Below are 71122 nucleotides of genomic sequence, written 5' to 3' on the forward strand. Positions count from 1 at the left end.
TTATCCAAATCCGTTAATGATGCAAATCTGGTCGTGACAGTCCCTTCAGTGCAGGACTCTGGCGCTCCCTCCTGTGGACACACAGTGGAACTGCAACTTCAGCAGATTCTTGTAGTTTCCTACATAAATTGTACAGTAAATGATGTTCATGAGAACATGTAGGATTTACTTTTCTCTATGTTTTAATATTCTTTTCCTAAATAAATACTGCGAGTCAGTCAATTGTGTAGTTTTGAGTTTTTTCTTTTTTTCTATAAACTTTGTATATTCAAAATGCTGTAATATTATTGTATTTCATAAAGATTGTATATAACTTCTGAGGGGTAAATAATATTAATAATAATTTAACTCTGCCTGCGCCTGGTCATTTGCTGTGTTCATTGTTTGACTTGTATCTTTTGAATGTTTTGAATCATTTGTAAATGACCAAACCGAAATAAACCGAAATGTAGAGCTCTTTCTCTCACCTCTGAAGCCACAAACATCCAACACTAATGAACTGAAGTCACCGTTACATTAACTGGATTTTATGCAGGTGCTTTAAAGAAATAGTTCACGTTAATTTCCAAACTGAGGTCTGTTTTTACCTGAGCTTAGACGAGTTGATCTGTACCTGTCTGGTTTTTGTGGAGGAGCTCGGTCGCCTCTAACTTCACCTCGTTTGGAGCCATAGGAATACACTGGGAGAGGCCAAATGCTAACAACATCTTTGGTCACAAAGACCAGACAGGTACGGATCAACTCGTCTAAGCTCAGGTAAGACCAGGTCTCAGTCTGGGAAAACTGTGAACTATTCCTTTAAACATGTTCATGTTTGAAAATCAGACCGATTTACTCAAAAACCTTTGACTTAAAAAGTAAATCTTTGCAGCGTCACGCCCTCTGGTGGACACACTGTGGAACTGCCGGTGAAGTGTTTTAGAAATAATCGATTCAAAATTTACTGTGGGTCAAAAATATTCATATAAAAATACAATTCATGTGATTTTAACAGTTTCAGTAAGAAAAGGTTCTGGTTATACATGACTCAGACTCATTCAGTGTAAAACTGCTTTAACCTCTTAACTCCCGCCTGAACCCAGAGGATCTTTCTCCTCACGTCAACAGATTTTTTTTCATCATTTTTTTGTTGGGTATTCAACTCATTTTTGCAACTTTATTTGTCATTTTTTTGTCAATTTTTTATCACATTTTTGTCACATTTTTTGTCAATTTTTTGTAATTTTTTGTCAAATTTTCATCATTGTTTTCGTCTCAGTTTTGTTGCTATTTTCTCACCTTTTTTCCAGAAGCTTTTGGATTGGGGTAAAGCCAAACTGGAGAAAATGTGCTCGGTTCAGGCGGGAGTTAAGGGGTTAAAAGTAAACGAGGACAGAGTCGTCCTGCTTAAACAGGAGCGGTGACAGGACACAGCCCTGTGGAGTCCGGTTGACCATCAAAGAACATCTGAGTGGACCTGACTCACCCCGACTCTGAGGCCGCTCTGACTCATCAGGCCTGGATAAAGGTAAAAGACTCCGGACACTTTTAAATGTGTTTGTAAACCTCTTAACCCCTTAACTCCCACCTGAACATTTTCTCCAGTTTGGCTTTACCCCAATCCAAAAGCTTCTGGGAAAAAGCTGTGAAAATAGCAACAAAACTGAGACAAAAACAATGATGGAAATGTGACAAAAAAGTGATGAAAAATTGATGAAAAAGTGGAAAAAATGTCACAAGAAATTGACAAAAAATGACAAAAATTAGATACAAAATGGATGAAAAAATGACACAAAATTGACGAAAAAAACGACAAAAAAATGACAAAAAATGACAAAAAAATGACAAAAAAAATCACAGAAAAATCACAAAAAATCACAAAAAATCACCAAAAAATCACACAAAATGTGACAAAAAAAAGACAAAAAATGACAAAAAAGTTACAAAAATGAGTTGAATACCCAACAAAAAAATGATGGGAAAAAAATCTGATGACGTGAGGAAAAAGATCCTCTCAGTTCAGGCGGGAGTTAAGAGGTTAAAGGGGCAGGTTCTCTGGTCCGTTTTCAGCCTCATGTTTCAGCAAATAAACCAAAACATTTCATTGACAAAAAGGTAGAAATAGAGTTAAAAAAAAAAACAGATTAACTATTTACATTTCCTCAAGAAAAAACAACAAGTTCATTCTGTCGACGTGTTCTTGGGCAAGACACTTCCAGTGGGCGAGCCCTCTGACTCCGCCTCGGGCCCATAGTGGACGAGGCGCTCACGGGCAGAGCGGCTGGAGCGGCGCCCCAGAGTTCTGACAGTTGGGACATGTTCTGGGCCTGCGCTGGTTCCTGCTGTTCCCGCTCGGGGCCTCGGTCCGGGGCCTCGTCCCGCTCGGGGCCTCGGTCCGGGGCCTCGTCCCGCGGCGTCTCTTCCCTCTGGGACCTGCAGTAAAACACGTTAAAATAAAACTGAGAGAAAACTAAAAACTCAAACTTCAGACTCACCTTTGTTCTTCTTTCGCCTGCAGCGTCGGACCACGAGGACCACGAGGACCAGGAGGAGGAGCAGCACCAGCCCCACCACGGAGGCCACGACCGGGACCACGAGGCGGAGGAGCGAGGGGGCGCCGGTGGAGCCGGGGCGGGAGGTCGCGGTCGCGGTGGGCGGAGTCGGAGTCGTGGAGGGCGGAGTTTTCTCTGGAAACAAACCGGAGCAGATTTAAAACAAACTGAACTGATGAGTCCGGGGGGGTCAAAGGGGGGCCAAAGGGGGGTCAAAGGGGGGTCAAAGGGGGGTCAAAGGGGGGCCCGTTGTCCCGCCAGAGGGTGACTACTCTATCTTAACTGTTCCCATTCATTCTCAAAGGTAAACCCTTACAGCAGGGGCAGGCAGCGTCAGGCCCGGGGGCCAAATCCGGCCCTTCAGCACAGAATCCCCCAATGTGATTTTGAGAAATATTAATATGCAAATAAGAGATCAGATCAGACCTGCGAACCTCTTACCACCCGCCTAAACCAAATGCCTTCTGTCCTCTTTGGCTGTTATATAGGCCTGTGTAGCACCTCATTTGAAAGCTAAGACCCACAAAACTGACCTTTTTCCTCGCATTGTTGCTGTGTTGTGTCACCTTTTGTACGTTTGAGTTTTTGTAAATTTTTTGTCGAGATTTGTCTTTTTTTTTATTTTATTTTTTATTGTGAATTTTATTGTGACAATTACAAAGAACAAGAACAGCAGACATTACAAAGAACAGACAATAGATCTCACGTGACATTAAACCAGAAAACTTTTGAGAAGAATTTCATAGGCTGTATTGGTAGGCGTACTGGGCGGGTGTGTGTGAGTGCGTTTATGTGCGTGTGTGCATGTGAGAGCTTTCGTGTGTAATGGGGGGAAAAAAAAAAAAAAGGTAAAAAAAAGACGATAAAAAATGACATTCAATTATAATCATTGTTGTTATTGTCATCATCAACACCGTCGTCCATACTGACATACTGTATCTAATCACAATTAATCACAATTATGATAATCATATACATGTATATATATATATATATATATACATACACATATATACACATACATACATACACACATACACATACATACAGATATCAACAACAACCCTATTAATAATAGCATTATAATAATGGTAGTAGTAGTAGTAGTAATAGTAATAATAATAATATTATTATTATTATAGTATAATAATAATAATAATATTCATAATCAATGTCATGTTCAATAGTCTTATTATCACAAAGTTACTTATTTTGTATTTTTTCTTTTTTTTTTTTTTCTCTTTTATCATTCCATTTGTTCTCCACCATTCTGCCCCTGATCTATATCTGTATTGTTGTTGTTGTTGTTTTTTGTTGTTGTTGTTTTACCCTAAAATGTGCTAAGGTGCATTAAAAAGTGCTCACCTGGGCAGAAATACTGTCCCTGTAAGCACCTTCCCACCGACCTGACCCACAAAACTGAATTTTTGTTGAATTTTTGTTGTTGAATTTTTGGCACATTTTTGTTGAATTTTTGTCAATTTTTTGTTGATATTTTTGTCAATATTTTTAGAATTTTTGTCAATTTTTGTTGATTTTTGTCAATTTTTTGTTGAATTTTTGTTGATTTTTTGTTGATTTTTGTCAATTTTTTGTTGAATTTTTGTCACATTTTTTGTTGATTTTTTGTTGAATTTTTGTCACATTTTTTGTCAATTTTTTGTTGATTTTTGTCAATGTTTTGTTGATTTTTTGTTGAATTTTTGTTGATTTTTGTCAATTTTTTGTTGAATTTTTGAAAACATTTTGTTGAATTTTTGTTGAATTTTTGTCAATTTTTGGTAGAATTTTTGGTAGAATTTTTGGTAGAATTTTTGTTGAATTTTTGTTGAATTTTTGTCAATTTTTTGTCCATTTTTGTTGAATTTTTGTCAATTTTTTGTTGATATTTTTGTCAATATTTTTAGAATTTTTGTCAATTTTTGTTGATTTTTGTCAATTTTTTGTTGAATTTTTGTTGATTTTTTGTTGATTTTTGTCAATTTTTTGTTGAATTTTTGTCACATTTTTTGTTGATTTTTTGTTGAATTTTTGTCACATTTTTTGTCAATTTTTTGTTGATTTTTGTCAATGTTTTGTTGATTTTTTGTTGAATTTTTGTTGATTTTTGTCAATTTTTTGTTGAATTTTTGAAAACATTTTGTTGAATTTTTGTTGAATTTTTGTCAATTTTTTGTCAATTTTTTGTCAATTTTTTTGTCACATTTTTTTGTCACATTTTTGTCACATTTTTGATGATTTTGTCAATTTTTTGTTGAATTTGTGTCCATTTTTTGTCCATTTTTGTTGAATTTTTGTTGATTTTTGTCAATTTTTAGTTGATATTTTTGTTGATATTTTTGTCAATTTTTTTTGAATTTTTGTCACATTTTTGTTGATTTTTGTCAATTTTTTGTTGAATTTGTGTCAATTTTTTGTCAATTTTTGTTGATTTTTGTCAATTTTTTGTTGAATTTTTGTCACATTTTTTGTCAATTTTTTGTTGATTTTTGTCAATGTTTTGTTGAATTTTTGTTGAATTTTTGTTGATTTTTGTCAATTTTTAGTTGATATTTTTGTTGATATTTTTGTCAATTTTTTTTGAATTTTTGTCACATTTTTGTTGATTTTTGTCAATTTTTTGTTGAATTTGTGTCAATTTTTTGTCCATTTTTGTTGATTTTTGTCAATTTTTTGTTGAATTTTTGTCACATTTTTTGTCAATTTTTTGTTGATTTTTGTCAATGTTTTGTTGAATTTTTGTTGATTTTTGTCAATTTTTTGTTGAATTTTTGAAAACATTTTGTTGAATTTTTGTTGAATTTTTGTCAATTTTTGGTTGAATTTTTGTCAATTTTTGGTTGAATTTTTGTTGAATTTTTGTCAATTTTTTGTCCATTTTTTGTCCATTTTTTGTCACATTTTTTTGTCACATTTTTGTCAAATTTTGTTGAATTTTTGTCAATTTTTTGTTGATTTTTGTCAATTTTTTGTCAATTTTTTGACAATTTTTGTTGATTTTTTGTTGAATTTTTGTTGAATTTTTGTCACATTTTTGTTGAATTTTTGTTGAATTTTTGTTGAATTTTTGTCACATTTTTGTCAATTTTTTGTAGAATTTTTGTTGATTTTTTTGTCATTTTTTTGTTGACTTTTTGTCACATTTTTGTTGATTTTTGTCAATTTTTTGTTGAATTTTTGTCAATTTTTTGTCAATTTTTGTCAAATTTTATTGAATTTTTGTCAATTTTTTGTTGATTTTTGTCTATTTTTTGTTGAATTTTTGTCACTTTTTTGTGGAATTTTTGTCACATTTTGGTTGAATTTTTGTCACATCCCTGTTTTCTTCTAATTTTTTGTGGCTGTTTTGGTGTTTTTTCCTAAGAAGCTTTTTGATTAGGGTAAAGCCAAACTGGAGAAAATGGGATCCGTTCAGGTGGGAGTTAAGAGGTTAAAGTACTTTTTATAGTGTTTTGTTTGTTTGTTTGTTTGTATACTTTATTGTCCCCGTAGGGAACAATAAAGCATTTAACCCATCCTTCGATGCCGCTGGGGCAATCCGTAAGGAGCAGTGGTCGACGGCAGTGCCGCGCCCGGGGGCCCGTCTCCATGATGTGGAGCCAGGCTGGTGGTCAGAATCACCTGGCTGGAGGATTCACCTATTGCACATGTTTTTAGTGGTAGGGGAAACCGGAGTACCCGGAGGAAACCTACGCAGACACGGGGAGAACATGCAAACTCCACACAGAAAGGCCCCGTCCTGGTGGGAGTCGAACCCGGGACCTAGCTGTGAAGCGGAGGCGCTAACCGCTGCACTACCGTGCCGCCCAAGTGTAACAGAACATCCCACTTGGTCATATATACAGTAATGTAAGACAGTGATTCTCAACTGGTGGGTCGCGAGACTATCGGGAACTTTTCCAGTGTTTTCCATCTGAAACTCGTAGATGATTTTATTAAAAGGTGGGACTGACCTGGGAGGACACGGAGTCGAACCGCGACAGAGCGCTCTCCTTTGATCTCACACTCGTACTGGCCTTCGTCAGACGCCGCCACCCGCTGGAGGGTGAGGACACGTGCGGGCGGATCCGGCAGGTGGCGCCCATCTTTATAGAAACGAGCCGTGAGGGCGGAGTCAGTGAGATGTCGACAGGTGAGAGAGACCGACTTTCTGGGAGCCACGGGATGAACAGGAGCCTGCAGCACCACGCCCCTGTCTGAGAGAAACAGTTAAGACACGCCCCCTGTCTGAGAGAAACAGGTAAGACACGCCCCTGTCTGAGAGAAACAGGTAAGACACGCCCCCTGTCTGAGAGAAACAGGTAAGACACGCCCCTGTCTGAGAGAAACAGGTAAGACACGCCCCCTGTCTGAGAGAAACAGGTAAGACACGCCCCCTGTCTGAGAGAAACAGGTAAGACACGCCCCCTGTCTGAGAGAAACAGGTAAGACACGCCCCTGTCTGAGAGAAACAGGTAAGACACGCCCCCTGTCTGAGAGAAACAGGTAAGACACGCCCCCTGTCTGAGAGAAACAGGTAAGACACGCCCCTGTCTGAGAGAAACAGGTAAGACACGCCCCCTGTCTGAGAGCTGTATGATGTAGTTTTGTAGTTTATGAGAGCGAATGGTACATGGTTCATTCAGCAGCTAATCTACTAGCTGCTAATGCTAACATTAATGTGCGTTTAAAAGACCCTGAGAATCTTTAATAAGGCCGTTTAATAAGTCTGAATATTTACACATTAACCTCTTAACTCCCGCCTGAACCGAGAGGATCTTTTTCCTCACGTCATCAGATTTTTTTTCCATAATTTTTTTGTTGGGTCTTCAACTCATTTATGTAACTTTTTTGGTCATTTTTTGTCAATTTTTTGTAATTTTCTTGTCATTTTTTTGTTATTTTATTTTGTCAAATATTTATCACATTTTTATCACATTTTTTTCATTTTTTCGTCAATTTTTTTAATCAAATTTTTGTAATTTTTTGTTACATTTTGGTCATTTTTTTGGCCCATTTTTGTAATTTTTTTGTCAAATATTTATCACATTTTTGTCATTTTTTCGTACATTTTTTGTCAATTTTTTTGCATTTTTTCGTCAATTTTTTATAAAATTTTTGTCATTTTTTGTTGCATTTTGGTCATTTTTTTGTCAAATATTTGTCAATTTCTTGTGACATTTTTGCCACTTTTTCATCAATTTTTCGTCTCTTTTTTGTCACATTTTCATCATTGTTTTCGTCTCAGTTTTGTCGCTATTTTCACAACTTTTTTCCAGAAGCTTTTGGATTGGGGTAAAGCCAAACTGGAGAAAATGTGCTCGGTTCAGGTGGGAGTTAAGGGGTTAAGGACGTCACAAAGTGCATAATACATGGCCATCAGGGGGAGCTGTTTCCCCAATAATGAGCTCTGACACTATATACACAATATTTTATTCTCAGAACCAGAAAAGATCCTGTTCCCACAAAAACACCAGTGCAACGTTTAACTTGTTTCCTCTGAAAGGGGGCGTGGCCGGATGTTGCTCCCATCAATACAGGAAGTGCCATTCTGAGGCAAAAGTGGGCGGGGCGGAATCAGGTGACGCTTTACCTATGACCGTGATGTCGATGGGCTCAGAGGCGGCGCCCTCTGGTGACTCGCACCAGTACTGCCCAGTGTCCTTCACGTGCAGAAGCGGGACTCTGCAATAGGGGCCCGAGAGCATGCCCCAGTCCTCGTTACAGCGCCCCCTGGTGCCCCGGCTCTGCCTCCACACGCTGAACCCCACATCGCTGCATCTGATCAGCAGCTGAGAACCCTGGGAAAACTGCGACTGGTCCGGGCTCACGGTTAGCGACACTGTGAGGGAACACACACACACACACACACAATAATAAAGTACGTTCTGCAGACAAACAGCAACAAACAACTTTATCTGAATCTCCTGGAAATCACATCAGATAAAAGACCCCAAACTGTTTTACACCTGATTACAATAATATGTTACCATTCAGGGGCGTCGGACTGGGGGGGTAAAGGGTACTGAGTCCCCAGGGCCCAGAGCAGGGGAGGGGCCCTCAAAAGTGCTGCAGAAAGCGTTCTGTATTGTACTTTCTAAGTCTCCTCATAATTGATACTAAAAGAACTGAACAACCGGGTAAAATACAATGGTTGCTACACAGAATTTTGCACAAACAGTAATGATGGATAATAACTCAGGGCCCTGACACCCCTTTAAACATGTGCCGAATGGTTCAGCCCACACACCGGTGTTCAGAACCGTGCGCTTCAACTCAGCAGTGACTCTGATGAGGTGGACTCTGTAATGTAATGACACAGAGCTATGACAGATCTTAGTCTGGCCTCGCTCTAATGTGCTTTTCTTTAACACTAGCCTGTTCTAGCGGACCTGAGAGGAAACGTTCTTGTCATAAATGACAGTTAAACATGAGGTGAGGCGAGTCCTGCCTCTGCCTGCAATGAGAAGAGGATGGTGCAGAGTCAGAGACGGAGCCCCTTCTCTCCTCGTTTTAACTTCTAAAGTTTCTCTTTCCTCATATTTATTGTAATTGAGCCTCAGGCCAATACAGTGACAAAAGCCACAGGTCGCGCACGCCATTTTTGCCGAATTAATGATGCTAATTAGCTGCGCGCATTTGGATTGACGCATTATAAATGTGCAGCTTTGGAGACGAGTCAGCCTGGGTCTAGTTAAAGGTGGAGCTCGAGCCATTTAGTTTATTCCAGCGTAACTTTATACAACAACAATTTACTCACAACACACTTAAAGGTAAAGGCTTCAAATATGGTGATACAAAATCAGACTGAAGCCCTTGAGTTTTGTGTTCAGGCCTGTGAGTCACTGAGACATCATAGTATCATCACTTTATGTAAAATAACATTTTAAAAGTCACACATGTTATTCTCAGCACAAATATCCCCTGTCCTGGTGCAGTCGTCCTGTTTAATGTGATGCTAATACTCATTATGCTCTACTTAAAACTAGCCATTTCAACTGGCCCAATGAAAGTAGAATATTCCACCTTAATCTAAATATTTATGTCACTACAGGATTTAAGGTTATTCCATTTCTGTAACAACAACAAACAAACCATGACCTCAGTACCCATTGGATTGGATGTGTTTGTATTTGAAGCACTTTTTTTGGCCGACCCATTTTTTCACTTAGTTATGGTATACATAATAAAGTTATAATAGAAAATAAATTAACTGCACAGTCAAACCACTAAACCACTGTTATGTGGTCAAAGAGCATAGAATATGAAATGTGAGTTTCATATATGGGGGGGTGGGGGGGAGTCGAAGATAGTTTGTACCCAGAATTTGGTGCTACGGCCCTGTCTCCATTTCCAAAATGAAGATATTCTTACATTTAAAACAAGCCTCTTTGTGTTTGGAGAAAATGATTTGATAATTCGTGTCAGAAAAGGTGTTGAGGTTTGGAAAGAGCGGAAGTGAAGCGACGACGTCATCACTGAACAAACGGGTTCGACACATTTCCTCTTCAAAAAAACCAAAACACTCTCAGTCTGTTTCCTTTTTTAGACCGGACGCCTTCACCCGACTCAGATCAACTCAGAACTGCACAAACGCCCGTGAATGACCAGGATGTTTTACATTTAAATGTCCTTTACCCAAATCGAAAAGCTTCTTCAACCCCTAAACTCCCACCTGAACTGAGCACATTTTCTACAGTTTGGCTTTACCCCAATCCAAAAGCTTCTGGAAAAAAGCTGTGAAAATAGCAACAAAACTGAGACGAAAACAATGATGGAAATGTCACAAAAATGTCACAAGAAATTGACAAAAATGTGACGAAAAAATGACAAAAATGTGATAAAATTTTGACAAGAAAATGACAAAAATTTGACGAAAAAATAACAAAAAAAAGACAAAAATGTGATAAAAAATTGACCAAAAAAAATGACAAAAAAGTGTCGAAATAGCAACAAAAATGAGACGAAAACCAGGATGAAAAAAAGCGATAAAAAAAACAACAATGCAAAGAAAACAATCAGTGTTGTAGGTCTTAGCTTTCAAATGAGGCGCTGCTCTGGCCTGTCGCTCCCCAGTCAAGAAACTTTTAGATTTGGGTAAAACTGGAGAAAATGCTCAGTTCATGCGGGGGTTAAAAATCAGCCCAAAATATCTACAACGGGGTAAAACCATCAAACCCATTTAGACCATTAGTTAGAGTTAAACATCTTAAACCCGCCTGAACCAGCTTGACTTTACCCAAATCTGAAAAAGCGTCAAAATGAGACGTGAATGAGGAAACAAGAAAAGCAACAGAAACACTGAGGCTGTGATTCTCCAGAGGCTTTTAGATTTGGGTAAAGCTGCACCAGGGAGAATGCGCTGGGTGAAAGCGGGGGGTAAGAGGTAAACTAAACCGGCACAAACAGGTTAAAGGCGAGAAGTTTCCGGACTTGCCTTGGAGCGAGCGTCCGACCAGCAGGGCCGTCCAGAGCACTGAGGGACAAACACAAAGGTCAGAGGTCAGAGGTCATCCAGCCCAAACCTCCCTCCCCGTGACCCGGACCGTTACTCACGGAGCAGCGCAGCCATGGTCACCCTCAGCCTGAGCAGCGGCGGCGCCTTTGTGGTGGTCCCCGGCGCCGCGCGGGGGACAAAATGGCCGCTCGTAGGTGGGGTCTTCCTGTCACAGCCTCTGAAGAGCCTCTGAAGAGCTCTGTGGTTTGGAGCTTTGTGTCACTGACCACAGACCTGCAGCACAGGAGCTTCACACCCCTGAGCAGCCCCCCCTCCCCCCCGTGATGGTGCAATCGCGGAAAAAACAACGTCAGCTCAGAGAAACTTCTTCAGAAGCACCAGTGTCATCACTCAGAGACGGAAAATACTAGAAGGAGATCATCACCAGGGAAAGGTCTCCACATGCCGACCTTTGAGAAGCAGCTGAGACACAAACTGAACCAAACCAGGATCAAACTGTCACTCTGGAGGTTCTGATACATTTACATCACACAGAACAGTTTACAGAAGACGCACATTTGTTAAGAACTTTAACCTCTTAACTCCCGCCTCAACCGAGAGGAGCTTTTTCCTCACGGCATTAGATTATTTTTTTTTCATCATTTTTTTGTTGGGTATTCTACTCATTTTTTTAACTTTTTTGTAATTTTTTATCAAATTTTTGTCATTTCTTGGTCATTTTTTTTGTCACATTTTTTTCATTTTTTCGTCAATTTTTTATCATTTTTTGTCACATTTTTGTCATTTTTATGTCAATTTTTTAATCAAATTTTGTGTCCTTTTTTGTTACATTTTGGTCTTTTTTTCGTCAATTTTTTGTCAATTTCTTGTGATATTTTTGTCACATTTTTTGTCATTTTTTCGTCAATTTTCTTATCAAATTTTTGTTATTTTTGTCACGTTTTTGTCTTTTTTGTCAATTTTTTATCACATTTTTTTTGTCAATTTCTTGTGACATTTTTCCCACTTTTTCATCAATTTTTCGTCACTTTTTTGTCAATGTTTTCTCACTTTTTTGTCACATTTCCATCATTGTTTTCGTCTCAGTTTTGTTGCTATTTTCACAGCTTTTTCCCAGAAGCTTTTGGATTGGGGTAAAGCCAAAAAATGTGCTCGGTTCAGGTGGGAGTTAAGGGGTTAAAGCTGTTCGAACTGTTTGCAGTAATAACTGAGGTCAAGCGTTTGCGATAACTGCTGATGAGTTTCTCACATCGCGGAGGGAAACCAGACTCACCGCTGCGCGAGCGAGTCATGTGACCACAGCATCAACGCCATTTCCAAAGCTCAAAACAAACAAACAGGAAGTGGATTAAACCAATCAGTGAAGGCCGCCTGTTATTACAGCCTGGAGAGACCAGAGTGTGTTTGTACAGAGCAGACCCCGAACTACAGGCTCTGAACTCCAGTTGAGAAGCTTTTAGATTTGTGTAAAGCCGAACTGGAGAAAATGCACTCGGTTAAGGCGAGTTAGGATTAAAAGTTACTCACAATACTCGAGTAACATGTTCTTATTTTTTAACTTTTACTTGATTGTTTGAGGGAGTGTATCTGAGTGGAATGCAGGGCTTCATTTGTAAAGCAGTCGTTTCAGGAACACTTTAAACACCGTTATCTCAGATCCTCCCAGATAAATCCCGGATCCTTTATCCTGAAAACTGAAAGGTAAACTGGGGATCAAAGGTTGAATGATTCCAAAGTAGTTTTTACATTTGCTTTTAGCTGATCTAAAACAAAGCTTTGGAAATGATTAACTTCAGGAATGACTCTTCAGGACAAAGGTTAATGAAAATATGATGTGTCTGAGTTAAAGCCACACTTTAGAAACACCATAATGACACATGTTCCACTGACAAACACACGTTCACAAACTCATGTGGGACGAGGAACAGAACCAAGGGGACTGGTCAAAACACGGACCCACGATCAGAACTAGTTCAGGCTAATCTTTAACATCCGGCTCATGGTTTATATGTTGGAAGTTCTTCATGTGTGATACAAGTTTTTATTTGTTTTGACTCAACACTCGAGAACGTTCCCAGTGAGAACATATACTTTTACAGACGATAAAGACATTTGTGATAAAAACATACTTACCCAGCACCAGCACCAGCCTCTCCCACCTGGCCAGTGTGGAATGGGAGGGGCCTGATAACATAATGGTCACATGACCACATTTGTGTTGCCTAGATACAGGCAATGGGCGCTGGCTGCTCTGCTTTATGACCACGACACTGGGGGCCGCCATTGCTGTAGTACCTCCATATCACCACTAGGCCCCCATTGAAAAGCATTGGAGTTTAGACACGTTAAAAACGTTAGACAACGTCTGGTTTCAATTTTTTCAACACTAGACTAGGCTGATATTCCTCCTGAGATAACGTTAGTCACAATTTATGAAACCAGGCTGGTTTTCGTAAGAAGAATTTTAGAAATCTCGTACTTAATGAGGCTCGGACTGTTAGCATTGGAGCAGCGCGAGCTACACGTCACACAAGGGCTGAGTCTACGGTGAAGATCCCGCCCTTATGCCCTTTTTAGGAACATGCTTCGTCAGAGCTGGGGAGGCGGAGTCTGTAAACCCTCCATGAATTCCCCCTCGACCGTGGTCATTATGGTAAACGGGGAGGAGTGAGCAGAAGACGATCATTATTTTTTACAGTCTATGGGCGTCCCACGCTGCCCGCTGTCGTTACTCTTACTTAAGTAAATATTCTGGCGACTTTTCCACCTCCTGTTTCATCTGTGAAAACAAACTCTGATTCTAAAGACGTCCCTCTGATCAGAGCCACTGATTAATGTTTTTATTCATGAAGCAAACACGGTTTTTAGCTGAACTGGTGTTTCTTTACAGACGGTTTAACCTTAAAGTCTGACGCAGCAAAAGCCAAATCAGTCTCGAAACATGAAAACATCATTTCTCCACAGGATTATATCAGAGATTATCATTTTCAGAGGGAGTTTTTTTACCTCTGAAAACTGAAAACCTGAATCAAGCAGATTATCTCCAGTTTGGCTTTACCCAAATCTAAAACAAAATATGAAAATATGAACTTTGGTGATGTTTTATTGTAGTAATTCTAGCATGATTTTATGTGAAATATAATTTTCATATTGTGAGTTCTGTAACTCGGGGATACAGATCTGCTATCTGCTTATCTGACCCAGCATCAGCTGCAGGGTGATGTGAGACGGAAGCTGAAGCAGGTCAAAAAGCCTCAAACAAACAGGAAACCCTCAGTGAGCCTGTTCTTTGTCATGTTAAACTGAGTCTGTTTTTCAGTTAAACGAGTCATTAGTGTTAGTAAAGGTTTGTCCAATGAACCTCTGACCAGAGTCTGAACGACTGCGGATGGAAATGTATTTCCCATATTTACAGCACTAAGTGTCTGTTCATGAACATAAACGCTCCCATTCAAACAAGCTATAAATGAAACCAGGTCAACAGTCAGAGGCCAATGAAGGTCAACAAACCCAGCATTAGGACAATCAGCATTTTCCTCTAAAACTCTCACAAAACAAACTTCCAACTGCACTAAAACTACGACTTAAACAGAACTGGAACTCAGACATGTAAGAAAACAAACAACTACACTTTATATCTGAGGACGGGGGTGGGTCTGACTATAGACGAACAAGCTCTCCCGTTAATGAAAAGTACTTTTATATATATATATAATATATAACAGCACTGTTATTATGAACTGTATTGTTTTGTGCGTTCAGTGCAGTGTTTTGTCTCGACTGCAGATGGAAATGAGCTCCGAGAGTTTAAGTCGGTACAAAGAATATTCTCATTATTCTGATGCTCCTGGACACGGACACAAATAAACAAAATAAACTGAGACCGGCTTTGTGTGTGTGTGTGTGTGTGTGTGTGAGTGAGTGAGGGGGCGTGTGTGTAGACGGTGGGTAAACGTTTGTATATATCCCATAGTGGGGTGTGTCAAGTATATTGTTTTAAATGTTGTAATCTGTAAAGCACTTTGTTTTACCTTTCTGTGTGAAAATAAAGTTTGATTGATTATCAGCCGGTAAATCGTTATTATGTTATCGGTTCCTACAGAGGCTCTTGGTGTCTGCATTTTTTGTCGGTCTCACGCTGTTTGTTTCCTTTGATAAACCTGGTCCTTCATGTTTAGTGCAGACTCTGCAGTAAAAACATGGCAAAGATGCACTGAAGTGTCCAGTAAAGTAAAATAAAATAATTTAGCAGAAGTTCCCCACACCTTTATTTGTCCTTAAACCTTAACGTCAGCTCGGTCTCACCATAGTCGAGGTTCAGGACCAGATTATGGACCAGCCCGAGTCACAAACATTATCCCCAAACTGCAGCTGAATGTGATCTGCATTATTGTTTGACTGAAGCTGACAAAATAGTGAATAAATGTCATTACTGTCCCTGAACTTTGCTTTAAGGCCACAGTGAATCTAACTGACTGCATTTATAAGACAATAAAGGTCTGATAACCCGTCATGACTTTAACCTCTTAACTCCCGCCTGAACCGAGAGGATCTTTTTCCAGCATTATTTTGTTGGGTATTCAACTCATTTTTCTCACATTTTTGTAATTTTTTTTGTCAAATGTTTGTAAAAAAATGTTGTCACATTTTTGTCATTCTTTTGTCACATTTTTGGTCAATTTTTTCTCAATTTTTTGTCCAATTTTTGTCATTTTTTTGGTCCAATTTTTGTCATTTTTTGTCAATTTTTTTGTCAATTTTTTGTCATTTTTTAAAAAAAATTGTTAAATTTTTCTCCATTTTTTGTCACATTTTGGTCACATTTTGGTCAATTTTTTGTCATTTTTTTGTCAAATTTGTCATTTTTTTGTTGAATCTTTCTCATGTTTTTGTCACATTTTGTCTTTTTTTTGACACATTTTTTGTCATTTTTCGTCCATTTCTTGTGACATTTTTGCCACTTTTTCATCAATTTTTCGTCACTTTTTTGTCAGTGTTTTCTCACTTTTTTGTCACATTTCCATCATTGTTTTCGTCTCAGTTTTGTTGCTATTTTCACACCTTTTGTCCAGAAGCTTTTGGATTGGGGTAAAGCCAAACTGGAGAAAATGTGCTCGGTTCAGGTGGGAGTTAAGGGGTTAAATGCTTTTTTTTTTTTAAAGAAAGGAGCGGAAAGTTCTTAGAAACCTTTAATAAATAAAGCGTGAGGCGGATCATGACAGTTTGAACCAAAGACCCGCCGCCTCAGGCCCAAAGTTCCAGCTTAAACATGACAAACTTTCCATCCAGTAACACTGTCTGTGAAACGAGCTGAAGCTTCTGTTGCAGCAGAGTCTGGCGCCCCCTGCTGGCGACAGGCGGCGAGCGCACAGTCCCAAAGCGGCTATAAAATCAGGCTAAAACCATAACTGCGGAGACAAGCCGTCGGTCACGGGTTCTACTCCAGGCCCAGGGTGAAGTTGATGCCGTGGACGACGCCGATGATGATGGGTTGCCAGGCGACCAGGTACCGCAGCCAGTCCAGCAGCTGCCCGTACAGGACGTGGGTCTTCTCCCAGCTGGACCGAGCGCTCAGGGAAAAAACGCTTTATTTAAGAGACATTTCCAAACTATTTCAACTCTGAAAGAGACGCTGCAGGTGAACATGGAAGAGAATATGAAACTGATGAAACTTCTGCTGTGGATTACTGACACAATATGAGGAATTTTATGCATAAAAATTGTTGATATTTTCGACATCAACATCTAAATAATGGAAAGAGTCTAGTTTAACCTCTTAACTCCCGCCTGAACCGAGAGCATTTTCTCCAGTTCAGCTTTACCCAAATCCTGTAGGCCTGTAGGCAACACCTCATTTGAAAACTAAGACCTACAAAACTAAATTGATCTTCTTCCTCACATCATCAGATTTTTTTCATCACTTTTTTTGTTGGGCAGTCATCTCATTTTTGTAAAATTTTTGTGACTTTTTTGTCACTTTTTCGTCAATGTTTTTGATTTTTTTTTTGGCCATTTTTTTCTCAATTTTTTTTCACATTTTTTGTCATTTTTTGGTACATTTTTTGTCACTTTTTCGTCAATTGTTTTTCACTTTTTTCACATTTTCATCCTTGTTTTCATCTCAGTTTTGTTGCTATTTTCACACCTTTTTTCCAGAAGCTTTTGGATTGGGGTAAAGCTGGAGAAAATGTGCTCGGTTCAGGTGGGAGTTAAGAGGTTAAATGTGTGGTTTTATCATTATTTGACAAACCCAGGGTTCCTGCACAGTTTGCAATGAGGAATTTAAGACCTTTTTAAGACCTAGAATTAGAAAAGTTAAGGCCACGCGCTCCTAAAGATGACTCGCATTTTATGTCAAGAGACGAATAATATTTTATATAAAAAAACAAAAACATTTGATTTGTATAAATTACATAATTTGAGCAGAATCACCTGCATAATAGCAAATGGTTATGGAATTAAGTATTAAGGATGCCCCGTCCCCCTCCTCCCCCGTCCCCCCGAGCTGTAGGGGGCCCCAGATAAATATAAATACAAACTACAGATGATAAAAGCACAGATGAGTTTTGAGCTGTAAAGTAAGTAAAGGATACGGGTTGCTCATCATCCTCTGGAGGTCGACTTTCTCGTTGCAGTACGGACACGTCTGCTTCTTACCCACAATGCACCAGCCGCGGATGCAGAACTCGTGGAATCTACGGCGACTTGTGAAGGAAAGACACCGAGAAAAGGCAAACGAACGACAACCGAGGTTCAACAAAGAGACGAGGCCGGAATATGGACAAGAACCTGGAGAAATCACCACAGCGGTATGCTAACGCTAGCTGTATGCTAACGCTAACTGTATGCTAACACTAACTGTATGCTAACGCTAACTGCTAGCATACAGGCTCTGTGCAGGAGGATACATGTGTCCGCAGGAGAGCTGGAAGGTGTCCTCGATGAAGCCTTCGTCGTCCACCTCCACCAGGATCTTCTGTCCACAAACCGCACAGATGTCCCCGCTCAGACTGCGGCTGGGCATCCCGCCTTTACTGTAGTACTGCGGATATACAAGTACTTACTGTAGTACTACGGACAAACAGACTGCGGCTGGGCATCCCGCCTTTACTGTAGTACTGCGGATATACAAGTACTTACTGTAGTACTGCGGATATACAAGTACTTACTGTAGTACTGCGGATATACAAGTACTTACTGTAGTACTGTAGAATTTACTGTAGTATTTTTACATGACAGAGTCATGTCTAAGGGCGGGACATAATGCTGCGTTTACACATAGGCACGATGCGTTACGAATGGCATTTTTTCGTCATTCGTGACGTTCGTAACATGACTTAACGCGTCTTAATGGGATTCTTAACAGAGCGCATCAGTTCGTGACATTCGTGATGTTCGTGGAGAAAGTTTTTGTATGTCAAAAAATCTTCCACGAATGTCACGAATCACCCTCTGTTCGTGGAGTTCGCAGCGGAGCGTGTCCTTTCGTGATGAGTAGTGGCGCTTCGTAATTCAGCGTGAGAGCATTCGTACAGCATTCGTAGAGCATTCGTAGAGCAGAATCACTGTTTTCACGCACAAAGTTGATGGAAACACACGCTACGCCGAAAAGTGCATTTTCGGACCTGCAGCAGCAAAAGAAAAGTCACACACACTCGGCCAGTCCGCGCCCCAGGCCCGGTGTAGCGATTTTAAACTACCCCCCCATTCACCTTACCCCCCGGTACTTTGAAATTGATTTCAGACTACCGGGGGGTAGCCTGAAATGGGGGGTAGTTTAAAATCTTTACACCGGGACAGCACCTGCCGCCGCCGCTCCTCAGGTGCTGAAGTTGTTCCACCGGCTTTTCCTCCTCCTGCGGTCGTTCCTCCTGATGTTTGGGAGCCAGTCCCTGCCACCCCTATTGCCCCCCCCGCTGGAGAACCCCACTGTTATATATTTGTCACGATTTTCCCCGCGTTTGTGGGGAAAAAAGGGACAGTAAGAAGTGCGCCTTTACCGCGGTCCCTGAATGCATCTCGCACGCTGCCTCCACTGACCAAAACAACAGCGCGTGGTTGCAGCAGCTACACCATGGAGAAGTTAAGGCTAATTTACAAACTTAGACACGTAAAGCAAGCGGCGATGGGCGCGAGGCAGGTGAAGACACGCGCCTGTGTTTGTGGATTATAAAGTTTTTTCAGCTGGAGCTGATGACTGACCAGACGAGTGAGAATCATTGGATAAAGAGGTTTAAGAGCAGCAAGTTCGACGGATCCTCAGAAGATCGAGTGCACAGTGAGTGTAGTGTTTTTATGTGTATTCTGTGGAGTAAAGTCAGCCCAAATTGTGCGGCTGTTGCACTGACTTATCTGACATGAAGCGCGTGCGTTTGTTGTTTGCCCGTGTTACGCATTGACAGGAGCGGGGTTGAACTGGTGTGAATGTCCCATAGACTGGAAAAAACTATTGTTATTCTTCAGTATATGGACAGGCCCACCGCTGAGCTGGTCTATTTGATTTTTGTTTAACCCGATTTTGCGAGAGCCCAACGAGTCAGGGGCGCACGGCGGAGCGAGACGTCCCTGCTCCGCCTCCGACCCGGTGTGCGCGGCAGGCGATCTTGTCCACATTCGCCCAATTCTTGACAGATTTTTGACAGAACGCGACAATTCCCAATAACTCGCAGCAGCGCGCAGCAGAACGCAACAGCGCGCAGCAGCTCGCAGCAGCGCGCAACAGCTCGCAACAGCACGCAGCAGTGCGGGACGCATATTCGTGACCGTGCGTAATACTTCGTGCCATTAATCGTAACACGCAGTAACAGGTCGCAACAGTTCGTGGCGGCGCGTGAAACCTCTGCCCCGAATCACTCACATTCGTGATCCTCGGCCACGAATGTGGATTCGTGGCATTCGTGACTTGTCGTCGTTATGTGTAAACGCAGCATAAGCGGCGAGGGGAGGAGTAAGGGCGGGACATAAGCGGCGAGGGGGAGGAGTAAGGGAGGGACATAAGCGGCGAGGGGGAGGAGCCTTTACCCCGATGGTGGAGGCCATGTAGTCGGAGCAGATCTCGGCGAAGTCGCGGCCCATGACGCCGTAGTAAAGTCCGTAGAAGAGCAGGATCACGCCCACGTCCATCGAGTCCTCGGCCTTGATCCTGCGCCACAATAATAACACACGTTTACTGTAGTAACACATGTTCACTGTAGTAACACATGTTTACTGTAATAACACACCTTTACTGTAATAACACACCTTTACTGTAATAACATATGGTTACTGTAATAACACACGTTTACTGTAATAACACACGTTTACTGTAATAACACACGTTTACTGTAATAACACATGTTTACTGTAATAACACACGTTTACTGTAATAACACACGTTTACTGTAATAACACACGTTTGCTGTAATAACACACGTTTACTGTAATAACACACCTTTACTGTAATAACACGCGTTAACTGTAATAACACACGTTTACTGTAGTAACACATGTTTACTGTAATAACACACGTTTACTGTAATAACACACGTTTGCTGTAATAACACACGTTTACTGTAATAACACACCTTTACTGTAATAACACGCGTTAACTGTAATAACACACGTTTACTGTAATAACACGCGTTAACTGTAATAACACACCTTTACTGTAATAACACACGTTTGCTGTAATAACATACGTTTACTGTAATAACACACGTTTACTGTAATAACACGCGTTAACTGTAATAACACACCTTTACTGTAATAACACACGTTTACTGTAATAACACACGTTTGCTGTAATAACACACGTTTACTGTAATAACACACCTTTACTGTAATAACACGCGTTAACTGTAATAACACGCGTTAACTGTAATAACACACGTTTACTGTAATAACACACGTTTACTGTAATAACACACGTTTACTGTAATAACACACGTTTGCTGTAATAACACACGTTTACTGTAATAACACACCTTTACTGTAATAACACACCTTTACTGTAATAACACGCGTTAACTGTAATAACACGCGTTAACTGTAATAACACACGTTTGCTGTAATAACACACGTTTACTGTAATAACACGTTTACTGTAATAACACACCTTTACTGTAATAACACGCGTTAACTGTAATAACACGTTTACTGTAATAACACACCTTTACTGTAATAACACATGTCCTGCTGTAATAACACACGTTTACTGTAGTAACACATGTTTACTGTAATAACACACCTTTACTGTATTAACACACGTTTACTGTAATAACACATGTCCTGCTGTAATAACACACGTTTACTGTAATAACACACCTTTACTGTAATAACACATGTTTACTGTAATAACACATGTTTACTGTAATAACACACCTTTACTGTATTAACACATGTCCTGCTGTAATAACACACGTTTACTGTAGTAACACATGTTTACTGTAATAACACACCTTTACTGTATTAACACACCTTTACTGTAATAACACATGTCCTGCTGTAATAACACACGTTTACTGTAATAACACACCTTTACTGTAATAACACATGTTTACTGTAATAACACATGTTTACTGTAATAACACACCTTTACTGTATTAACACATGTCCTGCTGTAATAACACATGTCCTGCTGTAATAACACATGTTTACTGCAATAACACATAGAGACTGACCTGAAGAAGACGTTGAAGCCGAACATGGTGAACATGATGGCCAGGTATCCGACCACCCCCACGGCGTAACTCAGCTTATAGATCAGCAGGAACCACTTATACACCATCCTGGAAGAAGACCAGGGTGAAACATCTGTGAACATCTGACCCGGACATGAGGAGAGGGGTTCGTTTATTGGACTCACCGGGGCGTCCTGCAGGAGAGGGGTTCGTTTGCTGGACTCACCTGGGCGTCCTGCAGGAGAGGGGTTCGTTTGCTGGACTCACCTGGGCGTCCTGCAGGAGAGGGGTTCGTTTGCTGAACTCACCTGGGCGTCCTGCAGGAGAGGGGTTCGTTTGTTGGACTCACCTGGGCGTCCTGCAGGAGAGGGGTTCGTTTGCTGGACTCACCTGGGCCTGATGCAGGAGAGGGGTTCGTTTGCTGGACTCACCTGGGCGTCCTGCAGGAGAGGGGTTCGTTTGCTGGACTCACCTGGGCGTCCTGCAGGAGAGGGGTTCGTTTGTTGGACTCACCTGGGCGTCCTGCAGGAGAGGGGTTCGTTTGTTGGACTCACCTGGGCGTCCTGCAGGAGAGGGGTTTCCGCGTGGCCCTGAAGATGACGTAGCTGGTGACGACGGAGAACATGCTCCACATGGAGAGGAACCTCCACCAGTAAAGTTTGATGGTGAAGTAAACGGGCACCACCCACATCTGCAGCAGCGTCACCAGCTGAGACACAACACAAGATCAATACAAGGTAAATCGAACTTTAACCCCTTAACTCCCACCTGAACCGAGCACATTTTCTCCAGTTTGGCTTTACCCCAATCCAAAAGCTTCTGGAAAAAAGCTGTGAAAATAGCAACAAAACTGACACGAAAACAATGATGGAAATGTGACAGAAAAGGGATGAACAATTGACGAAAAAGTGGCAAAAATGTCACAAAAATGTCACAAGAAAATGACAAAAAAGTAACAAAAAATGACAAAAATGTGATAAAAATTTGACAAAAAAAATGACAAAAAAATGACAAAAATGTGACAAAAAAATGACAAAAACGTGGCAAAAAAATTATAAAAATTTGATAAAAAATTGACGAAAAAAATGACAAAAAAGTTACAAAAATGAGTTGAATACCCAACAAAAAAATGATGGGAAATAAATCTGATGACGTGAGGAAAAAGATCCTCTCGGTTCAGGCGGGAGTTAAGAGGGTAAACTCTTTTTACATAAAACTTGTCTATAAACACATTCAATTCTCTGAGACATTTTCACTGTAAAGTTTTCTGCCCTGGGGCAAGTTCATTAACCGGAACATTCTGCGCCAACAGCCTTTTCGGAAAACCACCGAACAGTTGCACAATTATCCGTGAAAAGGCAACAGTTCAGAAGAGACAGAGGACTGATTTCTAGATTCTTTTTCTTTTGTCGTTTGATGTTGCTGTAGCGTGTGTTTCCAAACGCAGCGTGGATCCTGTGGTTTTCCTTTTTACGACATCGATAATAAAACGTCTCTGACTCGATTTCCTCCGGTTTCAGAAATGTTCACGCTCTAACTGAGGAGCATTAACAGAGAAGAGCCACATTGTTCAGTTATTTTTACTGCATGACTTCAGCAAATTACTGTTAAAAAAAAGGTCAAAAACAAAGTCCAACTAAACATGAGTGCACAGCGCCCCCTGGTGTCACTGTAAACATAACAGCGGTGCAGATCGGCCTCAGAAAAACCCACTTTGTTCGACCTCTATATTTCTATGATTGAAACTTTATTAAAATAATCAAACCCAGACGTCCCCAGTGTGTTGTGCCGGTTTGCCGTGAGTTGCAGTTACGTTGTAGGAGCGGTGGTGGCGCTGTTTCCACTGCACCAGGACGATCTGAGCCACGGCCAGCGTCGCCACCAGGATCAGCACCATCTCGGCGTGCATGGCCTCGTGCCCGCGGTGCTTCAGGTGCAGCCGCTCGTGCTGCGCCCTGGAAAACAGCAAACAACTCTGCTTTCAGAAAAACCCTGAGACAATGTTAGTCGTCACGGAAACAACATCTAAATTGACAAAAAATGACCAAAAAAATGACAAAAAAATGACAAAAAAATGACAAAAATGAGTTGAATACCCAACAAAAAAATTATGGGAAAAAAAAATCTGATGACGGGAGGAAAAAGATCCTCTCGGTTCAGGCGGGACAATGAAGAAAATCGACCCTCGACCCCCGTCTTAAAGGAACAGGCCTGAGATGTTCTTACCTGAGCTTAGACGAGTTGATGCGCCTTTTTATCCACTTAGAAAATCAACATGTTGAATTTTGTTTCTAGCTTCAGCCCCGTTTGGCCCCATAGAGGAAGAGGAGGAGGAGGAGAGGCTAAATGCTAACAACACCTTTGGTCTTGGTGCGTGACTGAGCGCACGTGTAGAGACCAGACAGGTACACATCCACTCGTCTAAGCTCAGGTAAGAACAGTTCCTTTAACCTCCTACCATCCGCCTAAACCGAGGGCCTTTTATTCAGTTCAGCTTTAACCTCTTAACTCCCGCCTGAACGGATCCCATTTTCTCCAGTTTGGCTTTACCCTAATCAAAAAGCTTCTTGGGAAAAAAAGCCCCAAAACAGCCACAAAAAATGAGAAGAAAACAAGGATGTAAACGCAACAAAAGTGACAAAAATTGAACAAAGATGTGACAAAAATTCAACCAAAATGTGACAAAAATGTGACAAAAACACAGCAAAAATGTGACAAAAATGTGACAAAAATGTGACAAAAATGTGACAAAAATGTGACAAAAATTCAACAAAAATGTGACAAAAAAGTAACAAAAATGTGACAAAAATTCAACAAAAATGTGACCAAAATTAAAAAAAAAAAAAAAAATAACATAAAAAAGGTGACACAACACAGCAACAGCGTGAGGAAAAAGATCAGTTTTGTGGGTCTTAGCTTTCAAATGAGGTGTTACACAGACCTATGTAATAGCCAAAGAGGACAGAATGCATTTGGTTCAGGCGGGTGGTAAGAGGTTCACCAAATCTTAAAGCGTCTTGAAATAAAAATGAGACGAAAACGAAGATGGAAATGCAAGAAAAGAGCGACAAAAACGTGAGGAAACAATGACGACAAAAAAGCCACAAAAGGGCAACAGAAAAGGGACAAAACGCAACAAAATAGCGACACAAATGTGAGAAAAAAGTAGTTGAAAAAGTGACAAAGTGGCAAAAAAATTAGACAAAAACGACGATGAAAATGCTCGAAAAGACCGACAAAAACGTGAGAAAAGTATTGATGAAAAAGTGACAAAAAAGCCACAAAAGCGCAACAGAGAAGGGATGAAAACAAGGATAAAATGCAACAATAGTGACAAAAACATGAGGGAAATACTGATGAAAAAATGACCAAAAATGTTATTAAAAAAGCAACAAAAAAGCCACAAAAGCGCAACAGAGAAGGGACAAAAATAAGATGAAAACAAGGATAAAATGCAACAATAGTGACAAAAACATGAGGGAAATACTGATGAAAAAATGACCAAAAATTTTATTAAAAAAGCAACAAAAAAGCCACTAAAGAGCAACACAAACGTGACAAAAAAAGCTATGAAAAAAAAAATGTTAAAAATGACAACGCTTAGATTCATTTTGCTGAGTTTCGTAGGTCTTTCACAGGAGGTGTTACTCTGGCCTATGGTCTGTAAGCTCCAGTGGAGAAGCTTGTAGATTTGGGCAAAGCTGAACCAGATGCACTTGGTCAAGGCGGGAGGCAAGAGGTTAACCGTCACCTGAACCGAGCGCCAACATATCGAGGATGAAGCCCCAAGAACGTGACAGAACAGCGTCAAAATAACAACGGACAAAAGCGATGAAAAAGCCCCCAAAAATTAGACAAAAACACTTTGGTAAAAACGCAGCAACAACGTGACAATAAAGTTCCCATCAGTTTTGCAGGTCTTAGCTTTCAAATTAGGCGTTACCCTGGCCTATAGGCTCCAGTCAAGAAGCTTTTAGATTTGGGTAAAGCCAAACTGGAGAAAATGAGCTTGGCTAAAGTGGGGGAAGAGGTTAACCTCTTACCACCCGCCTGAACCAAATGCATTCTGTCCTCTTTGGCTGTTATATAGGTCTGTGCTGCACCTCATTTGAAAGCTAAGACCCACAAAACTGATCTTTTTCCTTGCGTTGATGCTGTGTTGTCGCCTTTTTTATGTTTTTGGTTTTTTTTTTATCACATTTTTGTTGAGCTTTTGTATTTTTTTAGTTGAATTTTTGTAACATTTTTGTTGATTTTTTGTCATTTTTTTGTTGAATTTGTCACATTTTTGTTGAATTTTTGTCATTTTTATATTTAATTTTTGTCACATTTTTGTTGATTTTTTTTCACAATTTTGTTTAATTTTTGTCACTTTTTGGTTAATTTTTGTCACATTTTTGTCACATTTTTGTTTAATTTTTGTCACTTTTTGTTGAATTTTTGTCACATTTTTGTTGCCTTTACATCCTTGTTTTCTTCTTATTTTTTGTGGCTTTTTTTGGTGTTTTTCCCCCCAAGAAGCTTTTTGATTGGGGCAAAGCCAAACTGGAGAAAATGGGATCCGTTCAGGTGGGAGTTAAGAGGTTAATGTTAGAAAACTACAACAAAGGAAGCAAAGCCACATATTGTTTTGCACATCGTCCCACTCTCATTGTAGGACGTTTGTTTCTTTTTTGTTCCCATCACTACGAGGCAAATACAAATGTGTTTCTTCCTGTATTCAGTGTTATTATCGTGTCTTACCTCCAGTTCTCCCGGTGGCTCATCTTCAGGAGCTCGTCCTGTTTCAAAATCACAGAAATAGAAATTCCCTGAGGACTTTTTTAAGTAGGTTGGCGACACATTTCCAGAAACAGCCTAAATAACGCTTAGTCATTCAATGTCTGTCAGAAAAAGGCTTTACGAGGCAGAAACCAGTGCTTTAGTGATAAACATATGCTTCTGTTCGCGTGCGTTAGCGCCGCGTTTACGCTTCATGCTAGTCCTCCGCTAAATCTGCGCGTTTCGTGGCGTTTTTCCGGTAAAGACTCGCGGTTCCGGGCGGCTCGGACGTACCTGAGGGTGCACTCCCGCCATGGCCGCGGTGCTGCTCAGTTACCCCGGGGAGAAGAGCCCAACGGCGGCCACATCAGCGCGAAGGAGCCGCTGCTGCCACGGAGCCCCTGCTGCCACGGAGCCCGAGAGGAGGGCGGCCGAGGAGGGACAAACCGCGCAGCTGTCACACGCGCGCGACTCGGGGTTATTACAGATTTTATTTTTGATATTTTATAATATATTTACAGGCACTGACAACCGTACTTTAACACAAATACGTCATTTTGAATTTTATACACTAATAATATTTATGTTTTATTTATGGATTTATTATGGAAGAAAGAAATGTAGAAAATCACATTATATAAATACACAGTAAAAAAAAAAAAAAAATGCAGTGGTGTTTAAGTTAATTTTTCTTACATTAACAAGTAGCCAGGGGTGGACTGACCATATGTCCATTCTGGCAGAGCACAGAGAGGCCCCCGGCTCCTTAACCTCTTAGCCCAGGCCTTCACTGAGCTTTACCCAAATCTTAAAGCTTAAAGGCATTAAAGCAGCGACGAAAAACAAACATGTGCAACAAAACAATGAGAAAGTCATGAATAAGCAACAGAAAGTGGCAACACAAGACAAAAACACAGCAAAAATCCACACAAAAAGTGATAGATGTGGGTAAAGCCAAACTGGGGGAAAAACCCTGAACACCTGAACTGAGTGTTTTAAGGTTAAAAATTGAAAAAAACTTTAGTTGCTCAAATGGTTCCGAGTTTTTAGACAACCATTGCTTTAACCCCTTAACTCCCACCTGAACCGAGCACATTTTCTCCAGTTTGGCTTTACCCCAATCCAAAAGCTTCTGGAAAAAAACAGATGAAAACAATGTTAATGTGACAAAAAAAAAGAGAACACATTGACAAAACTGATGAAAAATAGATGAAAAAGTGGCAAAAATGTCAAGTTAAAGAGTTGAATACCCCCCCAAAAAAATGCAAAAAAAATAAAAAAAATCTGACGTGAGGGAAAAGATCCTCTCGGTTCAGGCGGGGGAAGAGGTTAAAGGTAAAGTAAAATTCCTTTAGGGTAAATTCCCAGGGATGGATCTCAGATATATCCATACGCATCTTTCAATGTTGCTCAAATAAACTAGTTCAAGTACAGTTCCAAAATACTAAAACTCTACCAGTCTATGAAATATATAAATGCATGCAGTGAATATACACACACACACAGAATGACAAAACAAATTGTTCCATTTAAAGAAAAAGTTTATTCTCAAACAGAAAAATGCAATTTAAAGACCACTTATTGAATCTTTCCGAACCGTTTGGGTCTTTAAAAACCGGGAAAAGTAAACCGTACTGTAATACATTCAAATCAGCAAATGGAAGTACAGGTTTGAACATTTGTTAGTTCCATCGTCCTGTTCATTTGCTGCAGTCGACTAACGGGAACAGACACGATTGTCCTGATCTTCACGGTCACTCCCAAAAGAAGAGTTCTGTAAACGATAAAAAGCAAGTTCAGATTCGACTCCAGATGAACTCACACGAGTAAAGTCTTTGGTCGCTCAGACATCCAAGGAAGGTTTGAACCGTCTTTGGCCTCTCGGCCTCCGGAGGAAACTACGAATGGCAGGAAAAAGGGTCATCACAGCGACTAACTCAAAAAGCTTAAAAATCTGAAGCCTCACCGCCGACCGGAGAGTTCCGCATCAGAGACCTCAAACCAGAGCCGCCGCCGAACCACGACGCCACCTGGAGAACAAAACAAAGACTTTCAGCCACAATAGTTTTCTCAAGAACCGTCTAAACCTAAGGGGCCACATGAGAAGCACCAACAATAACTCAAACTTATTCTGCTCAACTGTATTTTTTATAGCTGAATATGTCAGAACATAAGAGTTTGGGTTAGTTTAATTCATCTACAGGGATTCGCTCAGACATCCAAGGAAGGTTTGAACCGTCTTTGGCCTCTCAGCCTCCGGAGGAAACTACGAATGGCAGGAAAAAGCGTCATCACAGCGACTAACTCACAAATCTTAAAGAGGGGGTATTCTGCTTTTCAGTCCCATAGCACCAATCTATATCACACTACAATGACCAAACCTTCTGCTGCAGTATATTAGAATAACTGCCTTGTATAAAATGTCTCTCAAAATGGCTGTAGTGAATGTCTTGAAATAGGCCTCTGTCTCTTTAAGAACCTCTGAGCCTTTAGACACGCCCCCTCCACACGCATCAGTGGGGAGGGGGTTCTGCTGAGGAGCAGTGGTTGGTTACTCGGCTGGTGACGAAAGCTCGGAGGCGTCTCCAGGAGGTGGGGGCGTTCCTAGGAGGACTCAGGCAAAACCTATCCCTAAAATGGCCGCCATCAGAGTTTTTACAGATTACTCAAAAATACGTGAATGTGCCAAGGCAACACTTCAGGCATGTTTTTAATGAGCGAATGACGGAACAACATGATGGAAAGCTTGAAAAAGTCCATTTTGCATAAATCTGAAGCCTCACCGTCGACTGGAGAGTCCCGCATCAGAGACGTCGAACCAGAGCCGCCGCCGAACCACGACCCCACCTGGAGAACAAAACATGGAAGACTTACTTTTTCAAGACTAGATTAAAAATGAGAACGGTCAAGTAAATTCACATGATTTAAATGGATATATGACAATTTAAACTTTTAGATTCGCGATGGAATTTATTTTGTGTATATTTTGTGAATGAATAAGCGTGGGAAAGACCAGGGAGCGACCGCCATGTTGGAGTCACTTCCTGGATCAATCTAATAAGCGTAAGAAAGTGTGGGGGTGTTTCAGTTAAAACTAAGACGTTAAGGAGGAACTAGACATGGATTCGCTCAGACATCCAAGGAAGGTTTGAACCGTCTTTGGCCTCTCGGCCTCCGGAGGAAACTACGAATGGCAGGAAAAAGCGTCATCACAGCGAATCCACCGCCCTCACTAAAGTCTTCCTCCCGATTTGATTAAAGACTAATCGCTGCTCACCTTCAGTCAGCATTCAAAGCCCAGATCCTCAAACATCTGAAAGGAGGAAAGTCCAAGTTAGAAACAGCAACATTAAAAACAGCTAAAAAGGAAACTCTGTTTTTAAGATTCGCTCAGACATCCAAGGAAGGTTTGAACCGTCTTTGGCCTCTCGGCCTCCGGAGGAAACTACGAATGGCAGGAAAAAGCGTCATCACAGCGAATCAGGCCTCGCTAAACTACGGTCCATCAGAAAATATCGGTTATAGACGTGCAAATTCACAAGCGTAAAGCTCATGTCAAGAAAAAGTTTATAAGTACGGCTCATACAGGCAGAAAGAAGTCAAATTTACAAATGCAATATTGTTATTTCATAAAATCTGGACACATGTCATGTCTTTGTTTTACCCAAATCTAAAAGCTTCGACTGGAGATTTTACAGCCAATAGGCCAGTGTTAATTTCGTCAACTAAAAGTGATATTTTAGACTATAATTTGACTAAAATTAAATCAAGTTTTTCACAAGACTAAAACTATGACTAAAATGTCCAGATATTTAAGTCGACTAAAATAAGACTAAATAAAAATGAAAAGGAGAGACTAAAATCATCCAAACTTCTATTGACCGGCTGAAAGAGCCTCAGATCATGTAAATCCTCTGCCAAAGGATCAGCTGAGCTTTGTTCATGTGGAGCAGCTCCATGAAGCAGAGGAGCAGATTAAATGTGATTATAATGATTATAAATGCATAGTCGGCTAAATTTGTCTTAAATTTAGTCGACTAAATTGACATGCACTTTTAGTCGGCTAAAAATAGACTAAAATTGAAAAGATTTTTTCAACTAAAATTACATTTTAGTCAAAAGACTTAGACCAAAACTAAATTAAAATATGTCATCAAAATTAACACTGCAATAGGCAAACTTGATTTTGGCACAACTCTTCCTCTAACTTACCGCTTTATCCCGGGTCAAAGCGCTCAGGATCACTCTCCTCATTCAGCCGCCTCTCAGACGTCATTCTGCAACAAAACGAGTGATAAGTTCACGTTTTCAAGTTTAATTCACACATTAGAGCTTAGGTTTGTATTAATTTCATTCAGTTTTAAGACACGTTCTCATTACATCTAGACCCAGGCAGATGTTTGGGACAATAAAAGCCGGTTTAAACTGAAATCTGGTTCTGAAATGGGGTGAACTGAAGCTCACATGATCAAGGCTCATTCTTGCATGAAATGTATAATATAGGCCTAAAAAAGGTGTTGAATATTTCTTGTTCAAATTCTGCCCCGCCAATGGAATTTAATAACTGTGGAACGAATGCGGTGATATGTAAATGTTAAATATGTTCTTAACTCGACATCCCTGTGTTTTCTTTGGTGCCAACTAGTGAATACATGGTCACCCCACTAAAAAATCTCAAAAGGTGTCAAATCAGTTCAGAGCATATTTCAAAACCGGTCCACACGCAGCAACGCACCTTCTAACAGATAGTAAAACGCAACACACGTGTCTACAGACAGAGCGCGTGACAAGATTAGCCACTTTTACGTACAATAAACCCCCGAAAACACTCGTACACCATCCACTTCTCTGCAGAGGGCATCGGATTGCACAGCGAGGAAGCTAAAACTACATTTAAAAAAACTTAGCCAAACTACAAGCGCGCTGGGAGGAGGAGAGCGCATGGACACGCGAGCCTCTGGGCCAACATCGCTCACCATCCGCCAAGTAAACAAACCATCCGACATTTAATCACACTAACAAAGCTTCACCGACGCACTAGGGATTAAATAAACCAGATATTATGGGGTAATAAGGGGAATAGTAGGTGATATTTACCTCCGGATCGCGCAGGACATATCGATGCGCACTGTCTCCAAGCCGGTTGCGGAAGGACGACGTGAGGCGGAACTGGGGCTTTTATACAGAGCAGCGCGACCTGGTGGTTTGGTGAAGAAACGCAGGGGCGAGAGTATTAGGATAAAACAGGACTGAAAACATGGCATAAACTAGCACATTAGCACTAAACTAAACCGGTGTTATGACCAAAACTGCCTCACCGCCGAGAAGCGCCCCTGTTAGCTGTTAGCGTGCTGCTACAAAACAAAACTGGTGACATTTTGATTATTTTTACAATAAACAGAAGTTTCAAGGGCTGCCTCTCCACAAGTACAGCCTATATTTATAGAATATGTATGTGTCATTTTGCTTAACTGACTGATAACCTGTTTTAGCCTAAAATGATTAGCTTGTATGCTAGCTTTCAGAACGTTAGCTATTAGCTAAAATTAACAAGTAGTTTGGACAAAGCTCTTGGTAATTTATGGCAGCTTTTAACCTCTTACCACCCGCCTAAACCAAATGCATTCTGTCCTCTTTGGCTATTATTTAGGTCTGTGTAGCACCTCATTTGAAAGCTAAGACCCACAAAACTGATCTTTTTCCTCCCGTTGTTGCTGTGTTGTGTCACCTTTTTTTTTTTGGTCATTTTTTTGTTGAATTTTTGTCACATTTTTGTTGAACTTTAGCCACATTTTGGTTGATTTTTTGTTGAATTTTTGTCACTTTTTTGTTGAGTTTTTGTCACATTTTTGTTGAATTTTTGTCACTTTTTGATTGAATTTTTGTCACTTTTTGGTTGATTTTTTGTAGAATTTTTGTCACTTTTTTGTTGAGTTTTTGTCACTTTTTGGTTGATTTTTTGTTGAATTTTTGTCACTTTTTTGTTGAGTTTTTGTCACATTTTTGTTGAATTTTTGTCACTTTTTGTTTGATTTTTTGTTGAATTTTTGTCACTTTTTTGTTGAGTTTTTGTCACATTTTTGTTGAATTTTTGTCACTTTTTGATTGAATTTTTGTCACTTTTTGGTTGAGTTTTTGTCACATTTTTGTTGAATTTTTGTCACTTTTTGGTTGAGTTTTTGTCACATTTTTGTTGAATTTTTGTCACATTTTTGTTGAATTTTTGTCACATTTAAAAAAAAAATTGTCACTTTTTGTCACATTTTTGTTGAATTTTTGTCACTTTTTGGTTGAGTTTTTGTCACATTTTTGTTGGTTGCGTTTACATCCTTGTTTTCTTCTCATTTTTGTGGCTGTTTTGGTGCATTTTGATTAGGGTAAAGCCAAACTGGAGAAAATGGGATCCGTTCAAGTGGGAGTTAAAGTTCGAAATCCGTGCAGTAATCTTCACTTTACTGCGCGGATGCCAAATTACTCCTGGTATTATTACGCCTTACAATATAGTTCCCCTTTTATCCGCTTAGAAAATCCACATTGTTTAATTTTGTGTAATTATACTTTGTAGTGTAACACTTCACGTAACCATATTTAAATAGGGAAAACGTGGAAGAGCTTGGTAGCTTCTATCTTGACCTGTTTTGGAGCTATAGAGGAGAGAGGGAGAGGCTAAATGCTAACGCCGTCTGCGCTGTGTTTACGTGACTGAAGGCACGGGGGAAGATCAGACAGGTCCTAAAGAACTCGTCAAAGCTAAGGCAAGAACATATCTCAGTATGTAAAAACGGTGGCCTGTTCCTTTAAGGTTCCAAGCCTGAATAAAGATGTGGAGAATAGTTTGATCCTCTATCAAAGGCCCTCGGTTGAATGTTTGACTGCACTGACTCTGATCCGTGGCCCTCTGGCTGAGGATAAGGCTTTAGTGTCCTGAAATCATAATTATCATTTGAAGATATGTTGCTATGCTGGTGCCGTTCTTTATCCCATGTAACAGCAGGGAATGAAAAGCCTGAAGAAATGAGTTCAAATTATTCACTCACAAATGTTTCCCTTTAAACAGGAATGACCCAATAGGTTTCACTGACCACGTTCCAGATCGTCATGTGATAATGTGAGCCGGAGCCGCGATGACACAACTCACCGGGTAAGAGACACAGAAAATATCCAAATGTTTTCCCTCATCATTATTTGGAAGTGACTGGATCCACAAACCTGCCACATTCATCTTACGGCTGAAAGTGCTTTGTAGTCCTTGTAGTACTGTTATACGATAGCCGACCAGTGTGGCAGCTTTTCCCAAAGACTGGAGCACTGAGGCCCCTTATCAATCTCAAATTTCCAACCGGGCCCTTCGATAGAGCTCTACTGTCCCACCTACTTCCGGTCATGTCTCTGAGTCTGTAAAAAACCCATTGATTTTTAGAAAAATACAAACATTAAGAGTTTAAAAGCATGAGGCCAGTGCTGTTCCGACCATTGTGCAGGTCAAATTTAGCCTTAAGTTTTGATGCTGTTGGTCGAAGGACAGCATTAAAGGAAGTGACTTGGTCGCTCTAGACCAGGCGTTTCAGACATGCGGCCCGGGGGCCAAATACGAGGTAATTTTTTCCAGCCCGCGAGATAATCACTTATTTATATTGTCTGCAGCCCGCCGGTAAATTGCATTAAACACATTCGAACTACATTTCCCATGAGCCACCGGTAGCGCCAACGCTGCTGCAGATGCGAGAAGGTTAACATCAGACGGGGAAGGAGATGCGGCGCTTCTGCAAACAACTTATCAACTGTTTCAACAGAGAAACACACTAAAGCAGCGACTGAGAGAGAGGAGCTTCTGAAACAGGTGGAGACTCAGAACACAAGGGAGAAACTTCAGTTCAGCTAAACATGTGCGGGAAAGGTTACAGCAGCAGCAGGACAGAAAGCACCTTTACTATATTTACCTTTAGGACTTTGCAAAGCGAACACATTGTATTATTGTTTAAAACACCAGTAAAGTGAGGAGCCTTTTCTCTCAGAGCTACATTATCATGTCAATGAATTTAATCTTTATTAAGGACACATGTGCAAACACAAGATCCATAGTTACATTAAAAATAGAGAATATGGAAATGTATTAAAATACTGCAAATAATTACAGCAACATTGACAGTAAAAAATATCTAAAATAAAGACTCCACATTATTTCCATGAGGTGAATCTGAGCTGATCTCAGACACACCAGAGTCTGGACAAGTGTTCGAGTTGACACATTCATTCATGTATTTATTATGTGACGGGTCATTGAAAATGAACACAGACCAAAACCAGTTTGAAGCTGATGCTTTTTGCTGGTGCTCATTATCAGCTCCAGTCCCTGGTCGGGCTTTTCTGCACTAAATTAAAATTACATTTCTTTACCAGGCTCACAGACAGAAACTGGACCTGACTCCTGAAACATCACTGATGCCCTGAACCAAAATGGGATTAATTACAAAAAAACGAATTGTCTGTAATTTCAAATTTAGAAGCTCAGCAAATGTTTGGCTGATTGGAAACTTCTAGAAGCTTAAACATGTGCAGATCGGTAATGTACTGTCTATTTTAAGTTGTATTTTAGCAAACAATAAAAAGTTGCTAAATCATAATTGACTTAATATGAAAGCCTTCGTCTGTTGCGGCCCCCGACCAACACTGGGTTCGCATTTTTGGCCCCCAGTCCAAATGAGTTTGAGACCTCTGGTCTAGACAGTAAATATTTTAGTATCAAAAAAGGTATTGGAAAAAAGTAACAGCACCCAGCCCTAATAATTCTGAATATCGTCTGGACGGGACAGTCATGTGACCTTAGTTCATTTGTGCTGAGGGAGACGACACTGGGGCAGTTTTTGTTTCACGCGAACAGGTCCAGCCAGCTTAAAGAGATACCAGCCATAAAACCAGGTCCCGTTACCATAGTTACCACCATCGTCTCCTGCACCAACTCCCTTTTAAACGAGTCTCCTTAAAACGCTGTGACGTCACGTGAACGCAGCCTATAAATTATAAATCAGGGAAACGAAACCCCCAAAGCTCAACGTCTCTGTTTCTCTCCCGTCTTTATCGACAGGCTGCTCGGCCAATCGGCGTCCTGCTCTCCGCCGGTCCCTCCCCCCCCTCTTCCTCCTCCTCCTCCTCCGCTGCTGCTGATGCTGCATCCTCCCCCCACCTCTCCCTCTCTCTCTCCCTTCCTCCTCCTGCTCTCCATCGCTCCGCGCGACCCGCCCACATGCAGCAGCAGCAGCTCCAGCTCCTGACGCCTCAGCATCGCAGCAGAACCAAAGGTAAGATCCGACAAAAACCCGCTTTCACGTCCCCAAAACCTGCCACCGCTCCACATTCCCCCGCAGGATCTCACCGCAGATCCAGCTGGAAGTGCAGACACGGAGGAGGAACGGGCGGGCTGTGCGTGCGGGGAAAGCAGGAGGGATTTGGAAAAAGATCAAGGGTCGTGGGAAAAACGAGGTGACGTTTCGGAAGGAAAATGAAGCTGGAGACGGAACGGAGAGGAATGGGATTGTGAGATGATGATTGTGATCAGAGCTATAGGGCCTGTTAGCATCCACCGGCTAACAACGTCACAACAGACTGAACCAGGGACGCCGTGGAGTCAGGGGATGAGCCCAAATAAAGGCCCTAAATGTCACTGGGAAGCTCGGATTCAAACTGGCACAAAGTCGACATTTCATGGACGGAGACGACTTTACTCGACTGTTTTGCAGCTTAAGTTCAGAGGAAAATTAAAAATATATTCTATAAACATTCACCTGCTGGATTTGCTGAAAATGTAGGTACAGTTTTCCAGCTCAAAAGTTCACTCCACCTTTCCTCTGTTCACTGCCATGTGCATAGTTCATTCCTTCAAACAGTAGATTTCTCCTTAACATCTTAGTTTGAACTAAAAAAAACAGCCCAAAGTCTCTCTTTATGATGTTTATTCTCTGACTTTATGTCACTTTGAACCTGAGATTTATCCAGGAAGTGACTCCAACACGCTTATTCATTCACAAATACTGACATGTTTGGTATCCACGTGTAGCAGGAAAGGCTGTGACCGAGAGTGATCCAAATATGGTCATTTCCTTTGTGGGAGACAGCAGCGGCTAAAGACGGGAGGAACATACACATGTGCAGACAAAGAGACTAAACTTTAGGGACGTTTTCATTCCTCTTAAACCCCGTCTGAACCGAGCGCATTTTCCCCAGTTCGGTTTTACCCAAATCTACAAAGGTTCTCAAAACATAGAGTCAAAGTAGCTGAAAACGAGATGTAAACAAGGATGAAAACGCAATCAAAAAGCGTCAAAAAGTGATGAAAAAAAGTTACAAAGACACATTTCTTTTATTTTTTCCCCACTCATAACCAGTTTATTCAAAAACTACAAGATTCTCAATCTCTTTGTGAATAATACGTCACAAAATAAAACCATAAATAAGTTATATTCATTTTTGGGGGCTTTTTTTTTCATCCTTACCCAAAATAATCCTGTATTTTTCCCTAATATTGTTTTTCTTTATTCTGTGAAGATTCCCATGTTCATAATTCACATCAATCCTAAATCCTAAATGTTGGATTGAAATGAATGGAAGTAGGTCAAACTAATCTTCAAAGGTTTCTACGGTAACCGACGCCGGCGCCACCGAGGGGGAGGGGCTTCTGTGGAATATTAACATCACATATAACAGAGACCCGGGTTTTGCCCTTTTTGTTGCCTGTTTCTCGTCTAATCCCTGCGTTGTGTCTGGCAGGTGCCTCTGGAACAACGCCGCTAAAACCCAGCGGATTTTGCCTTTTCTTTCTTTGGAGGTCGTGATTTTTTGCGGCGGGAATGCTGAGACGAAGATGAAGAGAGAGGAGCTCCGTCCTGAAATGGGCCGCTGAGCGCTCCCCCCCCCCTGTCACCGCAGCGCCCCCTGGAGTCCGAGCGGGGGCGAGGGAATGGTCCATGGAGGCCGCCCAGCGCTCGCCCGACTCCAGCAGCGAGGAGTGCACCGTCCTGGAGGTGGCGCCGAAGAACACCTGCCCCCTGCACCAGAACAAGGTGAAGCGTCTTTAATACGATAGTCAGTCATCCGGACCGGTGCATTCGGAGACACTACGTTTACATGAAAACCAAACCTTCTGTTGGTCTGTAAATGCAGTAAATCAGAATAACTGCCTTGTATAAAATGTCTCTCTCAAAATGGCTGTAGTGAATGTCTTGAAATAGGCCTCTGTCTCTTTAAGAACCTCTGAGCCTTTAGACACGCCCCCTCCACACGCTGTCTGTGGCATCAGTGGGGAGGGGGTTGTGCTGAGGAGCAGTGGTTGGTTACTCGGCTGGTGACGAAAGCTCGGAGGCGTCTCCAGGAGGTGGGGGCGTTCCTAGGAGGACTCAGGCAAACCTATCCCTAAAATGGCCGCCATCAGAGTTTTTACAGATTACTAAAAAATACGTGAATGTGCCAAGGCAACACTTCAGGCATGTTTTTAATGAGGGATTGACATAATAACATGATGTAAAGCTTGAAAAAGTCCATTTTGCATAATACCCCCCCTTTAATTACTTTACTTTACTTCTTTAAAGGGGCTAGATGTAAGTTGGCCATTTTATACTCACTACTGCCACCTCAGGTCATGCGTGTAACTGCAGCTTCTATATTAAGCTCGTGCATGACGGCTCTTCAGACCCGAACACTTTCTGAGTGACAGAGCATCATTTTAGAGGCAGTTGTGGTGAAATAAATACTTAGTTTGAACATTTTTAAACTCCGTATAGTCCCTAAATGACAGAAAATAACAAACCGTGAACCAGATTTAAACCTCAGACCGTTGCGTTTTAAGCCTGTGCTGTTTCCACTCTGCTCCGAGCTCAGGAAGCTGCTGCCACGAGGAGCAGTTTGACTCCAAGTCCAAATATGGAGGACGATAATTCCCCAACTGGTTCAGGTGGAGTTTACATAAGATCTGATTTCCCCCAGGTATCTGTTTTTTCAGACCATGTGAAAGTCTCCTATAAACTTGTGCCTGTGTTCGGAAAGTTAAGGCTGAGTTTGAACCACCAATAACATTTAAATTTAGTGACTTCCTCTTTCATTGTTTGCAATCAAAACATCAGGCTCTATAATCGACTCTATGATCGAAGATGAAGTAGAAAATGCCTGAAGAATGAAAGATGGAGGGAAATGAACAGGCAATAAGTAAAGAAAGGCTTTAACATGAACTCTGCCTTCTGTAGTAATACATGTTTGCTCATTTTGACTTGAGGAATCGAACCCATGACCTTCCTTCGATCAGCCGTCTCTGTTTCCAGTGAAGAGCGAGGCCTTCAGCTCTGGGATGTGTTTTTTCTCCCTGCTGTGTTTGACTTTGTGGTGGATTTGCGCAGGCTTGGGAGCGCTTCTGTCTGTCCTGCCTGGTTCCGCTGTGTGAAGACTGTCAGGGTCATGAGGACCACCCCACGGAGGACCTGGACCAGACCATAGAGCAGAGCAGGACCAGGCTCCGGGAGCGGCTCACGCAGCTGCAGGACAGGTGAGAACGTGTGGAGGTTTAAGTCTGGTTCCTCTTCACGATGTTGGGAAGAACCGTGACTCTGATGAGCGCGTGTCCTCAGGCGTCCGCAGGTGTCCGAGGCGCTGGTCCTGGTCGGGGAGATCCTGCAGCAGCTGACCAACCAGAGAACGACGATCGAGGAGGACGTGCAGTCGGGCTTCGAGGATCTGCACCGACAGCTGGACGTCCGGAAGAGCGTCCTGCTGATGGAGCTGGACGTGACGCACGGACTCAAGCACAAGGTCAACACCAGAGAGACACAAGACGACTGGACTGTGGAGGAAGCCCCACTTTACACTCACATTTATCATTCACAAACACGGGGAGGAAGCCTTACTTTACCCTCACATGTATCATTCACAAACACGGGGAGGAAGCCTTACTTTAGACTCACGTTTATCATTCACAAACACGGGGAGGAAGCCTTACTTTACACTCACATTTATCATTCACAAACACGGGGAGGAAGTCCATCAAACTGTCGAACCAAATCGCCCACATGTTAAAAACGTACTGGGAAAACTCTGATTCCAGGATTTAGTTTTAAAACACCCTTAACCTGAACCGAGTGCTTTTTCTCCAGTTCAGCTTTAACCAAATCTAGAAGCATCTCAGCTGGAGAGCAACAGGGCCTCATTTGAAAGCTAAGGCTGAGAGAAGTGATCCTAACTTCGCATTTTGTCACTTTTTTGTCATTTTTTTGTCATTTTTTGTCACTTTTTTATAATTTTTTTTATCGCATTTTTTGTCATTTTTTTTGGTAATTTTTAGTCACTTTTAAAAAAAAAAAATTGTCGCATTTTTTGTCATTTTTTGTCACTTTTTATATTTTTTTGTCGCATTTTTTGTCATTTTTTGTCACTTTTGAATATTTTTTTTGTCGCATTTTTTGTCATTTTTTTGGTAATTTTTTGTCACTTTTTTTTTTTTTTTAATTGTCGCATTTTTTGTCACATTTTGTTTTTATTTTTTTGGCACTTTTTATATTTTTTTGTCACTTTTTTGTCACTTTTTTATAATTTTTTGTCGCATTTTTTGTCTTTTTTTTGGTAATTTTTTGTCATTTTTTGTCACTTTTTTGTGGCTCTATTGTCGCTTCTTGGTTGCTTATTAGTCACTTTTTTATGTGTTTTTGTCGCTCTTTTTGTGGCTTTTTCATCACTTTTTCATTGCTTTTCTGTCGATTTTTGTCACATCTTTGTTGCGTTTTTATTCTTGTTATTTTGCTGTTATTTTTCAGAAGCTTTTAGATTTGGGTAAAGCCAAACTGGAGGAAATGTCCTCGGTTGAGGCGGTGGTCAAGAGGTTAAAATCCTCAATGAAAGATCTGCCGCCTCAGATTTTGTCAGGCCCGAGCGTCGTCAGGGCTGAAGGGGCTCCGCGTATTATCACAGATCCTATAATAAACTGATATAATAAATCCATAACCTGCTCTGTCCGCTGTTGTGAAGGTGCTGCAGGCGCAGATGGAGAGCCTGACGAGCTGCGAGGGCGACATGTCGGCGCTCGAGGCCCAGGCGGAGGAGGCCCTGGCCGGGGAGGCGGGCGCGGCGTCTCTGAGCGAGGAGCGAGAGCTGGAGCAGAAGCTGGAGGAGCTAACGAGGCTAACGCTAAACACAGACCCGGAGGAAAACGACCAGCTGGACCTGATCCTGGAGACCGACGGCCTGCGCAAGTCCATCCACAACATGGGCACCATCGTCACCACCAGGTACCACACTATGCCACCAGGTACCACACTAAACCACCAGGTACCACACTAAACCACCAGGTACCACACTAAACCACCAGGTACCACACTGCACCACCAGGTACCACACTAAACCACCAGGTACCACACTAAACCACCAAGTACACAGGGAAGAATAATCTGACATAAGACATTTACTTATAACTGCTTAAAGGTGCATTATGCAACATTTATATTTGTGCGTATTTGACCTCGTGGTACCCCAGCAGCTGTATGAGTGGTCAACATGGCGCCTTTACTTTCCATCACAGTGGTATCTTGGCCGGCAAAGATACAAAATTCAACAAAGATGTGACAAAAATCAACAAAAATGTGACAAAAATTTGACAAAAAATTGACAAAAATTCAACAAAAAATTGACCAAAAAAATACAAAAAATTTACAAAAAATGGACAAAAAAATTACAAAAAATCAACAAAAATGTGACGAAAAGCTCAACCAAAAAGTGACAACAATTCAATAAAAATTCAACAAAAATTCAACAAAAACTCAACCAAAAAATGACCAAAAATTCAACAAAAAGTGACAAAAAGCTCAACCAAAAAGTGACAAAAATTCAACAAAAATTCAACAAAAATTCAACAAAATGTGACAAAAATTCAATAAAAATGTGACAAAAACTCAACCAAAAAAGGGTTGAATGTTTTTGGTTTCCCGGTGAGAGGCTCCGTCAGCAAAGAAAACCTTCAAACCATCTCTTTAGATCAGAAAAGACTCTAAATGAGGAGGAGGAACCGACTCTTTCTGTCCTCAACTTCCTCAAAACCCAGTCCAGTCCATGATTTAACCTTTCTACGATGGGCGATCCCTGGATGAGTGAGAGCCTTCACAGACACACTGTACTGACCCCTCACACAGCGGGTCAGTCGTGCCGTGCGACTCGGCTCCGTCCCCTCGGGTTCAAAGGTCGTTTTGTTCCTTTAATAATGACGCCTGTGTCGCCTCCGTCTCCGCAGCGCCGTGGCCAGTCAGAGCGAGGCCATGGGCGCCGGCCTGGAGCAGTGCATCGTGGGACACCCGGCCTCCGTTACCATAGTGACGCGCGACAAGTCCGGAGGGGCCTGCAAGAACGGCAACGCCATCCTGTCGGCGGAGGTGAGGGCGCTCCAATAAACACACTCCTCCCCCAATGTTTTACTCTTCCTTTCTTCCTTTCTTTCTTTCTTTCTTTCTTTCTTTCTTTCTTTCTTTCTTTCTTTCTTTCTTTCTTTCTTTCTTTCTTTCTCTTTCTTTCTCTTTCTTTCTTTCTTTCTCTTTCTTTCTTTCTTTCTTTCTTTCTCTTTCTTTCTTTCTTTCTCTTTCTTTCTTTCTTTCTTTCTTTCTTTCTTTCTTTCTTTCTTTCTTTCTTTCTTTCTTTCTTTCTTTCTCTTTCTTTCTCTTTCTTTCTTTCTTTCTCTTTCTTTCTTTCTTTCTCTTTCTCTTTCTTTCTTTCTTTCTCTTTCTTTCTTTCTTTCTTTCTTTCTTTCTTTCTCTTTCTTTCTCTTTCTTTCTTTCTCTTTCTTTCTTTCTTTCTTTCTTTCTCTTTCTTTCTTTCTCTTTCTTTCTTTCTTTTTGTTTCTTTATTATCAGTGTCTGTCTGTCTGAATGAGAGAGTGAATGGTTCCTCCTGTAAAGCACTTTGGGCCTGATAAACCTTTTTTAAAATAATTTTTCACTACCTATTTTTTCACATTTTTCTCAATTCTTTCCCTATTTTTTCCCATTTCCTCCAACATATTTAAAGAATGTTTTCCACTTTTTTTTATTTATTCATTTACTCCCCCCTAATTTTCTGCTGATTTTTTCCTCCAATCATTCCTCATTTCTTTTTCTACTTTTTGTCATTTTGTCGTTTTTTCTACTTTCTCCCCATTTTTGCTTTTTTTTAATGCATGCATTTATTTATTTATTTAAAACTATTTTTCAACTTTGTTTCCCATTTTTTCCAAAAATTCCAATTTCCCCCTTTTTTTGAGTGTAATGCCCCCTAGAATGAGCATTCTGGTTCTTCCTTAGAAATGCATAACTCCGCACAGGACTGGGCTGAGACTTCTGTTTTTACACAGTCTGGAATGTCTGCTCTACAGGGGCCGGATTAACCTCTTAACTCCCACCTGAACGGATCCCATTTTCTCCAGTTTGGCTTTACCCAAATCAAAAAGCTTCTTAGGAAAAAACACCAAAATAGCCACAAAAAATGAGAAGAAAACAGGGATGTAAACGCAACAAAAATGTGACAAAAATAAATAAAAAATGTGACAAAGATTCAACAAAAATTCAACAAAAATTCAACAAAAATCAATAAAAATGTGACAAAAATTTGACAAAAATTTAAAAAAAAGAGACAAAAATTCAACAAAAAAATGACCAAAAATGCGACAAAAATTCAACAAAAATTCAACAAAAATTCAACAAAAATGTGACAAAAAATCAACAAAAATTCAACAAAAATGTGACAAAAATTTGACAAAAAATTGACAAAAATTCAACAAAAAAATGACCAAAACTGCAACAAAAAGTGACAAAAATCACAGTCACAAAAATGAAAAAAACATACAAAAGGTGACACAACACAGCAACAACGTGAGGAAAAAGATCAGTTTTGTGGGTCTTAGCTTTCAAATTAGGTGCTACACAGGCCTATATTATAACCAAAGAGGACAGAATGCATTTGGTTTAGGCGAGTGGTAAGAGGTTAAATGTGTTACATGATAAAGTATAATTACACAAAATTACACAATGTGGATTTTCTAAGCGGATAAAAAGGGGAACTATATTGTAAGGCGTAATAATCCCAGGAGTAGTTCGGCGTCCGTGCAGTAAAGTGAAGATGATCCGAGCCTCCTCCGGGACAGACGGTCTGATTGTGAACCGCGCAGTAAAGTGAAGATAAATATTAAATTCGTCGACTAAAATATTTAGTCTTAATTTTAGTCAAAGTGTTATTTTTTCCGACTAAAATTGGACTAAAACTAAATTAAAAGTTTTAATGAGACTAAAACTATGACTAAAATGTCCAGATATTTTAGTCGACTAAAATAAGACAAAATAAAAATGAAAAGGAGAGACTAAAATCATCCAAACTTCTACTGAGCGTCTGAAAGAGCCTCAGATCATGTAAATTCTCTGCCAAATGAACAGCTCTGAGCTTTGTTCATGTGGAGCAGCTCCATGAAGCAGAGGAACAACATTAAATATGATTATAATGAATATTATCAATGCAAAGTCCACTAAATTCGTCTTAAATTTAGTCGACTAAATTTACTTGCAATTTTAGTCGACTAAAACTAGACTAAAATTGAATTACATTTTCGTCAAAAGACTAAGACTAAAACTAAATTAAAATATGTTGTCAAAATTATCACTGTTCTGAACCCTTGCAGGTGTTCACTCCCGACGGCAGCATCGTGGACGGCGAGATCGTGGACCATAAGAACGGCACGTACGAGTTCGTCTACATGGTCCCCAAAGAGGGAGACTTCTCCCTGGCCCTGCGCCTTTACGACCAGCACATCAAGGGCAGCCCCTTCAGGCTCAGCGTGTCCCGGGCGTCGGACATCGAGGTGAGGCCACGCCCACATCGCCACACCAGGACTTCATTCATGCAAACTCAGCCTGGACACTCAGTGCAGACCGTTCACGTTCTCGTCGTTCTCGCAGGTGTCTCCGTCCACCACCACCGCCACCAACTCCGCGGCCAACGCCACGCCCTCCACCGGCTCCTCCGACGGGGCCAAGCGGCGTGGGAAGTCCCCCGGGCAGAAGAAGAAGGGCTCCAAGCGGGCCAGCAGCGCTTTGGGCACGCCGAGACGCAAACACCAGAACCCCATCGAGGACGACCTCATCTTCCGCATCGGTACGGGACGCTCTCCCCGACTCACTTACCTCTGTGTTTAAACCTGCTCTCTCTTCAGGAACCAAAGGCAGGAACAAGGGCGAGTTCACCAACCTCCAGGGCGTGGCCTCGTCCAGCGACAGGATCCTCATCGCAGACAGCAACAACCAGAACGTCCAGGTGCCGCCTCCCTCTGCTCAGTCAAAGTTCAATGTCATATACTGAGGATCTTCTCAGTTTAAGGAGAGTTCCTGAGCAGGTTTCAGCCTGTTTAACCCTGGTCTCTCCGTCAGATCTTCTCAGTTTAGAGAGAGTTCCTGAGCAGGTTTTAGCCTGAGTTTAACCCTGGTCTCTTTGTCAGATCTTCTCAGTTCAGAGAGAGCTCCTGAGCAGGTTTTAGCCTGAGTTTAACCCTGGTCTCTCTGTCAGATCTTCTCAGTTTAAGGAGAGCTCCTGAGCAGGTTTTGGCCTGCGTTTAACCCTGGTCTCTCTGTCAGATCTTCTCTGCTCAGGGCGAGCTCCTGAGCAGGTTTTGGCCTGAGTTTAACCCTGGTCTCTCTGTCAGATCTTCTCAGTTTAAGGAGAGTTCCTGAGCAGGTTTCAGCCTGAGTTTAACCCTGGTCTCTCTGTCAGATCTTCTCAGTTTAGAGAGAGTTCCTGAGCAGGTTTCAGCCTGAGTTTAACCCTGGTCTCTCTGTCAGATCTTCTCAGTTTAAGGAGAGTTCCTGAGCAGGTTTTGGCCTGAGTTTAACCCTGGTCTCTCTGTCAGATCTTCTCAGTTTAAGGAGAGCTCCTGAGCAGGTTTGCCCTGAGTTTAACCCTGGTCTCTCTGTCAGATCTTCTCAGTTTAAGGAGAGCTCCTGAGCAGGTTTTGGCCTGAGTTTAACCCTGGTCTCTCTGTCAGATCTTCTCAGTTTAAGGAGAGCTCCTGAGCAGGTTTCAGCCTGAGTTTAACCCTGGTCTCTCTGTCAGATCTTCTCAGTTTAGAGAGAGTTTCTGAGCAGGTTTCAGCCCGAGTTTAACCCTGGTCTCTCTGTCAGATCTTCTCAGTTTAAGGAGAGTTCCTGAGCAGGTTTCAGCCTGAGTTTAACCCTGGTCTCTCTGTCAGATCTTCTCAGTTTAGAGAGAGTTCCTGAGCAGGTTTCAGCCTGAGTTTAACCCTGGTCTCTCTGTCAGATCTTCTCAGTTTAAGGAGAGCTCCTGAGCAGGTTTGCCCTGAGTTTAACCCTGGTCTCTCCGTCAGATCTTCTCGGCTCAGGGCGAGTTCCTGAGCCGGTTCGGCGTGCGCGGCCGCTCCCCGGGGCAGCTGCAGAGGCCCACGGGCGTCGCCGTGCACCCCAGCGGCGACATCATCATCGCCGATTACGACAACAAGTGGGTCAGCATCTTCAACGGAGACGGCAAGTTCAAGGTGCGTAAAGACACGGGAGTGTGGGCAGAGCGTGGGCGGGGCGGTGTGGGCAGAGCGTGGGCGGGGCAGTGTGGGCGGGACAGTGTGGGCGGTTAGGGTTGATTCTGAGCGAGTTTTTGTCATTTTTTTGTTGTTGTTTTGTTTGTTGTTTTTTGTCACATTTTTGTTGAATTTTTGTCATTTTTTTTGTCACATTTTTGTTGAATTTTTGTCACATTTTTGTTGAGTTTTTGTTTACATTTTGTTGAAATTTTGTCACTTTTTTGTTTAATTTTTGTCACATTTTTGTTGAATTTTTGTCACATTTTTGTTGAGTTTTTGTTACTTTTTGTTGAATTTTTGTCACTTTTTTGTTGAATTTTTGTCACTTTTTTGTTGAATTTTTGTCACTTTTTTGTTGAATTTTTGTCACATTTTTGTTGAATTTTTGTCATTTTTTGTTAAATTTTTGTCTTTTTTAAAAAAAAAAATTATCATATTTTTGTTGAATTTTTATCATTTTTTGTTAAATTTTTGTCACATTTTTGTTGAATTTTTGTTACTTTTTTGTTGAATTTTTGTTACATTTTGCTGAATTTTTGTCACTTTTTTGTTGAATTTTTGTCACTTTTTTGTTGAATTTTTGTTACATTTTGCTGAATTTTTGTCACTTTTTTGTTGAATTTTTGTCACTTTTTTGTTGAATTTTTGTCACATTTTTGTTGAATTTTTGTCACTTTTTTGTTGAATTTTTGTCACATTTTTGTTGAATTTTTGTCATTTTTTTAAAAAAAAATTATCACATTTTTGTTGAATTTTTATCATTTTTTGTTAAATTTTTGTCTTTTTTTTTCTTAAATTTTTGTCACATTTTTGTTGAGTTTTTGTCACATTTTTGTTGAGTTTTTGTTACTTTTTGTTGAATTTTTGTCACTTTTTTGTCACTTTTTTGTTGAATTTTTGTCACATTTTTGTTGAATTTTTGTCATTTTTTGTTGAATTTTTGTCTTTTTTTTTTTTTAAATTTTTATCACATTTTTGTTGAATTTTTGTCACATTTTTGTCACATTTTTGTTGAATTTTTGTCACATTTTGGTTGCGTTTACATCCTTGCTTTCTTCTCATTTTTTGTGGATATTTTGGTGTTTTTTTGGGAGATAAAAAGGCCCTTGTTGATGGTGTTTCCAGACGAAGCTGGGCTCCGGGCGCCTGATGGGACCCAAAGGCGTGTCCGTGGATCAGAACGGTCACGTGATCGTGGTGGATAACAAGGCCTGCACCGTGTTCGTGTTCCAGACCAGCGGGAAACTCGTCAACAAGTTCGGCTCCCGCGGCACCGGAGACCGACAGTTCGCCGGTGAGACGCGGAGACGTTCCTCTGTCGGATTAAAGATCTTCTAGAATCCATAATGTTCATGTTCTGTTCCAAAGGTCCTCACTTCGCTGCCGTCAACAAGAACAACGAGATCATCGTGACCGACTTCCACAATCACTCTGTAAAGGTACGAGTTTATCCAGGAAGTGAAACGACCTGCTCCACCTTCTCCCTCACATGGATCTACAGCAGAGGCTCCACAGTCACTTCTGTAAATGTTCCTCGCTCCGTCTCTCAGGTTTTCTCTCTGGACGGGGAGCTGGTGCTGAAGTTCGGCTCCAACGGCGAAGGGAACGGTCAGTTCAACGCTCCGACCGGAGTCGCCGTCGACGCCAACGGGAACATCATCGTGGCCGACTGGGGCAACAGCCGCATCCAGGTCTGGGTCTTCAGAGAGCATTCAATTCAGACTGGCAGGAAATAATGACACTGATCCACTGGATACGTTTATCAGCCGGTTTAAATCACAGTAGTTTTTACTCGGATTTACTTTTGAATATTGAAATTCCCCTCATTCCTCTGTTTGATGCAGAGTTTGTGATTCTTAAGGAGTGGCATGAGCTCAGATTTATTGTAATTGTGGAATTAAAATGATTAATATGAGGGGAGTGTACTCTAGCGCCCCCTGTCTGTCTGTGTTCCTGCAGGTGTTCGACGGCAGCGGCTCGTTCCTGTCGTACATCAACACGTCGGCCGACCCTCTGTACGGGCCGCAGGGGCTGGCGCTCACCTCCGACGGACACGTGGTGGTGGCCGACTCCGGGAACCACTGCTTCAAGGTCTATCGCTACCTGCAGTGACCCCACAGCGCCCCCTTCAGGACCGGCATCCCCACAGCACCTCCTCCTGGACCCGTATCCCCACAGCTCCTCCTCCTGGACCCGTATCCCCACAGCTCCTCCTCCTGGACCCGTATCCCCACAGCTCCTCCTCCTGGACCCGTATCCCCACAGCGTCTCCTCCTGGACCCGTATCTCCACAGCTCCTCCTCCTGGACCCCACAGCTCCTCCTCCTGGACCCCACAGCGCCCCCTTCAGGACCCGTATCCCCACAGCTCCTCCTCCTGGACCCGTATCCCCACAGCTCCTCCTCCTGGACCCGTATCTCCCTTCTCCTCCTCCTGGACCTGTATCCCCACAGCTCCTCCTCCTGGACCCGTATCCCCACAGCTCCTCCTCCTGGACCCGTATCCCCACAGCGTCTCCTCCTGGACCCGTATCTCCACAGCTCCTCCTCCTGGACCCCACAGCTCCTCCTCCTGGACCCCACAGCGCCCCCTTCAGGACCCGTATCCCCACAGCTCCTCCTCCTGGACCCGTATCCCCACAGCTCCTCCTCCTGGACCCGTATCTCCCTTCTCCTCCTCCTGGACCTGTATCCCCACAGCTCCTCCTCCTGGACCCGTATCCCCACAGCTCCTCCTCCTGGACCCGTATCCCCACAGCTCCTCCTCCTGGACCCGTATCCCCACAGCGCCCCCTTCAGGACCTGTATCCCCACAGCGCCCCCTTCAGGACCCGTATCCCCACAGCGTCTCCTCCTGGACCCCACAGCGCCCCCTTCAGGACCCGTATCCCCACAGCTCCTCCTCCTGGACCCGTATCTCCCTTCTCCTCCTGGACCCGTATCCCCACAGCGCCCCCTTCAGGACCCGTATCCCCACAGCTCCTCCTCCTGGACCCGTATCCCCACAGCTCCTCCTCCTGGACCCGTATCCCCACAGCTCCTCCTCCTGGACCCGTATCCCCACAGCGCCCCCTCCTGGTCAGTGTTCAGCTTGACTAGAAAGATAACTGTTTCAAACTTCGTCGTCTGTTTCCCGTCACGAGTTCGAGGTTCGAGCGGATTCACCGACACCATCGTAGCTTCTTCTTCACTCGCTCACCAGAAAACTGAAACCCTCTCGCTCATTTTGTGATTCCCCCTGGACGCCGACGCAGGAGCGATCGTCGATCACCGCCTCACGGACTTGTGTGAGAACATCGATTGTACAAAAGTCTTTTCGAAAGTGTCCAAACGTTTAGACACGAAGGAAAACATGGCGGCGAGACGTTCTCAATAAACTCTCGTGAGCTCCGCCTTCTTGGGGTTTGTTCGGCGTGAGTCGTTGGAGAAGCGCCGTCGCTCCTCTTGGTAAACGAATGAGAACCGCCCGCCCCGTGGTCCGTGGGCGGGGCCTGTACATACGACCTTTGTTCATACGCAGATTGTCTGAAGTGGAATGTGGATCTGAGAAAGCGCATGTTGCTCGTGTCGTCAGGCCTTCGATTCTGTGTCTTAAGCTCTGCCCTTTTTGTAACGTTCTGTTTGGAAATAGGATTGTGGCAGATGGCAGAGTGGTTAGCCCTGTGATGGCAGAGTGGTTAGCCCTGTGATGGCAGAGTGGTTAGCCCTGTGATGGCAGAGTGGTTAGCCCTGTGATGGCAGAGTGGTTAGCCCTGTGATGGCAGAGTGGTTAGCCCTGTGATGGCAGAGTGGTTAGCCCTGTGATGGCAGAGTGGTTAGCCCTGTGATGGCAGAGTGGTTAGCCCTGTGATGGCAGAGTGGTTAGCCCCATAGACTGTAAAAAAAAATGGACGTCTTCTGCTCACTCCTCCCCGTTTACCATAATGACCACGGCCGAGGGGGAATTCATGGAGGATTTACAGACTCCTCCTCCCCAGCTCTGACGAAGCATGTTCCTAAAAAGGACATAAGGGCGGGATCTTCACCGTAGACTCCGCCCTTGCGTGACGTGTAGCTCACGCTGCTCCAATGCTAACAGTCCGGCCCTCATTAAGTACGAGATTTCAAAAATTCTTCTTACGAAAACCAGCCTGGTTTCATAGATTATGATTAACCCAGCGTTATCTCAGGAGGAAGATCAGCCTAGTCTAGTGTTGAAAGAATAGAAACCAGGCTTTAAAGTGGTTTTTAAGGCGTCTAAACTCCAATGCTTTTCAATGGGGGCCTGGTGGCGATATGGAGGTACTACAGCAATGGCGGCCCCCAGTGTCGTGGTCATAAAGCAGAGCAGCCAGCGGCCATTGGTCAGCCCTAGCCTGTAATGGCAGAGTGGTTAGTGCTGAGCTGTGATGGCAGAGTGGTTAGTGCTGAGCTGTGATGGCACAGTGGTTAGTGCTGAGCTGTGTGCATGTTCTCATCTTCTGGCTTAGTTGGGTCAGTGGGGATTCTGAATCACATATTACACACATCTTAGTACGTTTAAATTAAAGACATTATTTGAGCGCATTTAACTTTATAATCTAAGGTGTTTTAAAATGTTCTTAAAGAGGGGGTATTCTGCTTTTGTCAGTCCCATAGCACCAGTCTATATCACACTACAATGATTACAAACCTTCTGTTGGTCTGTAAATGCAGTAAATTAGAATAACTGCCTTGTTGTTGCTCTCTCAAAATGGCTGTAGTGAATGTCTTGAAATAGGACTCTGTCTCTTTAAGAACCTCTGAGCCTTTAGACACGCCCCCTCCACACGCTGTCTGTGGCATCAGTGGGGAGGGGGTTCTGCTGAGGAGCAGTGGTCGGTTACTCGGCTGGTGACGAAAGCTCGGAGGCGTCTCCAGGAGGTGGGGGCGTTCCTAGGAGGACTCAGGCAAACCTATCCCTAAAATGGCCGCCATCAGAGTTTTTACAGATTACTCAAAAATACGTGAATGTGCCAAGGCAACACTTCAGGCATGTTTTTAATGAGGGAGTGACTTAATAACATGATGGAAAGCTTGAACAAGTCCATTTTGCGGAATACCCCCCCTTTAATTTCTTCAAATGGCGCCGAATGTGGGAGAGTCAAGTGTTTATTGATTGTTTTCTATGTATTTATTTATTTAAACCTATTTATTGATTTGATTTGTTATTTCCTCTTTTCAGCGACGTCTGTTCTGACTCTGAATGAAACCGTGTGTTTTGGATTTTAAAGTGACTTAGTGCGATTTTAGCCTTAATTTGATCAAACGTTGCTTTGTTTCCTGCTGAAAGAAGAATGTGGCCGTTTCGTCTCAAAAGTACTTCAATAAAATACTTCTGATGTACGCGGTGACGTGTGTCGTCGTTAATGAGGCTGCACTAACTTCACCCCGTTTGGAGCCATAGGAATACACTGGGAGAGGCCAAAGGCTAGCAACATGTTTGGTCGTTTTGCGTGACTGAGGGCACGCACAAAGACCAGACAGGTACACATCAACTCGTCTAAGCTCAGGTAAGAATCTCAGTGTGTAAAAACGGTGGCCTGTTCCTTTAACCTCTTAACTCCCACCTGAACAGATCCTATTTTCTCCAGTTTGGTTTTACCCTAATCAAAAAGCTTCTTGGGAAAAAACACCAAAATAGCCACAAAAAATGAGAAGTAAACAAGGATGTAAACGCAAAAAAAAATGTGACAAAAACTCAACAAAAATGTGACAAAAACTCAACAAAAATGTGACAAAAACTCAACAAAAATGTGACAAAAACTCAACAAAAATGTGACAAAAATTCTACAAAAATGTGACAAAAACTCAACAAAAATGTGACAAAAATTCAACAAAAATGTGACAAAAATTCAACCAAAAAATGACAAAAATATGACAAAAATTCAACAAAAATGTGACAAAAACTCAATAAAAATGTGACAAAAATTCAATTAAAATGTGACAAAAATTCAACAAAAATGTGACAAAAATTCAATTAAAATGTGACAAAAACTCAACAAAAATGTGACAAAAATTCAACAAAAATGTGACAAAAAATCAACTAAAATGTGACAAAAACTCAACAAAAATGTGACAAAAATTCAACAAAAATGTGACAAAAAATCAACTAAAATGTGACAAAAATTCAAGTAAAATGTGACAAAAATTCAACTAAAATGTGACAAAAATTCAACTAAAATGTGACAAAAATGTGACAGTACTGGGGTAAAAGTATCGGTCCTCAGTATTTGATATTGTCTTGTTGTCCACTCCTCGCCCTGGGGTCCGGATTACCATCTGCTATAACTTCACCATATGCCAAACTAAAGAGCCAGTGGAATCAGACACTGTTTATTTCACATGGATTCGACATGAAGAAAACGGCCTGGATTATTGCCTTTCGCCTTTTGCTGTAGCTCATTTACCAGCTCAACCTAAAGGTCAAACGTCAGCGACTTCTCACTGTAACCATTTCTGTTCCGTTTACAAATGTGACGGTCAGTTTGTGAAGAGCGGCCTCTTCCAGGACCTGGATCCTGGTCTAAAGCTGTGTGTAAATGTCACACGCGTGTACTTTCCTAAACACGTGTGGAAAGAGACACGGAGCTGTTTCATGACATTTCAGACGCTTCCAAGATTAAAATTAGGAAATGAGCTTGAACAGGACGAGAGGGAATGACTTACAGCCGAATAAAAGTGTTCACGGTCGAGTTTATTTCTGTAGCTCATTCACAAACAGATAAACTGGTAGAAAAACATGGAACCAAAGGTGGATCTGTGTTTCTCTGAGGCTTCACTTTGTTGAGGAATTCAAGAATCTGCTTTTATTTAAGCATCAAAATGGCTTTAAAAAGCTTTACATCTGCCTTACTGCCACCTGTAGTTTTACTTCTGGACCCGGGACAGTCTAAGAGCAGCTGGACCCGGGAGCAGCTGGACCCGGGAGCAGTTGGACCCGGGAACTTCTGGACCCGGGACAGTCTAAGAGCAGCTGGACCCGGGCGCAGCTGGACCCAGGAGCATCTGGATCCGGGAGCTTCTGGACCCGGGAGCACTTGGACCCGGGAACTTCTGGACCCGGGAGCAGCTGGGCCCGGGAACCTCTGGATCCGGGAGCAGCTGGGCCCGGGAACTTCTGGACCCGGGAGCAGCTGGACCCGGGAGCAGCTGGGCCCGGGAACTTCTGGACCCGGGAGCTTCTGGACCCGGGAGCAGCTGGGCCCGGGAACCTCTGGATCCGGGAGCAGCTGGACCCGGGAGCAGCTGGGCCCGGGAACTTCTGGACCCGGGAGCAGCTGGGCCCGGGAACCTCTGGACCCGGGAGCAGCTGGGCCCGGGAACTTCTGGACCCGGGAGCAGCTGGACCCGGGAGCAGCTGGGCCCGGGAACTTCTGGACCCGGGAGCAGCTGGGCCCGGGAACCTCTGGATCCGGGAGCAGCTAGGCCCGGGAACTTCTGGACTCGGGAGCAGCTGGGCCCGGGAACTTCTGGACTCGGGAGCAGCTGGGCCCGGGAACCTCTGGATCCGGGACCGTCCAGGAGCAGCTGGGCCCGGGAACTTCTGGACCCGGGAGCAGCTGGGCCCGGGAACTTCTGGACCCGGGTCTTTGCAAAGTCCGCTTTTCAGACGAACAGGACGGTGCTAGAAACGTGTGAATAAGTTCATATTAAGAAAACACACTCCACCTCCGTCCCGGGCCAGGCCTCTGCGTGACCTTCCTTAAACCCGGAGCTGCGTCCTGGAGCTGAACCTTCCTGACATTTACTTCAGCAAAGCGGATTCAGTCCAGTAAAGTGAAGATATTGACCAAAGAGCTTATTGTCGACCTTTCCCTTCAGGACGAGCCTCTTTGGTAAATGTCACCTGCAGAGGGCGCTCTATAAAAGCACAGGCGAGGTGCTGCTCAGGTGCATCTTCTCCTCGACTCTGCGATGATGATGATGAAGACCCAGGTGCTGCTGCTGCTGCTGCTCGGCCTCTGCGCCGCCGCCCACGCCGGTAAGACCACGACCCTCTTTCACACAGAGCTTTATTTAAACTTTTCAAAAACCATCCATGACATCTGAACACCTGAAGTTCCACATCTGAGCAAAGTCTGAGTGAGAGCTCGCAGAGTGAGCAGATATCCACAGAGGCTTAGTGGAGACAGAGGTCAGAAAACTCTTCGACGGAGCCATATGTACATCTTGAACCTTACTTTTTGAAACTTGCAGCAGATATTATTGCTCCACCACTAGCAAATCTGTTTAATATGTCCACAAACAATATTCCGCAAATTTGGAAATCGGCTTACGTTGTACCATTGTTGAAGGGAGGTGATCCCTCTAATCTAAACAACCATCGTCCTATCTCGAAGCTCTGTCCTGGACAAAGTTTTAGAATCTTTAGTCAGTGCCCGACGAAAAGAGTTCCTTACTGCATCTGATGTATGAAGTCTTTTGCAATCAGGATTTCGAAAGCAGCATAGCACTACAACAGCAGCCATGAAAGCTTAAAGGAACAGGCCACCGTTTTTCCATACTGAGATATGTTCTTACCTGAGCTTTGGCGAGTTCTTTAGGACCTGTCTGATCTTCCCCCGTGCCTTCAGTCACGTAAACACAGCGCAGACGGCGTTAGCATTTAGCCCCTCCCTCTCTCCTCTATAGCTCCAAAACAGGTCAAGATAGAAGCTACCAAGCTCTTCCACGTTTTCCCTATTTAAATATGGTTACGTGAAGTGTTCCACTACAAAGTATAATTACACAACATTAAACAATGTGGATTTTCTAAGCGGATAAAAGGGGGGACTATATTGTAAGGCGTAATAATACCAGGAGTAGTTCGAAATCCGTGCAGTAATCTTCACTTTACTGTGCGGATGCCAAACTATGTTTGAAACTTGACCGGACCTGCCACCGGACCGGAGCAACCAATACACACTAATGGAATCACGAAGAAGAAGCTAACATGCTAACGGGCAAAGCTAAGCCCTTAACTCCCACCTGAACCAAGCACATTTTCTCCAGTTTGGCTTTACCCCAATCCAAAAGCTTCTGGAATAAAGGTGAGAAAATATCAACAAAACTGAGACGAAAACAATGATGGAAATGTGTCAAAAAACTGAGAAAACATTGATAAAAAAATTGATAAAAAAAATTGATAAAAATTTGACAAAAAAATGACAAAAAAATGGATGAAAAAATAACAAAAATGTGACAAAAAATTACAAAAAAATCTGACGGTGTGAGGAAAAAGATCCTCTCGGTTCAGGCGGGAGTTAAGAGGTTAAACAGTATTTACAGCCAAGTTTGAGTGGAACTTATTTCCATTGTATAATTGGATGTGTAATATCCCTCTCTCCCTTCACCTTTCCTGTCAGCATAGTATTTACCTTCCAAGACAATTAATAAGTTAACAAATCGTAACTTGCTTCAACACCTGCAGTTGCGCTTATGGCCTCTAGGGGGAAGAGTTACTTAGTGCTGCTTTAAAGCTTTGGTAAGAACTGAAGAGCTGCTGTTTGTCCTCCAGGCTGTAACAAAAGGCTGCTGAGGGGTACGGCCCTCGATGGAAGGTGGATTGGGCAACCGAGAGCCTCTTCGGTGGGGGCCTGTCAGGCCAAGTGCACCGCACATCCGCGCTGCTTGTTCTTCGCCTACTTCTCCAGGTGAGGTTCCCACGCGTCCGACACTTCCTGGTCCGAGTCAAAGCTGTGAATGTGTCCCTCAGGTGGAAAGCGTGCCAATTGCTGACGAACCCCTCCTACGGGAGCTACGCATACGGCGGGGTGACGTCCGGCTACTCCCTCAAAGGCTGCCAACCCAAGCCCCCAGGTAAAGCTGCAGCCACGCCCACATGTGCTTTCTACCTACACTCAAATATTTATCATCTCGAACCAGAAAACAGAACAACACTGTGAGAGCTGCACGTTTACAAGGTTCATCTCCAATGTGTGTGTGTCAAAAATGGGAAAATACTCGTCATAAAAGACAAAAGTGAGGGGGGAAAATTGGGAAAACAATAAGAAAAATGCAAATGTAAAACAGCATTAAAGGGATATTTCAGGATTTATGTCATAGGGCCTCATTTCCTCCACAGCGTTGTTTTCTGGAGAGATATATTTTTTAATTCATGCAGTTCTTATATCTGAAGAGTTTAGTGGTGCTAGGCTAGTACTAGGTTAGTGCTAGGCTAGTGCTAGGCTAGTGCTAGGCTAGTGCTAGGCTAGTGCTAGGCTAGTGCTAGGCTAGTACTAAGCTAGTGCTAGGCTAGTGCTAGGCTAGTACTAGGCTAGTGCTAGGCTAGTGCTAGGCTAGTACTAAGCTAGTGCTAGGCTAGTGCTAGGCTAGTACTAGGCTAGTGCTAGGCTAGTACTAAGCTAGTGCTAGGCTAGTGCTAGGCTAGTACTAAGCTAGTGCTAGGCTAGTGCTAAGCTAGTACTAGGCTAGTGCTAGGCTAGTACTAAGCTAGTGCTAGGCTAGTGCTAGGCTAGTACTAGGCTAGTGCTAGGCTAGTGCTAGGCTAGTACTAAGCTAGTGCTAGGCTAGTGCTAGGCTAGTACTAGGCTAGTGCTAGGCTAGTGCTAGGCTAGTACTAAGCTAGTGCTAGGCTAGTGCTAGGCTAGTACTAAGCTAGTACTAAGCTAGTGCTAGGCTAGTGCTAGGCTAGTACTAAGCTAGTGCTAGGCTAGTGCTAGGCTAGTACTAGGCTAGTGCTAGGCTAGTGCTAGGCTAGTACTAAGCTAGTGCTAGGCTAGTGCATTAGTTTAGTACATTAGTTTGTTTACCTGCGGCCGCATCACTACATGTGGAATTCACAAAGGAGCTTCTACAAATCAGATATGGCAACGTTTGGGAGAAGAGGTTTTTAAGGCAGGCTACTAGTTACCATAGACACGCACTAGCCTAGCACTAGCCTAGCACCACTAAACTCTTCAAATGTAAGGACTACAACCAGGGCTGGACTGGCAGAAAACATCGTCCCGGGACTTTTGGGTCAAAAGACGAACTTTTTGGGTCCTCTAAAAAAAAGAACTGTCATATTCAATGCAATAGTGGAGGTGATGAGCAAAACAATGAGCCCTTGGCTTGAACTAAAACAGTATAAGCTACGAATCAAGGACAAGAGTTGCATTTTGTTTCTGCTGAATTCAAGCTAACGCCTCAGAGACTCAACACTTTAATCTTTTCATTTATAACTTGAAGGAACTTTTGTGAAACTTCTTAATTTTAAAATGTGCATTCCATTAATGAAGTTCCACTCGCGACACAAATAAACTTCTCAAAACCAACCAAATGATCCCACTGTAGATGAAGATGAAATGGTAAAACTCACCTCAGAGTTATGGAGGTGTGGAGTGAGAATAGAAATCACAAAAAGGCCAAACATTGTAAATCCTTTTAATGGAAACTAGAAGATTTCCAAACTGCACTGACGACGAGGGGCAAGACAGAGTCACCTGACAACTCCCAGCATGCACTTCTTTGCAAACATTTGTCTAAAATGTATAAAAATAGAGGTCTGAGGTTCTGTGGGTCCTGGAGGGAGATACAATAAACTATTTCCTCTTATATTCGCAATGTGAGGGGCATGAGGGTTATGTCCGAGAGGCCCATCGCTCATTATACCAGATTATCTGAACCATGACTCAATAAAGCACCACCAGAGGGGCATAAAAGGCTAGCCTGATAAACCACACCCACCTTCTTTCGTGCAGAAAGAAGGTGGGTCTGGCCACGCACGGTAGACAAGTTGTTGATTGGCGGCTAAGGCCGAACCGAACCAATCACGACCGTCACAGAGAAATGAGAAGGTTACGTCACTCGCTGCACCTCTGTGTTTTTAGTTCAATTAACGTTAACATCAGCCAAAACTAATCATTGGATGAAGTAGTCAAGGATTTTGCCTCGCGTTCTCCGCGTGAGTTTATATTCACTTCATATTTTTTTAATTGGACACAGCTGTCGTCACGTCCGCTAATCGCTAATTGGTTTATTTCACTGACAATCTGTGCGCGTTAGGCCCGCCCCTTCAAACTGCTCCAATTGCTCCGTGACCAGACTGATTCCCTGCATGGAATGGACAGGGCAGAGTGTGGCAGAGCCAGGCAAATAAAAGGCGTCACATCCCTCTAGTGGAGGAGTTGTGTAAATGCATCTACATAAAGACAGATAATCGAATGGCTTTTCCCGCTAATTGTGGGCCAATGAAAGGTATAACAGGCATTATCTCGATCTGACTGGCCCAATCCGCCCAAAAGTACGTCGGCCCACCGGGAAAACTCCCGAATCTCCCGATGGCCAGTCCAGCGGCCAGTACAACGCTCTGGATAACTAGGAAATGAGGCCCTGTGCCTGAAGTATCCCTTTAGGGTCAGGTTTCGATGTCATCGTTGTGTCTTGGTGTTTAGAATGTGTTTTTTGGGAGAAGCTGAACTTGAGAAACACGTGACCCTGTAGGTAAAGACGAGTGTAAGAAGCTGGCGGTCGACACGATGTTCCACAGAACGAGCAATGTTGGAAGGATCAACAACGTGGCCAGCGCTGAGGACTGTCAGAAGAAGTGCACGGCCGAACCTCGCTGTGGCTTCTTCCAGTACCTCACCTCCAAGTGGACCACAGACTTCAGGTAACTCTAAAGAACCTGCAGGGTTTTAAACATGTGGGACCCCAGGATCAGGGGAAGATGAACCAAGTCTTGGGGTAAATTGAACCACCAGATTTAACCTCTTAACTCCCGCCTGAACTGAGAGGATCTTTTTCCTCGCGTCACCAGATTTTTTTTCCATCATTCTTTTGTTGGGTATTCAACTCATTTTTGTAACTTTTTTGTCATTTTTTCGTCAATTATTAATCACATTTTTGTAATTTTTTGGTCAAATTTTTGTAATTTTTTGTAATTTTTTGGTAATTTTTTTGTACATTTTTGTCACATTTTTGTCATTTTTCGTCAATTTTCGTCAATTTTTTGTCATTTTTAGGTCCAATTTTTATCACATTTTTTCGTCATTTTTTTAATCACATTTTTGTCAAATTTTTATCACATTTTTTCGTCATTTTTTTAATCACATTTTTGTCAAATTTTTATCACATTTTTTCGTCATTTTTTGTCAATTTCTTGTGACATTTTTTCGTCACTTTTTTGTCAACGTTTTCTCACATTTTTGTCACATCTTCATCAACGTCTCAGTTCTGTCGCTATTTTCACACCTTTTTTCCAGAAGCTTTTGGATTGGGGTAAAGCCAAACTGGCTTGGATTTTATTTTCTTCACTCCACCACAATCCACGACAAGATGTTTTTGTGGCGATCGTTTTTGTTTCGGGCCAAAAAGTCACTTGGAGTCGTGAAAAAGACGTTTTTCAGTTATTTTACAGTTATTTTTTCACTTCAAACATTCAAACTGCTCTTCTGATCATGTCTCTCTCCAACAGGAAGAATTTGTGCGCCCTGATGAGCGGGCTGCCCAGTGAGAAAAAAGCATACGGGAAAGGGATTGTCGTCTCGGGCTACTCTCTCAACCAGTGCCCCAAAAACTGAGGTAAAGAAACGACTGGCCTGGAGACAAACGGCCTGAGCTCACGGCAGCCTGTTTTTCAGGAGTTCGATGCGGAGAAGAACGGAGAGCGGAACCTGTCTTCAACACAGCGTCTCCAAAGTCCAGGGCGTCGACAGCTGATGGATCTTCACCAGCTCCTCCAGCCTCCTCTTTAATAAACACAGGGCTCTTTTTGGTGACGGTCAAACTCCCATCCTGCTTTTACTTCTTCTCTTTGCAAAGGAAAACTCAGTGCTGAGAGAGTTTGTCTCGAATACAAATGTTTGGAGAAATAAACGTTTCCGCACTGATTACGTCTCCCTGTTTTATGGACCTGCAGCGGCTTTACAGAGGAAGAGTTTACTGAGCGGCACAGTTAGCAAGCCGTACGTTAGCATTTAGCATGAAACGATCCAGATGTTTTCAGCTGTTGTCAGCCATCGACCTCATTAATGTCAAAGTTAGAAATCATTCATGAGTGTACAGACCTTTGGAGATCTGACTTTAGATACAGCGTCTAAAAGTGTCTCCGAGCTAAAGGCTAACTCACACTCAGGTCAGTTTCTGCTTTGTGTGGGTCGGATACACGTCCAGGGGAAAAGGACAAAACCTCACGTACTTTAGTATGGGCTGTGTGCACAGTGACCCCACGTGATTTCCGCCTGGACAGTAAACCAGACGCTGTCCTTCCTGTCCGCTCTCTCTTCCCATTAAAATTAGCAGGACCACAGAAATGAAGCGTTAGCTTAAAGGGGGGGTATTATACAAAATGAACTTTTTCAAGCTTTCCATCATGTTATTCTGTCACTCCCTCATTAAAAACATTCCTGAAGTGTTGCCTTGGCACATTCACGTATTTTTGAGTAATCTGTAAAAACTCTGATGGCGGCCATTTTAGGGATAGGTTTGCCTGAGTCCTCCTAGGAACGCCCCCACCTCCTGGAGACGCCTCCGAGCTTTGGTCACCAGCCGAGTAACCAACCACTGCTCCTCAGCAGAACCCCCTCCCCACTGATGCCACAGACAGCGTGTGGAGGGGGCGTGTCTAAAGGCTCAGAGGTTCTTAAAGAGACAGAGGCCTATTTCAAGACATTCACTACAGCCATTTTGAGAGAGACATTTTATACAAGGCAGTTATTCTAATTTACTGCATTTACAGACCAACAGAAGGTTTGTCATCATTGTAGTGGGATATAGACTGGTGCTATGGGACTGAAATACCCCCCCTTTAAGATTTGGTAAAGGACAGCAAGTAAAAGTTCAGATGTGACGGAGCAGGATAAATATACTACGTGAGACGTAACGACTTCACTGGAGGAAACTCCGTGTTCATAACGGTGGATGTTTTTGTCTTGAGGCTAACGCGGCTAACGCAATACAAATAAAACTAGCGCAAAGTTTTGAACGAGCCTCCGCAAAAAGAATCATCCTGTTAGTTTAAATAATATTTACTTGTTTACATTTTATATTATCATTTAGCTCTAAGATGAAAGCTCCGCCCCTTACGAGCGCTGGCGTTTCTTTTGGGGCAGGATTCACAGCGAACATGATGTTTGTAATACGTTTCTGTGACACCATCAGTAACTCGTTGTCCTTAACCAGATCCTGAGCTTCTCTATATTTGTGTGGGACCTGCTGGTTGTGAAAGTAAACGATCGCTGACAGGAAGTCCAGCGTCTGGCTGACTGTCCAGGAGGACGTCATGTGGGGAAGCTGTGCATAAGCCCATTGGTTCTTACAGCCATTATTTGTTCTCAGCAATATTTTTACATTGTCTGTTTTATTTTTACAACACCGGAAGTGCCGCCGTTAGCCACTTCCTGTTTCACTAGAGAGAAGAAAGAGCCGTGTCTTGAGCCAGCACAGCTTGTAAGCTCGTGAAAACTATCCGTTTTTCTGATGTATGTTTAGTGCTAACTGCCACGTGGGTTTGCTATGTTTAGATGTGTGAATTTTCACAATATGAGACGTTTTTACAGGCGTTAGCATAGACGCTAATTAGCCGTTAGCTCGCGGTTAGTGTTAGCTCGCGGCTAACGTTAGCCTGTTTACATTTTCAGTTATGTTTATTTGTGTATTCCTAGCAATATTTAATAGTAGTTTAATGCTTATCCATGTTGTTCCTTGTGCTCATACACACTGTCATCCATCTGACTAAACACCCTCAAAGAGGAGCACAGGGGTTTATCGAATGATGCTTGTTTTAGCTGGTGCGAGGGCAGAATATGTGCAGTAATAAACATGCCTTTCACTGTTCGTGTGCGGGAGTGGAACCCGCAGTCTAAACGGGTTCAAGGCTGGAAGGGATTATTAGGGTCCGATCAAAGGATAATAATAATAATAATAATGCATTTTATTTGTATAGCGCTTTTCAAGACACTCAAAGACCCAGGACATTCAGACCCAGGACATTCAAACCCAGGACATTCAGACCCAGGACATTCAAACCCATGACATTCAAACCCAGGACATTCAAACCCATGACATTCAAACCCAGGACATTCAGACCCAGGACAGACACCGGGCATGTTTATTCAGTACGAGTTTATTTTTTTCGGACACCATATGCAACTTTGTTTACACCACACATTTCTGACACAAGGTAACTCAATGCTCAAAAGAAGATATGCAAAATTACAATATACATACGGTACATGAAAGCATAAAGACATGGGACATACACAGCAGGTCATGTGTGTAGGGGAGGGGGCGGGGAGTTGAGAAAAGGTCATGAACGCAGACGGATTGGGGCGTGGTTAGGGAGGGGAGTGTGTGCAGTTATTTATAGTCCTGTGTTTATAATATGGTCTGTTTCTGGTGAAGCTCTGTGACTTGGCCTTGAATGGGGAAAGTTGACGATGTTGGCGAAATAAGACGTCCCAGGAGGAAAACAATGATCCCGATAATTCATGAATTTATAATTCATTTGTTTTTACTTGGTCTCTGTTTTAGCTCAGTTCTCCAGAGCAGGTCGATCCTCCAGCTCTACGGCGCCCCCTAGAGGCAGCTCTACACCGCCCCCTGGAGGCAGCTCTGAGGCAGGTGTCCCGTCCTGTGCAGGAACATGAGCGGCGACACCAAACTGCTGGGCAGATAGAACCAGGACGAGGCGAAGGAGACGAGGCAGGCGGCGTGCGGCGGCAGCAGCTGCAGACCGAGGATGAGGTTGGCGGGCACCAGGACGAAGAAGCGCAGCAGCAACACGGCCATGATCGCCGCGATGGTGAGGAAGGCCCTGCGCTTCGATTGGTCCACGCGCCTCAGAGCTCCGCCCCCCGGCCCGGGGCGAATCAGCACGCGCAGCACGGAGACGCTGCAGAAGGAAACGGCGAGCAGTGCCGCCATCGTCACGGCGACCGTCACCAGCTGGTCGTTCTCTCGCTCGGGGACCACGTTGACGATGCTGACTCCGAGGCTGACGAGCCACACCCCTGCAATGCTGGCGTTCCTGACGGTGACCCCGCCCCTTTTCTTCAGACGCAGGTATGTGATTGGGTGGACCACGGCGAGGTAGCGCTCCCCGCAGGTGAGAGCGTGGAACTGCATCTGCCCGGTCACGCCCACCCCGAACAGGTAATCCCCCACCTGGCTGAGCGCCGGCTCCTCCACCTGAGCGCCCAGCAAGTACAGGAACGTGCCGCCCACCGCCACCATCTCCATGGCGACCAGGTGGTAGGTGAAGACGTCGGAGTGACTCGGCGCAGAGCGGCGTCTGCAGCCCACGTACAGGACGGCGAGGGCGAGCGGCGCGAGGACGAGGAGGTACAGGGCGAGCCACGCCCGGAGGAGCGTGATCGCCCTAGTATCGTGACAGAAACGCCCCTCAGCCAGAGAGGAGTTCGCCATGGCAACGCCCGCCAACACCTGCAAGTCAGTCTCCACTTTACACTCATTTACACAAACAACTAAACTAACAAAGCTAAACGTGTCTTTAAAGGTGCATTATGGAACTTTTTATGTCTATATTTGACCCTTGAGTGACCCAGGGGTCAGAACAGTGCCTTTACTCACTCACAGTGAGGTCACAGTGAGGTCACAGTGATGTCACCGTGATGTCACCGTGATGTCACCGTGAGGTCACCGTAATGTCACCGTGAGGTCACAGTGAGGTCACAGTGAGGTCACAGTGATGTCACAGTGAGGTCACAGTGAGGTCACCGTGATGTCACCGTGATGTCACCGTGATGTCACTGTGAGGTCACAGTGATGTCACTGTGAGGTCACAGTGAGGTCACAGTGAGGTCACCGTGATGTCACCGTGATGTCACCGTGACATCACTGTGACCTCACAGTGATGTCACTGTGAGGTCACAGTGAGGTCACAGTGAGGTCACAGTGAGGTCACCGTGATGTCACAGTGAGGTCACAGTGAGGTCACAGTGATGTCACCGTGATGTCACCGTGATGTCACCGTGATGTCACTGTGAGGTCACAGTGAGGTCACAGTGATGTCACCGTGAGGTCACCGTGATGTCACCGTGATGTCACAGTGATGTCACAGTGAGGTCACCGTGATGTCATCGTGAGGTCACAGTGAGGTCACCGTGAGGTCACCGTGAGGTCATCGTGAGGTCACCGTGAGGTCATCGTGATGTCACCGTGATGTCACAGTGATGTCACAGTGAGGTCACCGTGATGTCACCGTGGGGTCACTGTGATGTCACCGTGATGTCACCGTGATGTCACCGTGATGTCACAGTGATGTCACAGTGAGGTCACCGTGATGTCACCGTGGGGTCACTGTGATGTCACCGTGATGTCACAGTGATGTCACAGTGAGGTCACAGTGAGGTCACAGTGAGGTCACAGTGAGGGTGAGGTCACCGTGAGGTCACCGTGAGGTCACCGTGAGGTCACAGTGAGGTCACCGTGAGGTCACAGTGAGGTCATCGTGAGGTCACAGTGAGGTCACCGTGAGGTCACCGTGAGGTCACAGTGATGTCACCGTGAGGTCACCGTGATGTCACCGTGATGTCACAGTGATGTCACAGTGAGGTCACCGTGATGTCACCGTGGGGTCACTGTGATGTCACCGTGATGTCACAGTGATGTCACAGTGAGGTCACAGTGAGGTCACAGTGAGGTCACAGTGAGGGTGAGGTCACCGTGAGGTCACCGTGAGGTCACCGTGAGGTCACAGTGAGGTCACCGTGAGGTCACAGTGAGGTCATCGTGAGGTCACAGTGAGGTCACCGTGAGGTCACCGTGAGGTCACAGTGAGGTCACCGTGAGGTCACCGTGAGGTCATCGTGAGGTCACAGTGAGGTCACCGTGAGGTCACCGTGAGGTCATCGTGAGGTCACCGTGAGGTCATCGTGATGTCACCGTGATGTCACAGTGATGTCACAGTGAGGTCACAGTGAGGTCACCGTGATGTCACCGTGGGGTCACTGTGATGTCACCGTGATGTCACCGTGATGTCACCGTGGGGTCACTGTGATGTCACCGTGATGTCACAGTGATGTCACAGTGAGGTCACCGTGATGTCACCGTGGGGTCACTGTGATGTCACCGTGATGTCACAGTGATGTCACAGTGAGGGTGAGGTCACCGTGATGTCACCGTGGGGTCACTGTGATGTCACCGTGATGTCACAGTGATGTCACAGTGAGGTCATCGTGAGGTCACAGTGAGGTCACCGTGAGGTCACCGTGAGGTCACAGTGAGGTCACCGTGAGGTCATCGTGAGGTCACAGTGAGGTCACCGTGAGGTCACCGTGAGGTCATCGTGAGGTCACCGTGAGGTCATCGTGATGTCACCGTGATGTCACAGTGATGTCACAGTGAGGTCACAGTGAGGTCACCGTGATGTCACCGTGGGGTCACTGTGATGTCACCGTGATGTCACAGTGAGGTCACCGTGATGTCACCGTGGGGTCACTGTGATGTCACCGTGATGTCACAGTGATGTCACAGTGAGGTCACCGTGATGTCACCGTGATGTCACAGTGATGTCACAGTGAGGTCACAGTGAGGTCACCGTGATGTCACCGTGGGGTCACTGTGATGTCACCGTGATGTCACAGTGATGTCACAGTGAGGTCACCGTGATGTCACCGTGATGTCACAGTGATGTCACAGTGAGGTCACAGTGAGGTCACCGTGATGTCACCGTGAGGTCACAGTGATGTCACGGTGATGTCATGTTGGATTGGAGACCGTTTGGGAAACACCAGGAAGCCCGGCCGAGTAAGTGATGTAGTGAGTGGTGGTGGGAGGGGCCGACGGCGCAGACTGCTCGCCTCGCTTCCGTCAGTCTACCCCAGGGCAACTGTGGCCACCATAGTAGCTGACCACCACCAAGTATGAGTGACTGAATAATGCCATGTAAAGCAATATGTTACTGTTAAATATAGCTTTAGTATTTTAGGAGTCATTAACTTAATGAAGGTCCTCAATAGTGTCTGGAGGACCTGATTTGGCCCCTGAGCCTCGTGTTGCCTGACTTTAACCCTCATGTTTTGCCCCTTTGTGACGGCAGTAAAAATGTTGTAGATGAACATTTGTTCAAACGTTTTTCATCCACTTCAGTTCTGCACCAAACGACTGAAGTTATATATAAATATATAACTATATATATATATAAATATCAAAACATTTGGAATCACTTTATTTTGCACAACCCTTTTTTAGTGCAATGTCCTGAGCTTTGTAACAATGTGTAATAACTTATACACAATGGAATAGTACTTATAGTACTTTATGTAATGAGACATTCGACCCTGTCCTCAGTCTAAAGGTCATGTGTACTATTACATTATGTACCTGCAAAACACTAATACACATGATTCCCCCGTGTAACTACACAGATACATTTTACTACAGAGTGTTACAAAGCCCATTACATCAGGTACAATGTATCCAGGTAGTGGAAGATAAAGTCAACATTTAACTTTTTTTTCCCAATTGGTAAAAAAACAAACACAAATTTGTTCATTTTCCAAAAAAAAGAGAGTTTGGGATTAAATTACATTTACAATTTAAAACAGCCTTGAGTCAAAGATCCGTCACTTTGATTTTCAGAATCTTTCTGTAAAGTTGAGATTGAAGTTTTCTTGTTCGTGTCTTCTGCTTCATTGACTTTGTTTTCACTCACTTTTTCACATTCTAAAGTCATGAATGATCTGAGGCGACATCAGGATTGGATATTTGTACATCTGTGGCCAAAGTCAAATGATCAAATTATATTTTGAAAATGTTGGTAAAAATAAACATTATTCAAATATGGAAAAGTTAGGGTCAAATTAAAATAAGAAAATGTCTAAAAGTGGCACAAAAAGGCCAGCGGAGCTTAAAGAAGTGCAGAGCTCTGAATCAGTAAAGTTTTAAAAATATAAGAGAGGAGACTGACCTGAGCCGCCATCGCCGCCGCCATCGCCGCCGCCGTCCTGAGGCTCAGCGAGCGAAGAGCAGCCGCGTGGTTTGACTTGATTTGTTTTTGATATGGAGGTAAAAAGCGACTAAGCAAATGTGACGAGGGTCAGTGCTCTGCAGAAAGGTGATCCAGGGACGTGTGGTCACTCTGCGGTCACTCTGTGGTCACTCTGCGGTCACCCTGTGCTCATTCTGAGTGCTTTTATTTACATGATTTATTTTAGATTTAGTCGGAGTCTGTGGGAGCGACGAGGCCTCAGGGTTTACATTGTAATGAAGACCAGTCATGTGACTTCTGGTGCTTTAATCTGAGAAGACTGGGACCAAAGACAATCTGAACACAGAAAACCGTGTTCGACTCGGCTACATGTGTTAGTGTTGGAGTAACTTATTACAAAAGTAAGTTACAAAAATACATGAGGAATATAATGGTAATAATAATATGTAGCTGAGGAATATAACACATTAAAGAGGGAGTATTCTGCTTTTTTCAGTCACATAGCACCCGTCTATATCACACTACAATGATGACAAACCTTCTGTTGGTCTGTAAATGCAGTAAATTAGAATAACTGCCTTGTATAAAATGTCTCTCTCAAAATGGCCGTAGTGAATGTCTTGAAATAGGCCTCTGTCTCTTTAACCCCTTAACTCCCACCTGAACCGAGCTCATTTTCTCCAGTTTGGCTTTACCCCAATCCAAAAGCTTCTGGGAAAAAGGTGAGAAAATAGCAACAAAACTGAGACGAAAACAGTGATGGAAATGTGACAAAAAATGGTCGAAAAAATGATAGAAATGTGCTAAAAATTTGACAAAAAGATGACAAAAAAATACAAAAAAATGACAAAAAAATGACAAAACATGAAAATGTGACAAAAATGAATTGAATACCCTACAAAAAAATGATGGAAAAAAATCTGATGACGTGAGGAAAAAGATCCTCTCGGTTCAGGCGGGAGTTAAGAGGTTAAGAACCTCTGAGCCTTTAGACACGCCCCCTCCACACGCTGTCTGTGGCATCAGTGGGGAGGGGGTTCTGCTGAGGAGCAGTGGTTGGTTACTCGGCTGGTGACGAAAGCTCGGAGGCGTCTCCAGGAGGTGGGGGCGTTCCTAGGAGGACTCAGGCAAACCTATCCCTAAAATGGCCGCCGTTTTTACAGATTACTCAAAAATACGTGAATCTGCCAAGGCAACACTTCAGGCATGTTTTTAATGAGGGAATGACAGAATAACATGATGGAAAGCTTGAAAAAGTCAATTTTGCATAATACCCCCCCTTTAAACAAAATACAGGAATATATGAGTTACAAGTGACTGAAGCTCCAAACCCAGTAATGAATAAGAGCTGCAGTTCTGTGAGGGTTTGAGGGAAAGAAAAATACATCTCTGACCGTCCTTCTGCTCAGTGGCATTTTCACTATTTTCAATGTTTTGTATAATTTTTCTAAAATGGAGGCACTTGTTTTCGCCGTATCGTCCTGTCCCGCCATCGCTGAAACCTCCACACTGACGTCCCTGACCTAACCCCTGTGCCACCATGCACAGAGCGCCCCCGCCCTCCACAGCGCCCCCGCCCTCCGCAGCGCCCCCGCCCTCTGCAGGAACAGCAGCGGCAGGATCAGGCTGCTGGGGAAGGTGAAGAACCCGGTGGACACCATGACCACGCAGCCGGCGTGCGGGTCCAGGGCGTCCAGGATCCACAGCAGGTACGTCACGATGAGGTAAATCAGCCTCACCACCAGCACCGCCAAGATGGCCGCCATGGTCCGGAACGCCCGGCGCTTGGCCCCGGCGCCCCGGCGCTGATCCCCCGGCCCCGGGCGGACCAGGGCGCGGAGCACGGCCGCGCTGCACACGGCGACGGCGGCGGCGACCACGCACGTGCAGGTGAACAGGGACAGGATGGAGTAAGCGAATTCGTGGTGGACGTGAACGCCGTATCGCAGGAAGATGATCCCGAAGCTGAAGAGCCACATGGCCGCCACGCTGGCGTTCCTGAGCGCGACCCCGCCCCTCTCCTTCAGCCGCAGGTACACCACGGGACGGACCACGGCCAGGTAGCGCTCCAGGCAAGTGAGGGCGTGGACCAACATCTGCCCCGTGATCCCGACGGAGTACAGGCTGGAGCCCAGGCGCAGGGCGGGGACGTCCCGGCCCACGGAGTAGAGGAGCGAGCCCAGCGTGGTCAGCAGCTCCAGGACCACGATGTGGAGCGTGAAGACGTCCGAGTGGCTCCGCCTCCTCCGCCGCCTCAGGCCCAAAGACAGGACGAGGAGGAAGAGCGGCACGAGCAGCAGGTACAGGGCGTTCCAGCTGCGGATCATGGCCAACACCAACGGGTACCCGCACATCTGGGGGTCAGACGAGGAGTTCCAGCGGCGGGTCATGGTCACTGAACACAAACACATCTGTAAAACACACGCCTGGGAACAAACACATCTGTAAAACACACGCCTGGGAACAAACACATCTGTGTGTGTTATGTGATAAATAAGTTCATATTCCACCAGAAAATGGCAAAAAAGAGGGAAAATTGTGTTTCTCTAAAGATTCTGTTTTCCCCCTCGGCGAAGCCACGCCCCCTTCTATGGCGAGATGCCGTCTGTGTCTATGAGCAATTCTTTTCACTGCTCTCTGGTCATAAGAAAACAGTAAATGGAGACACATACGACCATATACAGGCGTCATGAACTGTAAGTGCATCAGGACAAAAATGTGACTAAAACTCAACCCAAGAGTGACAAAAATTCAACAAAAAAGTGACAAAAATTCAACAAATATGTGACAAAAATTCAACAAAAATGTGACAAAAATGGAAAAAAAGAAAAGACATAAAAAAACATAAAAAAGGTGAGACAACACAGCAACAACTGGGTCTTTGCTTTCAAATGAGGCGTTACACAGGCCAGGACAGAATGCATTTGGTTTAGGCGGGGGGCAAGAGGTTAAACAATACAAGTACAGTATCGGGAGAAAAGTTTAGCATTGCATGTTCTCTGTACGCGTCATAAAGCAGATCAAACCATCTGGACAGAGGACAGATGAATGACCGACTCTGAATGGCCAGTTTGAACTTCTGGTCCTCAGTCAATCTGGCCTCTCTTGTTTGAGGTGTAAACTTAATGAAATGTGACTATATTCGATTATCGTCTGAAGGATTCATATGAAACTTTAATAACAGACTGACCTGTGCCGCTCCGACGACGCTGAGCCGACCGACTGAACCAGGGCTGGGCTGGATTTGCATGTTCCTCGTGAATAAACGATCTGACGAGGTTCGTGACATTAGGCAAATTTACGATGAAGCGAGTGGTTCCACCGGGCGCCGCGTTAAGGAAATGAGGAATCCAGGTCTCATTGTCCCGTCCGTTTATACAGTTTGACCTCTTACCACCCGCCTGAACCAAATGCATTCTGTCCTCTTTGGCTGTTATGTAGGCCTGTGTAACACCTCATTTGAAAGCTAAGACCCACAAAACTGGTCTTTGTCCTCACGTTGTTGCTGTGTTGAGTCACCTTTTTGTGTTTTTTTTTTTTTTCATTTCTGTCACATTTTTGTTGAGTTTTTATCACTTTTTTGTTGAATTTTTGTCATATTTTTGTTGAGTTTTTGTCACATTTGGGTTGAATTTTTGTCACATTTTTGTTGAATTTTTGTCACATTTTTTTGTTCAGTTTTTGTCATTTTTTTGTTGAATTTTCGTCACATTTTTGTTGAATTTTTGTCACATCTTGAGTTTTTGTCACATTTTTGTTGAGTTTTTGTCACATTTTTGTTGAGTTTTTGTCACATTTTTGTTGAGTTTTTGTCACATTTTTTGTTGAGTTTTTGTCACATTTTTTTGTTGAGTTTTTGTCATTTTTTTGTTGAATTTTTGTCACATTTTTGTTGAGTTTTTGTCACATTTTTGTTGAGTTTTTGTCATTTTTTTGTTGAATTTTTGTCACTTTTTTGTCACTTTTTTTTGTTGATTTTTTGTCACTTTTTTGTTGAGTTTTTTGACAGTTTTTGGTGAGTTTTTGTCACATTTTTGTTGAGTTTTTGTCATTTTTTTGTTGAATTTTTGTCACATTTTTGTTGAGTTTTTGTCACATTTTTGTTGAGTTTTTGTCATTTTTTTGTTGAATTTTTGTCACTTTTTTGTCACTTTTTGTTGTTGATTTTTTGTCACTTTTTTGTTGAGTTTTTTGACAGTTTTTGGTGAGTTTTTGTCACATTTTTGTTGAATTTTTGTCACATTTTTGTTGAATTTTTGTCACATTTTTGTTGCGTTTACATCCTTGTTTTCTTCTC

At 43.1% G+C, this 71122-nt stretch overlaps 3 protein-coding genes and 1 long non-coding RNA gene across 5 annotated transcripts; 2 read left to right on the top strand and 2 right to left on the bottom strand.

Moving 5' to 3' along the window:
• Positions 1–16199: 16199 nt before the first annotated feature.
• rnf175 (ring finger protein 175) lies at positions 16200–26788 on the bottom strand. Its single transcript, XM_079580497.1, has 9 exons — positions 26682–26788; positions 26370–26407; positions 23440–23581; positions 22181–22335; positions 21627–21734; positions 19990–20110; positions 17877–18010; positions 17562–17663; positions 16200–16526 (listed from the first exon to the last, which is right to left on the bottom strand). The coding sequence occupies exons 1-9, from the start codon at positions 26700–26702 to the stop codon at positions 16406–16408; spliced, it is 942 nt and encodes a 313-aa protein (XP_079436623.1). The 5' UTR covers positions 26703–26788; the 3' UTR covers positions 16200–16405.
• A 1569-nt stretch (positions 26789–28357) lies between these two features.
• Positions 28358–31531, bottom strand: LOC306980375. 2 transcript variants are annotated; one of them, XR_013794015.1, is made up of 4 exons: positions 31485–31531; positions 30600–30664; positions 29665–29700; positions 28358–28417 (listed from the first exon to the last, which is right to left on the bottom strand). It is a non-coding gene; the product is annotated as an uncharacterized lncRNA (long non-coding RNA). The 2 variants fall into 2 exon arrangements; XR_013794016.1 differs by lacking the exon at positions 28358–28417 and adding an exon at positions 29187–29234.
• Positions 31532–37209: 5678 nt separating this feature from the next.
• Positions 37210–48215, top strand: LOC306980455 (tripartite motif-containing protein 2-like). Its single transcript, XM_079579842.1, has 13 exons — positions 37210–37444; positions 38771–38916; positions 38999–39179; positions 40389–40648; positions 41644–41782; positions 44050–44229; positions 44327–44522; positions 44581–44681; positions 45745–45912; positions 47080–47248; positions 47323–47393; positions 47505–47645; positions 47914–48215. The coding sequence occupies exons 1-13, from the start codon at positions 37349–37351 to the stop codon at positions 48064–48066; spliced, it is 2001 nt and encodes a 666-aa protein (XP_079435968.1). The 5' UTR covers positions 37210–37348; the 3' UTR covers positions 48067–48215.
• A 5655-nt stretch (positions 48216–53870) lies between these two features.
• Positions 53871–59455, top strand: LOC306981055 (coagulation factor XI-like; the record flags this gene model as incomplete). Its single annotated transcript, XM_079580603.1, has 5 exons — positions 53871–53934; positions 55450–55585; positions 55648–55751; positions 58377–58545; positions 59350–59455. The coding sequence occupies 5 exons, from the start codon at positions 53871–53873 to the stop codon at positions 59453–59455; spliced, it is 579 nt and encodes a 192-aa protein (XP_079436729.1).
• Positions 59456–71122: the final 11667 nt, after the last annotated feature.

The sequence above is a fragment of the Gobius niger genome, assembly GCF_951799975.1.
Source record: "Gobius niger genome assembly, chromosome: 21".
In the NCBI taxonomy this organism is placed as follows: Eukaryota; Metazoa; Chordata; class Actinopteri; order Gobiiformes; family Gobiidae; genus Gobius; species Gobius niger.

Excerpts from the sequence above, each read along its gene's own strand:
- rnf175 (XM_079580497.1), bottom strand. The coding sequence starts at position 26,702 with ATGGCGGGAGTGCACCCTCAG. Across the intron at positions 26,408-26,681 it reads TGGCGGGAGTGCACCCTCAG|GACGAGCTCCTGAAGATGAG; the intron begins GTACGTCCGAGC and ends ATTTTGAAACAG. Across the intron at positions 18,011-19,989 it reads ACATGGCCTCCACCATCGGG|TACTACAGTAAAGGCGGGAT; the intron begins GTAAAGGCTCCT and ends GTATATCCGCAG.
- LOC306980455 (XM_079579842.1), top strand. The coding sequence starts at position 37,349 with ATGGAGGCCGCCCAGCGCTCGCCCGACTCCAGCAGCGAGGAGTGCACC. Across the intron at positions 40,649-41,643 it reads GGCACCATCGTCACCACCAG|CGCCGTGGCCAGTCAGAGCG; the intron begins GTACCACACTAT and ends CCGTCTCCGCAG. Across the intron at positions 44,230-44,326 it reads CCCGGGCGTCGGACATCGAG|GTGTCTCCGTCCACCACCAC; the intron begins GTGAGGCCACGC and ends TCGTTCTCGCAG.